Source organism: Zalophus californianus, chromosome 2 (assembly GCF_009762305.2).
Source record: "Zalophus californianus isolate mZalCal1 chromosome 2, mZalCal1.pri.v2, whole genome shotgun sequence".
Lineage (NCBI taxonomy): Eukaryota > Metazoa > Chordata > Mammalia > Carnivora > Otariidae > Zalophus > Zalophus californianus.
Window position 1 is genome coordinate 6512908 of NC_045596.1, and position 71256 is coordinate 6584163.

The 71256-nt window shown below is 49.2% G+C and overlaps 2 protein-coding genes across 2 annotated transcripts; both read left to right on the forward strand.

Moving 5' to 3' along the window:
* The first annotated feature begins 7206 nt into the window (after positions 1-7206).
* Positions 7207-41916, forward strand: OTOP1 (otopetrin 1). The gene is made up of 7 exons (XM_035726092.1): positions 7207-7234; positions 8005-8256; positions 20052-20188; positions 23383-23441; positions 29305-29435; positions 32967-33895; positions 41522-41916. Exons 1-7 carry the CDS (start codon positions 7207-7209, stop codon positions 41690-41692), a joined length of 1707 nt encoding a protein of 568 aa, XP_035581985.1. The 3' UTR covers positions 41693-41916.
* A 13785-nt stretch (positions 41917-55701) lies between these two features.
* On the forward strand, positions 55702-58501 carry DRD5 (dopamine receptor D5). The gene has a single exon (XM_027599538.2). It carries the CDS (start codon positions 56028-56030, stop codon positions 57450-57452), a length of 1425 nt encoding a protein of 474 aa, XP_027455339.1. The 5' UTR covers positions 55702-56027; the 3' UTR covers positions 57453-58501.
* The last annotated feature ends 12755 nt before the right edge of the window (positions 58502-71256 follow it).

A 71256-nucleotide genomic window follows, 5' to 3' on the forward strand; every position in this document is an offset into this window, starting at 1 on the left:
GCTCAGACCTTTGAAAAGTTTACATCAGCGGAAGGCAGAAAGATGGGTAAATCTCAATCTTGAATATTGTCTTGAGTAGAGAGTAAAGGGCACAGACTTCAATGTCTCTCTTCTGGGTCCAGAAACTTATATTTCCTTGCTTCTTTTTAAAAAAAAATTTTTTTTAAAGATCTTTATTTTATTTATGTGACAGAGAGAGAGACAGAGCACCAGTAGGCAGAGCTGCCGGCAAAGGGAGAGGAAGAAGCAGGCTCCCCGCGGAGCAGGGAGCCCGATATGGGACCTGATCCCAGGGCCCTGCCATCATGACCTGAGCCGAAGACAGACCCTTAAAGGACTGAGCCACCCAGGCGCCCCATTTCATTGCTTATTAAAAGGAATCGAGGTAGCCCAGAAAAGGAAGCCCCACTTGATTTTCAGTTGGGGAGTGCATGTTATTTTTCTCTGTGTTCTAAAGGAGGAAAGGTAGTGCTAGCTATGTTAACAGGTGAACTGTGTAAGTATAGTGGCTTAGCACAAAAGAAGCTGACTTCTCACAGGGAGGCTCCGCTTCAGCATCGAGAATCCACTTTGCCCCTCACTGGGGGGCTCAGGCTGATGGACGCTGCCATCTTTAGCACCAGGCTCCCGAGGGGGCGCTGGGTGGTGGTGTCATCACGTCTGCCTGCATTCCACTGACCAGAACCTAGTCCCCTGGTTCCACCTAGATGCCAGGGGCCCTGGGAATTGGAGTCCCTGGCTCGACAGCCACTTCCCCAGTGACAATTCCACACCATGGAAGGGGAGCACTGGTATGATGGCCAGCTGGCTACCTCTCCCACACAGCCTCGGCTAGTGTCCCACACAGGGCAGGTGCTCAGTAAATAACAAAGTGTCTGAGGTACATTGTATTTGGCAGGCACATTCCAAAGTACCTCATAGGCATCAAACTATTTTGTCCTCATAGAAACCTGGAGCATGGTTACTGTGAAGAACTCCATTTTACAGGTGAGGAAACTGAGGCACAGTGAGGTTTAGTAACTGGTCCAGGGTCACAAGCAGGAAAGGATGGAGCCAGAGATCAAACCTCGAAGCCTGGCTTTAGAACTCACCCACCTACCCACTGCTTGAGACAGCCTTTCCTTACAAATCCACACTGACTTGAACCGATTTATAAAAAAGAGAGAATGAATTGATGTGCATTGTAGAATTGAAAGCAAAGCAAAGGGGGGTTTTATGGGAGCCTGGGGCATTCATGGAGTTCCTGCCATCTGCCAGGCACTAAGCTCTCCCTCCCTCTCTTCTCCCTCTCTTTCTTTCCCTTCCAGTGTCCCAGGGCATTTGGCACAAACAATGGGCTTCATCTTGTTGTCCCCAGGCCTGGCCTCATACCTGGCCCTTGGGAGGCACTCAGTACACACTTTCCAATGTATGATAAAAATGTAGACTAGGCAACATTAGAATAATTGGGATCCCAGAAGAAGAAGAAAGAGAGAGAGGGGCAGAAGGTATATTGGAGCAAATAATAGCAGAGAACTACCCTAATGTGAGGAAGGAAACAGGCATCAAAATCCAGGAGGCACAGAGAACCCCTCTCAAAATCAATAAAAATAGGTCAACACCCCGACATCTAATAGTAAAACTTACGAGTCACAGAGACAAAGAGAAAATCCTGAAAGCAGCTTGGGAGAAGAGGTACGTAACCCACAACGGTAGAAATATTAGATTGGCAACAGACCTATCCAAAGAGACCTGGCAGGCCAGAAAGGACTGGCATGATATCTTCAGAGCACTAAACGAGAAAAATGTGCACCCAAGAATACTATATCCAGCTAGGCTGTCATTGAAAATAGAAGGAGAGATAAAAAGCTTCCAGGACAAACAAAAACTAAGGGAATTTGCAAACACGAAACCAGCCCTCCAAGAAATATTGAAAGGGGTCCTCTAAGCAAAGAGAGAGCCTAAAAGCAGCGTAGATCAGAAAGGAACACAGACAATATACAGTAACAGTCACCTTACAGGCAATACAATGGCACTAAATTCATACCTTTCAATAGTTACCCTGAATGTAAATGGGCTAAATGCCCCAATCAAAAGACACAGGCTATCAGATTGGATTAAAAAACAAGACCCATCAATATGCTGTCTGCAAGAGACTCATTTTAGACCCAAAGACACCCCCAGATTGAAAGTGAGGGGGTGGAAAACCATTTACCATGCTAATGGACACCAAAAGAAAGCTGGGGTGGCAATCCTTATATCAGACAAACTAGATTTTAAAACAAAGACTAATAAAAGATGAGGAAGGACACTATATCCTACTTAAAGGGTCTATCCAACAAGAAGATCTAACAATTGTAAATATCTATGCCCCTAACATGGGAGCAGCCAATGATATAAGCCAATTAATAACAAAAGCAAAGAAACACATTGACAACAATACAATAATAGTGGGGGACTTTAACACTCCCCTGACTGAAATGGACAGATCATCTAAGCAAAAGATCTACAAGGAAATAAAGACTTTAAATGACACACTGGACCAAATGGACTTCACAGACATATTCAGAACATTCCATCCCAAAGCAACGGAATACACATTCTTCTCTAGTGCCCATGGAACATTCTCCAGAATTGATCACATCCTAGGTCACAAATCAGGTCTCAACCAGTACCAAAAGATTGGGATTCTTCCCTGCATATTTTCAGACCACAGTGCTTTGAAGCTAGAACTCAATCACAAGAGGAAAGTCAGAAAAAACTCAAATACATGGAGGCTAAAGAGCATCCTACTAAAGAATGAATGGGTCAGCCAGGAAATTAAAGAAGAATTTTAAAAATTCATGGAAACCAATGAAAATGAAAACACAACTGTTCAAAATCTTTGGGATACAGCAAAGGCAGTCCTGAGAGGAAAGTATATAGCAATACAAGCCTTTCTCAAGAAACCAGAAACGTCTCAAATACACAACCTAACCCTACACCTAAAGGAGCTGGAAGCAAATAAAGCCTAAACCCAGCAGGAGAAGAGAAATTAATAAAGATCAGAGCAGAAATCAATGAAATAGTAACCAAAAGAACAGTAGAACAGATCAACGAAACTAGGAGCTGGTTCTTTGAAAGAATGAACAAGATTGATAAACCCCTGGCCAGACTTATCAAAAAGAAAAGAGAAATGACCCAAATCAACAAAATCATGAATGAAAGAGGAGAGATCACAACCAACACCAAAGAAATACAAACAATTATAAGAACATATTATGAGCAACTCTAGGCCAGCAAATTAGATAACCTGGAAGAAATGGGTGCATTCCTAGAGATGTATCAACTACCAAAATTGAACCAGGAAGAAATAGAAAACCTGAACAGACCTATAACCCCTAAGGAAATTGAAGCAGTCATCAAAAATCTCCCAACAAACAAAAGCCCAGGGCCAGATGGCTTCCCAGGGGAATTCTATCAGACATTTAAAAAGAATTAATACCTATTCTCCTAAAACTGTTCCAAAAAATAGAAATGGAAGGAAAACTTCCAAACTCATTTTATGAGGCCACCATTACCTTGATCCCCAAACCAGACAAAGACCCCATCAAAAAGGAGAATTACAGACCAATATCCTTGATGAACATGGAGGCAAAAATTCTCACCAAAATACTAGCCAATAGGATCCAACAGTACATTAAAAGGATTATTCACCATGACCAAGTGGGATTTATCCCTGGGCTGCAAGGCTGGTTCAGCATCCGCAAATCAATCAACGTGATACAATACAGTAACAAAAGAAAGAACAAGAATCATATGATCCTCTCAATAGATGCAGAAAAAGCATTTGACAAAGTACAGCATCCTTTCTTGAGCAAAACTCTTCAGAGTATAGGGATAGAGGGTACATACCTCAATATCATAAAAGCCATCTATGAAAAACCTACAGTGAATATCATTCTCAATGGGGAAAAGCTGAGAGCTTTTCCCCTAAAGTAAGGAATGCGGCAGGGATGTCCACTCTCACCACTGCTATTTAACATAATATTAGAAGTCCTAGCCACAGCAATCAGACAACAAAAAGAAATCAAAGGCATCCAAATCGGCAAAGAGGAAGTCAAACTCTCACTCTTTGCAGATGATATGATACTGTATGTGGAAAACCCAAAAGACTCCACCCCAAAACTGCTAGAACTCATACAGAAATTCAGTAAAGTAGCAGGATATAAAATCAATGCACAGAAATCAGTGGCATTCCTATACACCAACAACAAGACAGAAGAGAGACAAATCAAGGAGTCAATCCCATTTACAATTGCACCCAAAACCATAAGATACCTAGGAATAAATTTAACCAAAGAGGCAAAGGATCTGTACTCAGAAAACTATAAAATACTCATGAAAGAAATTGAAGAAGACACAAAGAAATGGAAAAACGTTCCATGCTCGTGGATTGGAAGAACCAACATTGTGAAGACGTCAATGCTACCTAGAGCAATCTACACATTCAATGCAATCCCCATCAAAATACCATCCACTTTTTTCAAAGAAATGGAACAAATAATCCTAAAATTTGTATGGAACCAGAAGAGACCCCGAATAGCCAGAGGAATGTTGAAAAAGAAAAGCAAAGCTGGCAGCATCACAATTCCGGACTTCCAGCTCTATTACAAAGCTCTCATCATCAAGACAGTATGGCACTGGCACAAAAACAGACACATAGATCAATGGAACAGAATAAAGAGCCCAGAAATGGACCCTCAACTCTATGGTCAACTCATCTTTGACAAAGCAGGAAAGAATGTCCAATGGAAAAAAGACAGTCTCTTCAACAAATAGTGTTGGGAAAGTTGGACAGCCATGTGCAGAAGAATGAAACTGGACCATTTCCTTACACCACACACAAAAATAGACTCCAAATGGTTGAAAGACCTAAACATGAGACAGGAGTCCATCAAAATCCTAAAGGAGAACACAGGCAGCAACCTCTTCGACCTCAGCCGCAGCAACTTCTTCCTAGAAACATCGCCAAAGGCAAGGGAAGCAAGGGCAAAAATGAACTATTGGGATTTCATCAAGATAAAAAGCTTTTTCACAGCCAAAGAAACAGTCCACAAAACCAAAAGACAACCGACAGAATGGGAGAAAATATTTGCAAATGACCTATCAGATAAAGGGCTAGTATCCAAAATCTATAAAGAACTTATCAAACTCAACACCCAAAGAACAAATAATCCAATCAAGAAATGGGCAGAAGACACGAACAGACATTTTTCCAAAGAAGACATCCAAATGGCCAACAGACACATGAAAAAGTGCTCAACATCGCTCGGCATCAGGGAAATCCAAATCAAAACCTCAATGAGATACCACCTCACACCAGTCAGAATGGCTAAAATTAACAAGTCAGGAAACGACAGATGTTGGCCGGGATGCAGAGAAAGGGGAACCCTCCTACACTGTTGGTGGGAATGCAAGCTGGTGCAACCACTCTGGAAAACAGTATGGAGGGTCCTCAAACAGTTGAAAATAGAGCTACCATATGATCCAGCAATTGCACTACTGGGTATTTACCACAAAGATACAAAGGTAGGGATCCGAAGGGGTACGTGCACCCCGATGTTTATAGCAGCAATGTCCACAATAGCCAAACTGTGGAAAGAGCCAAGATGTCCATCGACAGATGAATGGATAAAGAAGAAGTGGTATATATACACAATGGAATATTATGCAGCCATCAAAAGGAATGAGATCTTGCCATTTGCAACGACGTGAATGGAACTGGAGGGTGTTATGCTGAGTGAAATAAGTCAATCAGAGAAAGACATGTATCATATGACCTCACTGATATGAGGAATTCTTAATCTCAGGAAACAAACTGAGGGTTGCTGGAGTGGTGGGGGGTGGGAGGGATGGGGTGGCTGGGTGATAGACACTGGGGAGGGTATGTGCTATGGTGAGCGCTGTGAATTGTGCAAGACTGTTGAATCACAGATCTGTACCTCTGAAACAAATAATGCAACATATGTTAAGAAAAAAGAAAAAGAAGATAGCAGGAGGGGAAGAATGAAGGGGAGTAAGTCGGAGGGGGAGATGAACCATGAGAGATGATGGACTCTGAACAACAAACTGAGGGTTCTAGAGGGGAGGGGGGTGGGGGGATGGGTTAGCCCGGTGATGGGTATTAAAGAGGGCACGTTCTGCGTGGAGCACTGGGTGTTATGCACAAACAATGAATCATGGAACACTACATCAAAAACTAATGATGTAATAATATATGGTGATTAACATAACAATAAAAAATTAAAAAAAATTCTCAAGACTAGAAGTTCAAGATCAAGACCTCTGTTCCAGGCCTGTCTCCTAGTATCTGGTGGTCTCTAGTGTTCCTTGGCTTGTAGATAGCTCTCGCTCTGTCTTCACATCGTCTCCTCTCTTAGAGGTGTCTGTCTGCAACTTCCCCTTTTTATAAGGACACAGTCATATTGGATTAGAGCCCAGCCTGATGACCTCAACTCGATCATTTCCAAGTAAGGTCACATTCACAGGTATTGGGGGCTAGGACTTCAATATCTTTTGGGGGGGACACATTCAACACATATTTATTGAGCACCTATGACGTGCTGGTCAGCACTGTTGTATGTGCTGGAGATAAAGCTGTGGACAAGATAGGCAATGTCCTTCTCGTAGAGCTTTCCTTATGGGAAGGAGACAGGCCACAGATGTATACACATCCCAGGTAATGAGCTAGGGAGGGAAATGAAGCAAGGCAAGGGGATAGAGCACAGTGGGGCAGGTGCAGCCCTGAGTCCCATAACCTGCTGGTCCGCTGAGACCCACACCTGCTTGCTCCTTCATGCAACATCCATCCATGTGTGTGTTCATTAACTCCTTGGTTTATTTACTGAGCATCCACCTGGCTTGAGTCTGGGGAAACCCAGCTGAAAGGCAGAGTCTTAAGGTGCCCTGCCGTTCACATTCATTTCTTTTTTTATTTTTTTTAAAGATTTTATTTATTTATTTGACAGAGAAAGACACAGTGAGAGAGGGAACACAAGCAGGGGGAGTGGGAGAAGGAGAAGCAGGCTTCCCGCTGAGCAGGGACCCTGATGCGGGGCTCGATCCCAGGACCCTGGGATCATGACCTGAGCCGAAGGTAGACGCTTAAGGACTGAGCCACCCAGGCGCCCCCACATTCATTTCTGTGCGCAAGCTCCACCCTCTCTGGAATGTCTGCCCTGCCCCATGTCGCCTGGGGAGTTGCTACTCCTAGGTATAAAGACCTGATGCTGGGCCGGTGCTGCCATCTCTGGGAACTTCTCACCCTTCCTGGCAGAATCCAGGCTCATCCACCCCTCCCCTCTAGACACCCCTGCTCCCAGGAGCTGCTTGCTCAGTCACGGCTGCTGGGCCGTGTTTCCTAGAAGGCAGAGCCAAGTCTCACCTTTGATGCTCTCAGGCTTCCCAGTGCTTTTGCAAGAACTACTTGTCTATTCAGCACATCTCTGCTAGAATGTTGGGTCCTTGAGGACAGTCTTTCATAGCTGAAGCCCCAGCACTCAGAACAGGTATTGGCAAAGGACTCAGCATTGGATAAATAAGTGTTGACCCCATAAATGAACGAATGAATTTCAAAAAATGAATGGAGGCAAGACAGGGCTCCCAGGTTGACTCTCTCCTGGCCCAGGGCTCCCTGCTCCATCCCTCACCCCCATCACAGTCAGGAACCTCTGGCAGTCAGAACCAGCATGTAACTTGCTGGATCCACTGCAAAATGAAAATGTGGGTCCCCTTGTTCAAAAATGAATGTCAAGGCCGCAAGAGAAGAGGGTTAAACCAAGGGGGAGAGGTGTCTCCTGGGTGAGGAACCCTCTGTTACTTCACAGAGGGCTCATCCAGGAGGCCTGCTGGCCTTCAGACTGCAGTCACACAAGTAGCTCCCTCCCAACTCCCTGCTCCCTCCTTGCTCTCTGCTCTTAGGAGGCTCTTTTGCAGAAACCTGGGCGGGGGGGGGGGGGGCAGCTGGAATCTCCTCTTCAGCAGCATCTGAGCGGGACACCCTGGCAGACACGTTCAGCTTCGGCTTGGACTTCAGATCGGCTGGGGGGGAGGGTGCTGCTGAGGGAGACGCTCTGGTGTCCACAATTGGGGGGGTACCTGGCAGCCCCCACTCCCAGCGGCGCTCGGTGCAGAAGCAGCTTCCCGTTCTCTCCGAAGAGGGACAGAGAGGATCTCTTTTCTTGGGAAGTAGCCCCTGTCTTGTCCCCGTCTGGGCATCTCCTGGCAGACACACAGGTACACCAGACGGACAAATACAGACACAAACAAAAAGACACCCCGTCCCTCTATTAATAGATCTAGGGACGAGCGCTGTGACACCTTTCCCTCCCCGCCCCAAGCAGACACACCCCAAAGATAGATGGCCAGACCCAGAGAGACCCGCACAGAGAAAACATACCGCAGAAATAGGCAGGGTGGAGGCCAGCCAGCCAGACAGGACTCAGGCACAGGGACACTTTCAGGCTCACCTAGACCTCTGCGGTCCGCGACTCAGCGGCTCTGGGACAGCCTGAGCAGTGCCGGCACCTGCTGACCGCCCAGCGCCCCGCTGGACCGCAGCCACGCCCCCCGCGCCGACTCCCGCCGGCGGGCTCAGAGTGACCCCTCGCCCCTCACCGCCACCCCGGGAGCCGGCAGGAGGCACCTGTCGCCAACCAGCTTCCGCGCAGCCGGGGGCGGGCGCGGGCAGCGGACAGGAGGGCTCGCGGACGTCGCGGGACGGTTGGCCCGGGTCCCAGGCGTCAGGGGCGGGGAGCGGTCAGCGTGGGTCGCGGAGCAGGCGGGAGGGCTGCCCCGGGCTTTGCGGAGTCCGGGGAAGTGGGCAGTGCGCACGCCGGAGCGCAAGGAAGAAGCCGGGGTCGGCGCGGGCCAGCGGGGTGGGGGTCGGTGGTAAGCGGACCTGTGGGCACCTTGGCCTGGGGCACAGGGTCAGAAGCGGGAAGGGCAGGCGTCGGACGGGATCGGGACGGGGGGGCTGCTTGGCAGAGAGCGTCAGGCCAAGGGGTGGAGGGCAGGGGTCCGGGCCCGCAGCCGCTCCCGGAACCAGACCCGGTGCGGGCCCCTCCACGATGCCCGAGGGCCAGGGGGCGGCTCGGAGCGCCCCGGGCAGGGTGTCGGCCGGGCCCGCGGCCTGCCCATCGCCCCGCCTCCCGTCCGCGGGGTCCGCGGGGTCCGCGGGGTCCGCGGGGTCCGCGGGGTCCGCGGGGTCCGCGGGGTCCGCGGGGTCCGCGGGGTCCGCGGGGTCCGCGGCGTCCGCGGCGTCCCCGGCCCCTCGGCGGGGCGCCGTCTGCGCCAGCGTCCCGCAGAAGCTGGCGGAGGCGCTGAGCAGCCAGTACGGGCTGGTTGTGTTCGTGGCGGGGCTTCTGCTCCTGCTGGCCTGGGCCGTGCACGCCTCGGCGGTGGGCAAGAGCGACCTGCTCTGCTTCCTCACGGCGCTCATGCTGCTGCAGCTGCTCTGGATGCTGTGGTACATGGGCCGCAGCTCCGCGCACCGCCGCCTCATCCGTCCCAAGGACACGCACGCCGGCGCGCGCTGGCTCCGCGGTGAGTCTCCCGGCCGCCGCCGCCGCACCAGCCTCCGTCTCCCCGACAGCGTTTCTGGCTCTCACCTCCTCCCTTCCTTCTCTCGGTTCCTTTGTTGAGCTTGGTCTGTTGCAGTAGCCTCGTCTCTCTGCCCTCGGGCTCTTCGCACACATTCCATCCTGAGGGCTATAGCTGCACAAACCTGTTCGCATCTCCCCTTGGCTGCAAGTCCTGCAGCGGTTCCACCGACCCCCACGAGGGAGGCCACACTCCCTTTCCTTGGCGTTCCTGGCCTTCTAAGATCAGTCCCCAGAGGGCCTCTAGTTTTGTCTCCCACTTGGCGCCCGTTCTGTGCTCCAGTCTGAAAGGCTCTTAGTTCCCATCGCAAGGTTTCCTATCTCCATGCCTTCGCATAGTCTGTTCCATCCGGCGGTGTCTTCCCGTTGCCCTCCTTTCCAAGACAGGGCTCAGGCCTCATTCCTTCCGCCCCCCCCCCCCCCCCCCGCCCCGCCATCCCCAACCCATGATGCTTTTCTGATTTCCCTTGCTCTCTGTGGTGCTGACCACACTCCACCCCACCGTGCCCCCCTGGGTAGACAGCGTTCTTGTTGATACTTTTGTCCGCTCCCCCCACCACCCTGAGGGGAGCTCTGTGATGCTCCTCTCTTAGTCCTAGAGGCACCTCGGGGTCTGGCCGTAGAGTAGATGCTTAGAGGACACAAGAGCATGCAGTTGGGACCAATGGAGTCATGCAGAAGTGGATCAACACTGGGGCGGTGGAAGGTGGGGACTGCTTCCTACTCCCACAGACTGAAATGTTGTCAAGATGGAAGGTTCTCCTCCTGCATGAGCTTCCGCTCTTGAAAGGGAGACAGACATGGTGGAGTCAAGGAGAGGAGGGAGTCGGGAGTGCGCGGTGGAGAAAGCAGCTGTCTCAGAGAGGTACATCTCCCTCCCTGCGGACCAGGCACATGGCACCTCTCTACCTGAATTCACTTGAGGTCTGAATTTAACTCTCCCTTAGAGGGTAGCTTTCCTTGTCCTTGCATGACCTTGGGCACGTGACTCAATCTGCCCACCCTCTGAGTTTCAGCCGAGGGAGCCTGACTGCTGGCTGGGTGCAGGCTGGGTGCGGGCTGGGTGCCCACCCACATCCCTTCAAAGGTCTGGCACGGGGCCATCTTCCCTACCCCGCCTGGCAGGACCTACTCCTCACCCCCACTGGCTACCATGTCTCTCTCTGTGGAGAGTGTTTCTCTCCTTGTCAACTCCCACCTTGTATCATGACTAGTTGGATAGGAGCCTGGTCATCCGGATGAGATTTTAGGCTTCTTAGGCTCAGGGACTGTGTCTAGTTCATCTTGCCTTTGGAAAAACTGGACACAACTCCAGCCTGGCCCAAATTCCTGTTCTGAAAGTCGTTGTTTTAGGGAGGGTCATGAATGGCGGGGAATCCGGCCCCGTATCAAACACCCATACAAACAAATAGGCATGAAGTGTTTTGAGGATATTGATTTACACAGGCTAAAAAATATTACACACACAGGCTTTTGACCTATGCTTTCCTATAGTGGAAGGAACCCTTCTTTGTCCCTCCCCCACCTCCTTTCTCCTCCTTCCTTCTTCCTCCCTCCTCCTCCATTCATTCCTTTCTCCCTCACTCCTCCCCATTCCCTTCTCCTTCAATCCTTGCCCCCTTCCCTTCCCCACCCCTCCCTCCCCTGCTCTTCCTCTCTCTCTCCCTCCTCTCTCTCCCTCTTTCCAGGAGGAGTCCAAGCATTGGGATCTGAGTCAGTGGGTGAATGCTGGTGCCATTTCCCAAGATTAGGAAGACAGAGGGAGGAGCAGGGGTGGGGATGCAGAATCAAGTTTCCTCTCGTGGGCATGTTACTTGTGAGGTGTCTATTGGACACCAAGTAGTGATAGAATGAATGTGGCGATAGAGAGAGAGAGCACATAGTAGATGTTCAGTAAATGGTGGTGGCTTAAACAATCATGATAACATAACCATTCAAATGAGGTATGTGGATAATGGAAATAGTGCTGGCCCTGGAAGGTTTGGCTCCATGTTCCAGCTTGAGGACCTTCACCTTCAGAGTCCCTGCTCCCTCATCAGTAAAATGAGAACCCCGGTCACTTTTTAGGGAAGAGGTGGGAGAGCCGCATCAAGTGAACACAGTTTGCAAAGCACTATGATCCCTGTAAATGAGCTGCAGTTCATTGAAGAGGCCAGAGGCTAAGGAAAGAACGTTGGGGTGCCAAAGGCAGTGCCCCAGCCCCAGCCCCAGCCAGGGCTGAGGTTTTCCCTGGAAGCATAGCCGGGAAGACAGGTTTGACTTAGCTCTGCCCTGGCTTCTGTGACAGCCTTAGAAGTCTGGGGCTCTGAGACCCAGCCTGTGGAATTCGGGGCACTAACATTTTCCAGAGAAATTTTTGGGTCTTGGTATGGGCTGTGAGGCATTGCTTTGAGCAGAGAACATTCTGTTCCACCTACTGGGTATGAGAAAGTGAAAACTTCCTTTGGAACAAAAAATATTGCCCTATTAAAATTTTTAGTGGAAATGATGGATTATTAATTCAGCTCCTCTATTTGCTAAGTAAAGAGATTGATTTTTTTTTTTTTTGGAAGGAGCAACAGCATCCTGGATATCTCGTGCCAGCCCAGTGGGTGCAGTGACATGCAAGCCCATTGCATAGCTGGTTCATCTGGTGAATTACCAGGGTCCTGTTTCTGGTCTGTTTCTAGTCCCTTAAAAGACTGCAGTGGCTTACCTACCAGTGGTAGGATTTTGTTGTTATTACTGTTCTGTCTGAAGCCCAGGGAAGTGTTTTTAACACAAACTTATGGGAACAATGCCAATAAGAAAAATAGCTGTTTATCGAGTGACTTCGGGATGCACGTACGTTAGAAGTGTTGTCAAAATTATTTGTCACAGTGATTCTTTTTTTAATGCTTGTGAATAATCACCCCCAATTTACTCCTTCTATAAGATCAGATTTTTACAGAATACTTTTTTCATAGAATGAGATATACCCATGTATATGATACATTACATCTCTGTCTAGCAGCATCCCACCCATGGAAATGGGCTGCTCACAGCACTACGCTTATTGTCCCTTAAGGGACTGGAAGTAAAGGGGCAGAGGTGAGCTGCTTACATAAGACCAGGCTAGGGGTGATGGTTGTACTGGCTCTAGATATAAAGGTCCGGAACATGACGATGGGTTTGCTAAAGACGCTGTCCCCACCTGTGAGTAAGTGAAGGTCGATAAAAGAGATGGGTCCGTGTGTGTGTGTGTGTGTGTGTGTGTGTGTGTGTGTGTGTGTGTGTGAAGAGGGCAGAGAGCAACAGAGGGGGATGAGGGAAGGGGCAGAGGCTGCAGGACATAAAGATGCAACAGTTTGGGCACTCAGGGGGCCCACAGTCTGGAAGTGCAGCCAGAACTCCTGAGAAACCACCAGGGATGTCTTGGGAACTAGCAGAGAGCAACAGAGAAGAGAGCCAGGTGCACAGCATGGAAACTTTTGTGGTGATTGGGCAGAACTGTTGATCCGGTTTTGTTTGACAGCCTGGACAAAGCTCCCAGGACTGGCTGGGCTCTGGGGATGGCAGGACGATCAGGCGTGGCCCTGCACAGAGGGATGCGGGGGTGGGTGAGGACGATGTGGACAGTGAGGGGCAGCAGAGCATGGTGGCCAAGAGCAAGCCCCCACGCCGGGCATGTAGCTCTACTTCTGCCTCTGTTTTCTGGTCTGTAAAATGCGGACGATGATACCACCGATCACGTAGGGTTGTTAGGAGACTCAGTGAGTTAATACATATAAAATGCTTAGAAGCCTCTGGCACATAGTAAGAGACATGTCTTATTATGAAATAAATGATTCAGCATTATGATGGGCAAGTGATGGGTGGGGGGGTTCCCAGAAGAAGATCTTTTGTTTTCTTTGGAGTTCGGGGAAAAAAAACTTAAAAATCGTTAAAAAATGCAAAAAGAATACACAGAATACATGAATTGCGCGTGACAGTGACAGCCAGTGAAGTTCTGGAAGAGATCAACATTCAGGAGTTTTGTTTTTTTTTTAAGCAATTCCCTCAGGAAGGAGAGCAGTGATCCCCAAGACCCAGCCTGGGGTCACTGTGAGGGACTCTTGCTTAACTGCATGCTTTTTCTTACATATTTTTGGGGGTTGAGATTTTTTTTTTTTTGTCTAATAGAAAATATAAACACAATGCCAGGATTTCAGCATCAGTAAAATGATGGGGCTGCCCAAAATGCTGATGCTGGTTTGGCATTCATTAGAAAGGAAGTCATACTGCATGTGGGGGTACCTTGCTCCCCTTTGAGCATCACACGGGCACCTGTAGAAGGAGGGCCCCAGGAGGAACACAAGGGTGTTGAGTCCAGAGGAGAGAGGATGTACCAGGGTAGAAAATGAGGCAGCTTCACTCCTGTGAGCTCCAGGCCATCCTTTGTTTTCCAGAAAACAGAGTCACTTCTTTAGGGAAACCTTTCCTGATCCTTTCAGACGGGTGTGGCTCCCAGGTTGTATGTTCTCAGAGCATCCTACATTTTCTTCTTAACCCTAATCAGGCAGGATACTGTGGTGTTCACTTCCTCGGTAACCAGACTGTGGGCTCTCGGAGGCAGAGCCCCTGTCTGAATGTGCCCCCCAATATATCCTTAGCCCCCGGCACAGTGCCTGACATGTAAAAAGTGGCAGCTGATATTTACTGAATTATCAAACGAATGGATGGACGGATGGATGGATGGATGGATGGATGGATGGATGGATGGATGGATGGACAGATGGATGGATGGGTGGACGGATGGATGGATGGGTGGACGGATGGATGGATGAGTGAATGATGACAGAATCTCCAGGGAAGAGAATGGCAGTTCCAGGAGGCTGACTGCAGTTCAGTGTAAGGAAGAACATTCTAATATAACCTCCAGTTGGTGATGGAAGGGTGTGCTTTGAAAGATAGTAAGCCTCCTAGCCCTGGGCATGTCCAGATGGAGACCCATTGGCCGCTAATCATGATGCACTGGGAAGCATTCTTGCATGAGATGGGGGATTGCAGACTGACTTTGTGGGACTTCTACCTCTAAGAGCCTGCAGTTCAAGATTTCAAACTGCTAGGGGGGATTTGGGTGCCTAACACAGAGGAGGGGTCTCGCTCTGCCAACACCAGACCTTATAGGATGAGTTTTAAGTGATGTGGCTGGGGAACTTTCTAACTGGTTCTAATTCATTAAATTTTTCTTTGTGGTTAATGTGATAATAATGATGATAACATCTGTTTATAGGATTTCCTATGTGCGAGGCACGGTTCTAGGTGCTTTTCATATAGTGACTCATTTAATCTCCTCTACAGCTGTATGAGGGAGGCAATCAGCTTACTTGATTTTTGTCGATATTCCATCGACATCCAAAATTATATATTCTTTTTTGAGATGTACATAGGGATATTATAAAACCAAGTTTATTGGTTGTATGATTTAATTCTTCTGTGCCCTTACTTATGTTTTGTCCTGCCAGATCTGTCTAGTTCTGGAATCTTCCATTTTATCTCTTTAAAGTAGTAGATAAGGGGCACCTGGGTGGCTCAGTCACTTAAGTGTGGAACTCTTGATTTCGGCTTAGGTCGTGATCTCAGGGTTGTGGGATCCAGCCCCACATCAGGTTTCGCGCTCAGTGGGGGGTCTGTTGACATTCTTTCTCTCCCTCTGCCTCTGCCCCTCCCCCACTCACACTTGCTCACGCGCACTCTCTCTCTAAAATAAATAAATCTTAAAAAAATAAACTAGCAGGTAAATATACAGGGAAAAACTATTTTATCTGGCGCACGAGGGACTATTATATCTTCCTCATACATTATGTCTTCTTTTTCAAGTGTGATGATAAAGGTGAAGGGATTCTTTACCCTATTTATTCCGTTTCACGTAAGTTCCATAGGGTCTGACTTCGACAATGCTGTTCCTGCCCTCCCTTCAGTTGCATTGCCTCTCTGTCCACACCTTGATTTTCTGCCATTGCCACTAAGTGGAATGTGTGATTCATAAAAGAGATAGAGTTAGGTTTTGTTTTTAATTCAACATTCCCATCCTTGTTGTCTAATTAATGGGAGATTTAGATCATTCTCGTTTACTTTATATACTTGACATTGTTCCCATTTTTCTTTATGATGATTATGATGATTTCTTTTACATATCATTCCCTTCATTTTCCTTTTGCACACATTTGCTTTTTGGAGCACTTGAACATCTTATTGTGTCTTTCTATTAAATTAACGACTGTCTTTCCTTTCTTCATTCTCACCGTCAGATGCATATTACTGCATTCCTATCTGCCCCCCAAAAGAAATACCAAACATTTCCCCCAGCAAGGCACATTGCTGCCTGCTCCAAGATCCCCCACTTCCTCCCTGCTTCACTGATGAGATCTGTGAAATACGTTTGCTTCTCTCTTTTTAATTTTTCATTAAAGATTTTTATTTATTATTTATTTGAGAGAGAGTGAGAGAGCACAAGCAGGGGGAGCTGCAGAGGGAGAAGGAGAAGCAGACTCCCTGCAGAACAGGGAGCGCAACGGGGGGCTCGATCCCAGGACCCCGAGATCATGACCTGAGCCGAAGGCAGATGTTTAACCGATGAGCCACCCAGGCGCCCCTCCAGTGGGTTTATCTTCATCCATTTGAATTTAATTTCTCTTATCCTGTTTTTCTTTCCTTTTAATTTATTGATGTATCTACTGGACTATTCACCCACCCACCCATCCACCATCCATCCTGCCATTTTACATCCTCTCTCTCTCCCTCCTTCCATTATACATCCATCATCCTCTCCAACCCTTTGATAAGTTTATTGCTTAACATTGTTCCCTCTCCTTTTCATCTTCCCAAATTGTGAGGACTCTCCTCCAGTTCATTGGCTGTTTGGCTAAAGCCCTTTGTCAGAGGAGTCATGTGGATGACATTCCTCCCCTCCTCTACTCTCTGTCTTCTCCGGTAGAATGTTAAACTCACCAAGGGCAGACACTTTATTTTATTGCCCTTTTTATGTCTCCAGTGCCTGGGACAGTGGCTGGACCATAGTTGGTGCTCAACAAATAGTTGTTGAATGAATTACAATTTGCCTACCTTCGAGTGTCTCTTTCCATCTTTTGCCCTGACAAGCGGGCGGCATCTTGGCTGGCAATTGGGTTCTTGAGCTGCAGTCCTTCCCTTGAAGTGGACTCTAGCTGCTCTTCCACTAGCTTCTGGTTTCCCATGCCGCAGATGAGAAGTCTGGTGCCAGCTTGCACCTCTATATTTTTGCACACACCCCAATTTTATACAACATTACACATGTGTATTTTGTTTCTCCAGCAATCTTGTTTGTTTACCTGTGAGCCCCCGGAAAAATGCCACATGCATTGTAGGACTCCCTGAAATATTTGTTGTAAAAATAAATGGATGGATAAAGGAAGGAAGGACTTCAAGACTATGAGAAAGTATATAATGTATTTATCATACCTCTTGAAATGTCAGTGACTGGGATGTTCCAGACCAGTGGTTCTCAAGGCGGGGTCCCAGATCAACAGTGTCAGCCCACCTGGGAACTTGTTAGAGATACAAATTCAGGGGCTCCACCCAAACCTATGGAATCAGATACTCTGGGGGTGGAGCCCCGCCATCTGTGTTTTAACAAGCCCTCCAGGTGATTCTGATGCGTGTTCAAGTTTGAGAACCAGTGCTGGGGACCAGTCTCATCTTCTAGATGGGGAAACTGAGGCTAGGAGCAGGGAAGTGACTCGCCTGAACTCACACATGCCATTGGTGGCACAGCCTGGACCAGTGCCCAGGTCCCCAGAGCTACAGCCTGTGTTCTTGCCACACCAGCCAGGCTGCCTCACCTCTTCTTGCTATTTCCTTTGTAACCAAAACGAACTGTGCATTTGTCAAACCATTTCAAAGCCCTGGGATTGAATCTCCACTCTTACTAAGTTTTTGATTTCACTGCGGGCTTTCCAGGATGTAAAAAAAAAATGTGACTTAGAGTTGTTTCTATAAGGCTTTGAGCAATGGAAAGGAGCCAGGCGATTGAATTACTTTTCACGGAGGGCTTCTTGGGCTGGAGCTGTAATGTTATATTGCTCAGCGTTATGAGTCTGTTCTCTCTCTCTCACTGCAATGCATGTCACACACGATCCAGTTTCCTCCCATTCGTGGGAGAGAACGTGTGAATGGCTGTCAACGTTGGCCCAGGAGAAGGATTAGGAACTTTGATGTTGATCAAGTCTCTAGGATCACTAGAGACATTTTGGTTGCTTGTGCTTTTGGTGTTTCTCTTGCTAATATTTTTATTTGTTACAAGTTTCTTTTTTTTTAAAAGATTTTATGTATTTATTCATGAGAGACAGAGAGAGAGAGAGAGAGAGAGGCAGAGGGAGAAGCAGGCTCCCAAGGAGCAGGGAGCCCGATGCAGGACTCGATCCCAGGACTCTGGGATCATGACCTGAGCCAAAGGCAGACGCTCAACCATCTGAGCCACCCAGGCGCCCACAAGTTTCTTTTTAATGTATTTTGCATATTCCTTTCCAGTCTTTTTTTCATATGCTTATTTTTTGTTTGTTTTTATTCTTTGGTCGAAACCATGCCGGATACACCATCAAAGGATGCTTCCTTTTTTCACTTTTCCTAGAGTGGGCCCTTTCCATGCCATTATTATGGACCTCCCCTTCCTATCAGTTTTAAAAAGATACTTTATATTTTGGAAATTTTTAGATATACTGAAGAGTTGCAAGGGTAGTACAGAGAGTTCCTGAATACCCGTATGCCCCTCCTCTTCATTCTCTGGAGAGCAGGGTTTTCAGATTAGAGAACTGAGATTTTTGAGCAGAGCAGTGACACTCTTAGATTGATCTTTTTTTGGGAGAAGCTTCTAGAGGCTTTCTGTTTATTTGGCCAATCTTTGTTGGATGTATATCATTTGTCAGACCTGGGATATGCATTGGGTGGGAACAATGATAAACAGGACACAATACTGTCTTATTAATTAATTGTGTATATCTAATTAATTGTGTATATATACACATATATACATAACATAAAGTTTACTGACTTAATTGTTTGTAAGTGTACTGTTCAGTAGCGTTAAGTACGTTGACATTAGGACAATTTATATCCGGAGGTCTTTGATCCTGCAAAACTAAAACTCTGTACCCGTTACACAACTGACCATTCTCCCCTCCCCCAGCCCCTGGCACCCAGCACTCTTCTTTCTGTCTCTATGAATTTAACTATTCTGAGGAACCTTAGATAAGTGGAATCATATGGTATTTGTCTTTTTGCGACTGGCTTATTTCACTAGGTATAATGTCCTCATGGTCCACCTGTGTTGTAGCCTGGGTCAGAATGGCCTCCCTTCCTGAGGCTGGATAATATTCCATTGTCTGGATGGACTGCATTTTGTTGATCCCTTCCTCTGTCAATGGACACTTGGGTTGCTTCCATCTCTTGGCTGTTGTGAATAATGCTGCCATGAATATGGATGTACAAATAGCCTTTTGTGTCCCTGCTTTTGATCTTTTGGGGGATATACCCCAAAGTTGTATTTCTGGATCAAGTGGAAATACTGCTTTTAATTTTTTTGAGAAACAGCCATTCTGTTTTCCAGAGTGGCTGCACCATTTTACATTCCCATCAGCAGTGCACACGGGTTCCCATTTCTCCAACGCTAACATTTGTGACTTATTTTTTCTTCTTTCCTTTCTTTCTCTCTCCTATTTTTCTTTCTTTCTTTCTTTTTTTTTTTTTTTTTGATAGCGGCCATCCACTAGCTGTGAGGTGCTATCTCATTGTGGTTTTGATTTGCATTTCCCTGAGGATGAGTGATGCTGAGCATCTTTTCATGTGTTAATTAACAATTTATATGTCTTTCTTGGAGAAATATCTATTCAAATCCTTTGCTCATTTTTAATTTTTTTTTATTGGTTGTTGAATTATAGCTGTTTATAGATTCTGGTTACTAACACCTTATCAGATACAGGTTTGCAAATATTTTCTTCCCTTCTGTGGGCTGCTAGTGTCCTCTGATACCCAAAAGCTTTTTCATTTTGATGTAGTCCAATGTATCCATCTTAATTTTGGTTGCTTGTGCTTTTGGTGTCATATCCAATAAATCACTGCCCAGTCCAACATTGTAAAAATTTTCCTCTACGTTTTCTTCTAAGAGTTTTATAATGTTAGGTTTTACATTCAAGTCTTTGATTTATTTGGAGTTCATTTTTGTATGTAATGTAAGGTAAGGTAAACTTCATCCTTCTGTGATTGGATAGCTACTCTCCCAAGCATCATTTGTTGAAATGATTGCCCTTTCCTCCCTGAATGGTCTTGGCAGCTTCGTCAAAGTCATTTGACTGTTTATGTGAGGGTTTAATGTGGTTCATTTGGAAATGACATCTGTGCCTACCAACACTTATATGTGTGTGTTTCTATGCTCTCCCCGCCACACCCCCAATTTAGGGAGTATCACGTTGTTTGCGGCCATTACCATCATCCTGGGATGCCTTAAAATTGGGTACTTCGTTGGATTCTCTGAATGTTTATCAGCCACTGAAGGAGTCTTTCCTGTCACACATGCAGTACATACTCTGTTGCAGGTAAACCCTATGACGTTTATTTATGTTGCCTTGGCTCCTGTTAAGTGCATCCCAGGGTGTGTGTGAAATGGGATGCATTGGGGGGACAGCATGAGGTGGGCTTCGATCCTTCTCTGAGGCTCAGTCTTTCAGCTGCCTCCACTGTAAAATGGGTCTCTGTGTCCCCTTGGCTGTCTTTGTGGGAATCCTGTGAGGCAGAACTTGTAATGGAGAGTCAGGAAATTTTGCCAACCTTGAGTCTACCAGCAAAGGCTTGGGGGGAGTTTGAATATATTTCATTGAGTTTTATTGAGCTGTAATTCACATACCATACAATTTACCCCTTTAAAGTGTACAAGTCAGTGGTTTGGTATATTCATGGGGTTGTGCGACCATCACCACAATCAATCTTAGAACATTTTCGTCACCCCCAGAAGAAACCCTGTGCCATTACGGTCACTCCTCTGGGTCACTGAAGTCTTGTATTTGGAGATAGGGTCCTTATGGAGGTAATTAAGGTGAAATGAGGTCATATGGGTGGCCCTGATCAAATAGAGTTGGTGTCTTTATAAGAAGAGGGGTTAGGACACAGACTCACAGAGAAAGAAGAACGCGTGAGGACACTGGACGAAGACAGCCATCCACAAGCTGGCGGGGGAGGCCTCGGGAGCAACCAGCCCTGCCCACACCTTGATCTTGGGCTTCTGGCCTCTCGGGGTGTGAGCAAATACATTTTTGTTGTTTGAAGCAACCCAATCTATGGTATTTTGTCCTGGAAACACCAACAATTCATTTATTGACTATTTATTTCAGGGGAGTCAAATCCCCTGGTGACAGAGTCTTATAGTGATACCAGTGACAATGTGGAGAGCCTCAGTGAGACCAGAAAGAACTAACTTCCTTCCCTCCCTCCAGTCTCTCCCTTCCTTCTTCCTTCCTTCCTTCCTTCCTTCCTTCCTTCCTTCCTTCCTTCCTTCCTTCCTTCCTTCCTTCCTTCCTTCCTTCCTGTCTTCCTGCCTTCACTCTGAACCCAGCAAATACTGTTCCCAGTCTGAGGATTCAAGGTGTTGCTGTTTATAAAGCACTTACAGTGAGCACTTGGCCAAGGCTGACAGCCACTCAGGAGCTTGAACTTTATCCGGAGGGCAATGGGGAGCCATTGAAGGCTTTAGGCAGAGGAATACCTGGACCAATGTGTTTTCAAAATATCACTCTGCTACTTGGTGGGTTGCAGATCTCTAGCTTCCTAATTTAAGGCATTTTATCAGCCAATTAATCAAGCATTCTGTACCTAGTGGTCACTTACTACATGCCTTTGCTATACTAGATGACTGGGGAATGAAAGACACTATTTTAAAGCAATATGGTATTTATTTTAAAATTGTGCTTATATATATATATACATATATATATAAAATAAAAAATTTGCTGTCTTAGCTACAGTTCAGTAGTGTTAAGTATGTTCACACTGCTGTGCAACTTGTCTCTAAAACTCTTTCATCTTGCAAAATTAAAACTCCATCCCTGTTAAACACTAACTAGTGATTCCTTCTTCCCCCAGCCCCTGGTACCTACTATTCTATTTCCTTTCTCTGTGAATTCGACTACTCTAGGTACCCCACATAAGGGGTACCTAGTGACTGGCTTTGCTTCACTGACTGTATTGTCTTCAGGGTTTATCCATGATGTAGCAGGTGCCAGGATTTCCTTCCTGTTTGAGGCTGAGCAATATTCCATTGTATGGATGGACCACATTCTGTTTATTCCTCCATCGATGGACACCTGGGTCGCTTCTACCTTTTAGCTATTGTGATTAATGCTGCTATAAACATGGGTGTGCAAATACCTTTTTTGAGACCCTGCTTTCAATTCCTTTGGATATATACCCAGAAGTGGGATTGCTGGATTCCATGGTCATTAAAAGATGTTTATTTTAAAAACATAATCTAACAGAAAAAAATGGAAAATAGAATAACAATGTGTCTGTAAGCCCATTAACTGAAACATATGTTGCTGTTTTTGTGTTCTCTTCCTTCCTTGTACTCCAGTGTATACATTCTTGACGTTTTTACAGAGAAGGGGCAGCATTTTCTATTCTCAAGTTTCACTTAAAAAATTATAAACTCTTTTTGTGTTGCTATGTAGTCTTTATGAAAGTATCAGTGAAGTAGCTGTCTAACTTGGAAATCATTGATAGATCCTCTAACGAGCTGCTTCCCTATTGTTGGGCTGAAAGTCCTCACCAGGAGTCACTGCTATTGGAATTTTAAGTTGCCAGATGTTTCAGGACCCATCCCCTGAAAGTGTTTTCAGAGCAAGCCAGTAAGTCTTAGGCAGAACAATGTGGAAAAGAGAGGATGTGTCAGTGAATTTTCTTTTGTGCTGATTTTCTTTTGATAGCACTTAATTGCACAATGAAGGTTGAATGAGACAAATTTATAAAGTGCCCAGCAGTGTTTGGTATGTGGTGGGTGCTCAATGTGTATCTGTGTGTGAAATAAACCCCAAAATGTTTTAGGAGCTCAAATAATAGCAGGCACGCGGGAGGTGTTCAGCTCATGGGGAGTAAGTTGCCAGTGAAGAGCGTTTACTGAAAATGTGCTGTTCTAAGTACTTGACATGGATAATCTTATTTAACTGATCATAATACCGTCCAAGGTAGGTTCCGTTATCATCCCTGTTTCGTGGAAGGGAAAACACCTGGAGAAAGGTGCCCCGACTTGCCCGAGGATTTGCACGCAGGTCCCACACCAGCCTCCCTGCACGGGCGCCAGCCCTGTGCTGTATCTTTTGGCTGTGTGGCCAGGGGCCTGGGTGGCGCATGGCACACAGGGAAATGAAGCACCGGCCTGAATCAATCTGCTCTTCATTGAAAGCACTCAAAATTTGGTGTCAGGCCACTGGCGTAGGAACTGTTCGGTGGATAGTTCTTGGAGGAAGCCTAACACAGGTGATAGAATCGGGACAGCTTCAACCTGTCCTAGAAGAACTCTTCCTCCCAAACCTGGAAGCCTCACTCGGTTCTCACCCCGGGCTCCCGGAGCACGGTCCCCACTGGGGGATGGCACTGACGCCTGAGATGAATCTGGGATGGGAGGTCACTGAGGTCCCCAACATTTTCCCATTCTGTTTCTGCAAGTTTCATAGCTTCTCAGCGTGCAAGTGTAATGATGGTTTTCACCGATGCATCTTTCTTTTCTTCCTTTATTTCCTAGGTGTATTTTCTTTGGGGGCATGCAAAGGATGTCATCCAGTCTTTCAAAACCCTGGAAAGGTAAAAAACATGGGAATTGCTTTACTGTTGCATTTGGTGTATGTGTAGAACAAACAAACTCATCCCGGCCATCAATCTTGGGTTGTAAATATGAGACCAACTCTCTCCTCCATCCCGACAAGCAAAGCCCTCACTTGTGGCCTGGGAAGGAGACCCTGCACCATCCTCCTCTTCCTGGGGACGGTCCTGGAAGTAGGACGATGTGGGGTTTCAATTCCCACGCTGCCATCTGAGACACTTTCCTTTATGATCCTCGGTTTTCCTCATCTGTAAATGGAAATAATAGTAGAGCCAACCTCTGAGGACTGAAAGAAGTATGGATCTAAAATGTGTGCCTGGTGCATAACAAGTGCTCAGAAGGGTGGGATCTGTTCTTATATCAGTCCCCTTTCTCTCAGCAATTGTGAGGATCAAGGGAAAGAACCTGTAGGATACAAGGGTGAATTAACAAGATGGGAAGTATTGTTATCATGCAAGAAAGCCCTGGGTGCACACGTACCAGCGAATCAAAGGATCAGCATTTGCTTCCTAGAAAGATCTCTTATATCCATGAGGAAGAGACAACTCCCCCAGTACCATTTGAAACGACAACAGATATTTAAAAGTTTGATTTATGGATGACCACTGGATAGAACTATTTTGATAGACTATTGATATGGAAATAACTTTCACCAATCTCCTTAGGCAGAAAGTTGAGCCTCAACAAGCAGTTAAGCATCTAGGGAGCTGCTATTGTGCACAGAGCCAGCTGCCAGGCAGGGATGATGGGCCCAGGTATCCCAGGCACGTGGTGGGAGGTCCCGGGAGCTGTGCACTGGCAGCCTGTGCTATCCCCCCCACCCCCCCATAGCCCCCAGGGGTGGCCTTGGCCGTGATCTTTAACCACCGCCTTAACGGGAGAAGCCACGCCTCCTTGCTGCGGGCTGGGAGCGGGGGAGGCGGGGAGGAGCAGCAGGGAGGGGCCCGAAGCGGCACAGATGCTTCGCCTCCAGGGGAGGGGCATGGACAAATGCCCTCAAATGGGACAAATCAGGGACAGACGCGGTCCAGGCCCTGAGAACCCAGCAAAGAGAACTTTAATTGTCCCTTGGGGCAGAGCAAAGACATCCACACACAGCCTCACATTGAATCTGCACGCGGGCTCTGTAAGCGTAACTTGGTAACTACGCTTCCCTGCATTGAAGGGGTGCGGTGGGCCACAGGTTCCAGCAGGTTAGGGGACGTGCCCCAGGTCTCCAGAATGCAAGTGGCAGGCCTGGGATTCCTCTCCCGGGTTGTCCCATTTTGTATGCTGGGGAGCGAGGAGTATGTGTCCGGTTTGCTCTTCTTCCCCCTGGTGAGGCTGGGCTACACTCCCAGCTCCAGGTCAGCACTGGTGGTTTTGTTCTGGGGAGTGAGTTTCACTTCACCTACTGCACAGATTGTACTTTGTAACTGATGAGACTTGGAAGGATCTCGTAGGATCTAAAGCTCACCTTAATGCCACTGTTATGGACTGAATGTTTGTGTTTCCCCAAAATTCATCTGTTGAAGCCTTTACCTTCAATGTGATGGTTTGGGGAGGCAGGACCTTTGGAGGGTAATTAGGTTTAGATGAGGTCCTGAGGATGGGGCCCCCATCATGGGGTTAGCGCCCTTATAGGAAGAGATGCCAGAGAGCTCTACATGTCTCTCTGCACACCCCCCCAGAGGAGAGGCCAGGGGGGCACAGGGACAGAGCTGTCACCAAAACCAACCTGCTGGCACCTTGACCCCTGGCTTCAGTTTGCAGAACGGTGACCAATAACTGAGTGTTTGGTTATAGCAGCCCGAGCTAAGATGCTCGCCACCCAGCGGTGACTACCGTTAAGATTATGATCTGCTTCTTGCCAGGCTTTTTTCCACGAATAGATATTGTTTTTATTCCTTTTTTCTTTTTCTTCTTGCTCTGCTTCTTCTTTTCATTTTTTTTTGTTGTTGTTCTCCTGCCCTCCAGTTGGTGGTGTTGGTCTACCCCATGGTCTCTCCCGCCTGCCCAGTGTGCCACTACTGGGGTTGGTCTCACCAGCCCCCTGCTGTGTTGGTCTGCTGGGGCTGGTCAGAGACCGCCACGCACTGGGAGGCGTGAGCCACCTGAACGTTCGACCCTCACGGTCCTGGAGGCTGGAAGTCCAAGATCAAGCAGGGCTGGTGTCAGTGGCCCGCAGACCCTGCCTCCTTGCTGTGGCCTCACGGGGCCTTGCCTCCGTGCTCAGGGAGAGAGATTGAACTCTGCTGTCTCTTCCTCCCTTTCAAAGGACACCAGGCCTACTGGATTAGGGTCTCACCATTATGACCTCACTTACCCTTGATTACCTACTTAGAGGCTCTCTCTCCAAATATGGTTACACTGGGGGTCAGAGCTTCGACAGAGGACTTTCGAGAGGACACAGGCCAGTCCATAACAACTGTTGCTGAATGTTTAATCTTTCTGAAAGTTTTGTTGCTGTTATAAATCATACTGTGATGAACATCTCTGGTCAAACATATTTTTGAACATCTCTGATGATTTGCTTGGCTTAAAGTCCTAGAATAGAATTGTTGGGGTCAAGGGCGAGATGTTTTCAACAGATGTGCATTGAGCATCTCACCTGTACCCAGAAACTCCTGGCTGAGTGGAGTGGACTTGCCCACATAGAAAGCACTTTCTTTTATGTGTTTACTCGTGAGGAGGTCTCTCATGCTAACCTCGCCACTTAGAGGCACTATGAGCACGATTCCCATTTGGCAGGTGAGAAAACCAAGACTCTGGATGTTGACTTTATAGCTTTTTTTAAAAGATTTTTTTTTTTTTTTAGGATTGTTGACTTTAAACCCACTGTGATTTTCATGTGTTGCTGTGACCGCAGAGGCCCTCTGGCTTTGCTGGTGGGGTCTCTCTCTTTGCTTTTGTCACTTATGTAATAATGGCCTCAGGACATTGGGCCCATTTCCCTCCAGGCACAAAAGGGTCTTTGGCTTTGCTTTCCACGTGCTCGCTGCCCAGGATAGCAGCTACCAGCCACCTGTGGCCACCGAGCCCTTGAGCTGGGGCTACTTCCAACCCAGATGTGCAGGAAGTATACAATACACACCAGATTTCAGAGACTAGGATGAGAAACAGAATGTAAGATATCTCATTAATAATTTTTGTTGGTATTGCTTATATGTTGATATCATAGCATATTCAATAGATTGGGTTTCAGAGAAAATTATTCCAACCATTTTCACCTGTCCCTTGTCTTGCCACGTTTTAAAAATGTGGCGGCAAGAAAATCTAAAATCACACGTATGGCTCACCTCTGTGTCTCGCACCATCGGTGTGTAGACGGCACTTCTCTAGGCCTTGCACGCAGATGTTTACTCAGATCTGTCATCTGAAGGATCTCCAAGGGATGGGACGCAGCGCTGTGCTTGTTGAGTGATTGGACACAAGTCTCTCCCTGTCTTGGGAACCCTTTGCTAACCCGGATGGAGAGAGACTTGAACAAGATAGGCAATAGAGCTTAATTTAATCTGTTTTGTTTGTAGGGCAAAGTGTTAAAACATTTTTGAGTTACTCGCCACCTTCAGGTTTTAGATTTAGACTTTTCTAGAAAAATTAGAAGATTTGGCAATCCCATAAGTGCATACAACAAAGGGCTAGAGCTGAATGGGGGCTGTTCCCTCCATTTGCTACAGACCCTACCACTCCCTAATGTGGCCCAGACCTGCTTTCTTCATTCACATTTCCTGCCAGGCCCTGAAGCCTTCAGAACTTACCACTCCGGGACTTGCTTCCCCCCCGCCTTGTCTTTTGAGCCAATATTCCACTGTCCCATGCTTTTAGTATGTCCTGGGACTTTTCTCCTGATCTAAGAATTCTCTTTAACTTGCTTCAGTCCTTTTCTCTTCCCCAGAGTGAGGTTTAGAGGAACAGGAGTTCTGAAAGCAGAGCTGAGGGCATACACTGAGATTAGAAGTGGCTCATGGAAGCCTTGTCTTTGTTGTGGTCTGGGGCTATCAGCCCCAAGTATGAGAAGGGTGACCTGGCATGAGGAAGTGATGTCTGCCTTTAGTTTGTAGGAGAGTTTCCAGGTCAGACCAGCAGGAGGCTGCGGGGAGCTTGCACAGCACGCCAGGCTCCGGCAGCAGGTGGCACGGATTAATTATCTCATCGGGTTCATGGGCCTGGGATTGGACAGGGCCGTTTGGCCCGGGAAAGAGGAGAAGAAAAGGGAGCTGTGTGCATTATAAGTAAAAGAAAAGGAAGCCTGAGGCAAACAGCATTGTCTGCATTTGTCCAAGGATCTATCCAGTGCTTCCCAGATGCCCCAGGGCAGGCTGGCCACAATCCATAGAGCTGGGCAAGCTCAGGGGCGAGCAGATGGGCAAACACCTGTCTCCTTCTCTACGTGTGCCCGGTCATTCTGCAGCTGTCCAAAGAAGCCAAGGTTCAAACGAGGGAAGTTTGGCTTGCGGTCGCTTGTGGGAGCCCCAGAGGGGTGGGCTGGGGTTAACACTCAGAGGAGAGGAAAGGTCAGGGTTGAGGACCCAGTTGTACCAGTTTTCCTGCGGGCAGATCGTGGACAAGTGTACTCTCGGTTAGACGGGTTGGGGCATGCTTCCTCTGGGGCCTGTGCTCTCCACCTGAGGAGCCATCAGTTCTGCATGCTTCAAGGATGCATCTCCCAAATCACCAGGATTTGCTGCTTCTGCTACATGCAAGGCCCATTGTTAAGTGCCTGGAGACTACCAGTGTGCATACGTCTTAAACCTCAAGCATGGGGAGACTGGGGGTTTTGAGACAGGCTCTGATCCCATTGGAACCATATTCCTCACAGACCTCTCTTCTGTGCCAGAGTCCAGTGACCACCTTCCTCTTCATCTTCTTCTTCCCGGGAGTGGCTTGGCATTGAGGCAACGGCAGGCCCTGGAGGTCAGACTAGGACAGCTCTGTTGCTTAATAGTTCTTCAAATCCCAAGGCAGCTACTGCCTTTTATTTGTGACCTCAGCCTAATTCCTGAATCTATCTGAGACTCCAGCAGCTCAGCATGTTGCCACAGAACAGACTCTTTCTGTGCTCTCCCTCTGCCATTCTCAGTGGATTAGCGTTTCATCCCATGCTGGTTGCTTCATGGTCACAAGATAGCTGCCAGAACGCCAGCCTTCGTGTCTGTATTCAAGGCTGGAAATAAAGGGGAGAGGGACAGTGAGTAGGCTTTTCTTATTCTTATCTCTTTCATCACAAAAGCAGAAGCTTTCAGTAGTGCCCAGTAATCTTGACCTCACATCCCACTGGGCAGAGTGGCCATGCCTAGCTTCAGGGGAGACAAGAGAGCAAGTCTCTGACCTGTTTCAGTTTCCTTAGAGGTAAGTGGTAAGACAGAAAGGGTGTATGATGATCATTGGGTTGGCCAGCCAACAGTAAGGGCTTGCTCAACTCTCCAGATTTCCAGTGTAGCCCTTCATCTTCCCCTCATGTTTCTCTCCTCTTCCCTTCTGGAAGAAAGGGTTTAGGGTATGGTGGGGATGGTGCATGCTTTCAGTAAGTTTCCATCACTGGACCCCTGCTTCCAAGACCTAGTTTCTTTTTGTCCCATTGACAATGAGTTGAGTACTGGCAGGTTCAAGATTATGAGAGAATGCCAAGACTGTGGTTTTGGAAGTTCCCATGGAACTGCCTCTCCCCAGACAGGGACCCACCCAGAGTCTGAGCTGCCTGGTGAAACCAGAATCATGGCTAAGAAGGAAGCATGCACATGTGTGTGTGTGTGTGTGTGTGTGTGTGTGTGTGTGTAAGCATGCGTGCAGTGTCTCCATCTCACCCCGTGGGGCTTGGAGCTTCCCAGGGCTGCTCAATAACAGAGTCCTTGTGTTTTTCAGGTTTGGGGTGATACACTCGGTGTTCACCAATCTGCTTCTGTGGACCAATGGCGTCCTGAATGAATCAAAGCACCAACTTAATGAGCACAAGGAACGGCTCATCACTCTGGGCTTTGGGAACATCACAATAGGTGAGTGATAAGAGTTGCCCTGCCCCCATGCTGGAACCTCTTGGAAACCTGCAGAGACCAGAATGTTCAGGGATGGAGCGGCAGGGTCCACCCAACTCATCATTGGCCAGACAATCATCTGTTGTTGAAAATCTTTCAAAACCTCCTAAGTCCCTCATCCTGGTTCCATAAGTAGGATGTGCTGAGCATAATTAATGGTTTCTTCGGTGACTCAGGGACTTGTTAGACCCAAGGGTTATCATTTAGGGTACCATTTCTCACGGTAGAGTTTGGTATGGAAGTCAATGTCTTTGTTTACAACTCTGGAAGATTGGCAGTCATTGTGCTTTTAATTAAGCCTCTATTACCAGTTCATTTGACTAAAAGTATAGCTTTAAAATACCCAGAGAAGTCTAAGGGTTGCCGTTAATTGGTTTTAGTTTGTTTGAAGTTTTTATTGAACTCTTCTGGGCTTGCACTTTTGGCCCATCTTCATTCCCTCTTGCTCCTATTTGAGAGCGCATGATGCCAATCAACCTACTGCCAAAGTTCTTTAGCATTTATGACCTGTTGCTTCTCTATTAGGGCAATGGGATGGGGCTCATGGGAATGTGGAGAGGGGAAATGTACCGGGAACTGGATATCCCAGATTTGGGTCTTGTTCTCATCACGTCCTGGCTGTGTGACTTTTGGAAGCCATTCAACCTCTCTGGGCCTCCCTTTCCTCATTCATAGAGTGAGGAGACCTGTACCAGGCACTTTCAGGGGGTCCTTCCAGCTTTGATGTATTACACTCTACACTCACTGTACGACCCCAGGCCCATCACCGAGGGCAACTTCATTTTTTTTTTTAAAGATTTATATATGTATTTGAGAGAGAGAGAGAGAGAGAGAGAGAGAGAGAGCAAGGGGGGGAGGGGCAGAGGGAGAGCTAGGATCTCAAGCAGACTTGAGATTTACCACCCAGCACGGAGCCAGACTCTGGGCTTGATGCCTAACTGACTGAGCCACCCAGGTGCCCTGGGCGCAACCTTAAAACTGTTTCCTCACCAGTTGGGTGGGGATGGTGAAATCAGGGATACATGCTACTTCTTTACCTCTTAACCCCTGCTCTACCCTGGCAGCCCGCTCTTGGGGAAGTCCTTCTCTTTTCCTTGTTGGTGCCCATAACAGTAATAGCAGTGAAAACAACAACAACAAACTTTTATTAAGTGTCTACTGAGTGTCTGGCAGGCTACTCTAGTCCCTCCACGTGGCACATTTAATTCTGGACCCAAAACACCATGGGGTAGTCAGTGTTGACTTTATCATACGGATGAAGCCATCAAGCCACAGAGAAGTTAAGTAACTGGTCCAGGTTCACACAGCAAGTAAATGATCGAACCAGGATTTTATTTGGCTCCAGGAACTTCTGTGGAAAGATGGAATTGGATAAATTTACAAAGAAAGGACTCCATCAGCTCTAACATTCTGTTCATCTGAGACTTTCTCCTCGATTTCTTCCCCTAACTTTTGCGTAGTAGCATACTGGGTTACAAGGGATGGGAAACTCCTCATGAATTCAAAATTGCAGTATTCTGCAAAGGTAAGGTGATTTGTGCTGCCACAAAGCTTTCCATTTGGTTTTATACCTGGCATATGCAAATCATAAGCTAAAACAATGACAAAGTGCAGAGAAAAAAAAATCTACAATATCACCTACCCAGAAATGCAGTTCCATGCTGTTAATATTGGCTTATTTCTTTGCAGTGTTCTATTTATTTATTTATAGTTAAGATCATACTATATATATATTCAATCTTTTTTTTGACTGCAGCCTATAATAAGAAATAGACCTTAAGCTGCAACCTGAATGCACACAGACCTGTGTGTGTACACACATATGTCATGAAATAATAACCTTACCATATTAGAGACACATTTCTATTGTTACTGATGTCATTCCACTGCATTCTGTTCTATTCCATGACAAGTCTACTCTGTTGAAAAAATATATTGGCAGCTACCTGCTAAATTGATTTCACAACTGAGTACTGAGCTGTGATAAGCATTTAGAAGATACTGTATATACAATTTTTTCTTACTTATTTCCATTGTTATGTAACATGATTATTTTCCTGTATCATTAAAACACAACTTAATTATAAGTGGTAATGGCTGCCTACTATTCCATCGTATGGATGTACCAAAATTCACTTAACAGTTTCTAAATTGTTGGGCACTAGAGTTTCTCTCTCTCTCTCTCATGTGCATGCACACACACAAACACACATGCACACACACAGTTTTACCTAATTCTTTGATCACATTTTTGACTTGTCCCTTAAAATAGATTGGAATTATAGGTGAGAGACTATAGCTGTATCCTCTTTAAGGCCTTTGTTACATATTTTATTATTTATTTACAGCATTTTCGCTCCTTCTTATGAAATAGTTTTTTTTAATTTAAATTCAGTTAGCCAACCTATAGTAGTACATCATTAGTTTCAGGTGCAATGTTCAGTGATTCAGCAGTTACGTATAACACCCAGTGCTCATCATATCACGTGCCCTCCTTAATGCCCATCACCCAGTTTGAAATAGTTCTTCATACCATTGCCAAGTGCCTTCCAGAAGGTGGTGCCCACTCGCGTGCCGTATCGAATATTCTTAGGAGCAAAGTCTTTGCTAATGAGAAGGGGCATTTTCCCTCACAAAGTTATTTTTTGAAACAATAATTTAGGGGCACCTGGGTGGCTCGGTTGGTTAAGCGTCTGACTCTTGGTTTTGGTCTAGATCATGATCGCAGCGTCATGAGATCCAGCCCTGTGTTGGGCTCCATGCTCAGCAGGGAGTCTTCTTCTCTCCCTTCCTCTCTACCCCTCTCCCCACTTGCACTCTCTCTCTCTCTCTCAAATAAATAAACAAATCTTTAAAAGAATCCAATAATTTAAAAAATCACACACGTAAATAATATTCACAAAGAAAGTTTAGAGAATACAGGGAAGCAAAACCTACAGGTAAGTAACAATGGACACCTTACACTTACACAATGTTACATGTCAATTATATCTCCATAAAGATGGGGGAAGAGACAAGATAGAACTTCCTTCTACTGAAAAGAAAAAAAAGAAAAGAAAAATTCCCTGCCATTTTCTCACCCAGAGCTAACCATTGTTAACCTTTTAGCTTATATCGTTCCAGATTTTTTCTGTGTCTGTCTGTCATCTATCATCCATATACTTATAGTTTATAAAAATGGAATTATATTCTATCCTCTTTAGCAAGCTTCTTTTGTTCAGCAGAATCTCGTGAACACCTTTATATGTTAAGTAAATTTCCACAATACCATTCACAAGGGCTGATGTATTTCCAAAACTCTGATTCATGCAGTTAGTACTCATGGCTGTCAATATAGCCATGATATCAAACATGACAATAAGCCACCAAACAAAGCTTTAATTCAATGGGAAAACCCACGTGTGAATCCTCAGTGAAAATATTTCCTTGTGCTTTTCCACTTGCCCACTGACCATGCTAACCACCCTCCAATGCATGTCCTCTGGCCCCCAGTCTTGGATGACCACACGCCTCCGTGTAACTGCTCGCCCCCGACGTTCTGCTCTGCCATCTCCCAGGGGATCTACTACCTCTACCCCTTCAACATAGAGTATCAGATCCTGGCTTCCACGATGCTCTACGTCCTGTGGAAGAACATCGGACGCAAAGTGGACAGTCAACAGCATCGGAACATACAGTTCAAATTTCCCGGGGTCATGGCGGGCTCGGTCCTGGGCCTGACTGTACTAGCCGCCACGATTGGGATTGTGGTGGTATATCTGATTCAGATCGGGCGCTCCAAAACCAAGAGCGAGTCAGCACTCATCATGTTCTACCTGTATGCCATCGCCTTGCTGATGCTCATGGGGGCCGCGGCACTGTTCGGAATCTGGATTTACAGGATAGACGAGAAATCTCTAGATGAGTCTAGAAACCCAGCCCGCAAACTGGACGCGGACCTCTTGGTGGGCACTGCCTCCGGCTCCTGGCTCATCTCCTGGGGCTCCATCTTGGCCCTCCTCTGTGCTGAAGCCCGCCCCCCCTACACCTGGTTCAACCTGCCCTACTCCATCCTGGTGATTGCTGAGAAATACATCCAGAACCTCTTCATCATTGAGTCCGTTCACCGGGAGCCGGAGAAGCTCTCTGAGGACATCAGAACCCTGCGGGTCGTCACAGTCTGCAACGGTGATGCCACGCCCCTCGCCTCGTCCTGCCTCAAGAGCGGAGCTGAGACCGTGGACGTGGTTTCCCTGGGCAGTGAGATACCACATGTGGCCAATGGAAATATGCGTCTGAGAGAAGGCTGTGGCAGAGAGGCGGGGGAGGGGAGCCGGGAAGGGGCCCCGAGCCCAGCCTGCCACCCCCGTTGCCTGCAGGGCCATGCCAAGAGAAGAGTGTTGAGGAATATTGCAGCCTTTCTGTTCCTCTGCAATATCTCGGTAATGTGCATTAAGTTATTTATCTTAAAAACGACCAACCTATTTTCCTTGCTTTTTTCAAATAAGGAATGGAGGCAGGTTATTAGCAACATGATTTAAGTGTAAGGTTAAAGAATGAGGCTGGAATGAAAGCCTCTGTTCTACAAATCCACTTACTGAGTACTGTTGTGTGCTGGCGGCTGGGGTCGGGGCTAACAATCGCAGCTGAGAAGACTCAAGGTCTGTAGGCACCACTCTCCCGAGTGTGATCTGAAACAGGCCCCCCTACACGGAAGTCAGGGAGAGACAGCAGAGAGAGGCAGGTCACTCCAGCTTTGTAGGTGATGGTTTTCATAAGTCAAGGGAACTTATATACAAGGCCTGTCTTGGGCAATAGTAAGGTGAGTGAATTTCTGCACCTGTCTGCCAATTGTAAAATATATATATATATATTTACACAAAGAGAGAGAGATGAGAAAGAGAGAGAGAGGGAGAGGCCTTAGCTGGGCTCGGTCATGTATACTATACTCTCAACACCACATCCTTATTTCAATACCACTATGTTCTTAACACCACACCCTTATTTCAGGGCTGTGTCCTTGGAGCAGCCTCTGGGAGGGAGAAAGGCCAACAGAACCCACATTCCAAGGACAAGGCAGGGGGTGAAGAGCCTCTGAGTGCCCCGGTCCAGCTCAGGGGTCAACAGGCAGTCATGTCCTTTTTGATGACCTTCTCCAACAATCTCTTTCTCAGAGAGGTCACAGTCTAGGGAGGAGGGACACAAGGGAAAAATATACAGTGAGTAGGGCAAGCGTTGGGACAGGTATGTGCAAGGTGTAATGGGAACATGGATCCAGGGAGGGACTTCAATGAGTCAGGGATGCTTGAAGTGAGGTCCAGGCTCAGTTAGGAGTGCTTTTGGCTGCAAGGAATAGAAAGCTTGGCCAGCAGGATCTTCAGTCTTAAAGATAAGAATTCTGAAGGTTGGCTACTTGGGGCTGGCCTGGCAACTGAGCCCTATCATCAAGGATCCAGGTACTGTTCATCTTTCCACTTCACCATGCTTAGTGTGATGCTTGTTGCCACATGGTCACAAGGTGGCTGCAACAGCACCAACCATCACATCTGGGCTTAAGACATGAAGAAGGAGAGAAATATTAGTGCCAGGCAGAGGCTTTCACATGGCCACCTCTTGTTGCAAGAGAGGCTGGGGACGTGGAAGGTTTGCTTTCCAGCCTTTGGTGGAAAACAGCAATGTAGAAGATGTCCAGTAACTCAGTTTTGGCTGCCTCCATGTCCAGGAATGCTGGAAGTTTACCAGGTGGCTAAGGCAAGCATAGGCGTTTGGAGCAGAGGGCACATGATGTTCAAAGGCACAGAGGCAGAAGACACTCTGGTCCATTTGGGGAGCAGCACGTAGTTTAGCACGAATTCCATAATGTCAAGGAGGGCAGTGGTGGGGGAAAGAGGAAGGCAGGTCCAGTTAGTGGGTCTGACTTGAGCGAACTTCATAAGCCTGGCTGAGTCTGGTCTTTATGCTGGAGGCAATAGGGGCCCCTCTCAGTTTGTGCTGTGGAATGATCAATCCCCTTAGCAGCAGGTGTGAGAAACTGGAGAGAGGTAAGCCCAAGGGCCGGGACACCTGAACAGAAGCCCTGCATCTGCCCAGATGGGAAATGATGGGCACTTGATCCAGAGCAATGGGCCTGAGGATGGAGAGAAAAAAAGGAGCAAAAAGCATTGTGTGTTGTTGGGATTTGTTCTGGAGATTCACAGAAGGATGCCAGGGCTCGGTAGAGAGGAGGGTGGAGTGGCCCCTGGTACCACACAGGCCTCTTGATGACTGGCTGGTGGCATGGTGGGGATGCCCCGACCACGGGGCCTGCCTGCTGTCATGGTCATCAGCAACCTGCTGCCAGCTTCCAGGTCATCCGGGCTACTTTGTTTCCCATCAGCCACTGGCTCTTGAGCTACCTCCTCATTTCAGTTGGTGCATGCCCAGGGACTGCACATTCTGATCTGACTCTAAGGCTACAAATTGAGAGGGTCCGTCTGAAGCCATAAAGGCCACGTGTCTGCCCATCAAATCTGATTCTTGCTTTGGGTCCCCCGGACCTCGGTCCCCCTCCAGGTTGGCAGACAATTACGAGGAGCTCTGAAGGAAGAAGGGGATCCCAGAAGAGTGTGGCTCCAGGTGGGCCCTCCTCTTTCATTGAATAGGCATTTATGGAGCACCTGCTGTATGCTGGGCACTATGCGGGCGCAGCAGTGGACGAAGGAGTTAAACGGGAAGACAAGAGAGATCGATATTAGTGACCACAGCGGGGCTGCCTTTTATGTGAGGCTTGTATTCCCGAGAACGGTGTATCAGCTCATCTTATAGGGTCAGAGTTGGTTGCAGAACTCCCCTAAGGTGTATCATTTTTGTTCCAAACCCAGAGGGGTGAGTAGATCTCTTTTCAGCAAGTTCAGGAAAGCTACTTTCCCCCTGGGTTTCTTTGCTTGACCGCTGCTGAGGAACTTGGCTTGCAAATGTGGACGAGCTTGAAGACGAAGAGCAAACGCAACAGTAGAATCAAGTGGCAACTGATGGTCTGTTGGGACCCAGAGGCCAGCCTCGGGGCTCTGTCCCAGGAGGGGAACACCTGCTGTGTCTCCATGTCTGAGCTCTGCCCTCGATGTCCCCAGGCCCTGCCTCTGTCACTGGAGAGTGAGCCAGAGGACAGAAATCATTGCTGGGTGATTGCGAGGGTGCCCCCAGCCGACTCCATGGGCAGCACTCGCAAGCCTGCGGTGGGTCCCACAGGAGGGCATCTGACAGAGGGCGGGAATTGCTCTGCTTCAGGACCAGGTGCTGGTGTCCAGGTGGGGACAGCAGCTGGTCGTGGAGTGGACAAAGAAGGGTGGTGGGGGGGACGATGGCGTTTAGGGTGTGGTGGAACACGGGGTTCTGGAGAGAGGGTGGCAGGTGAGGGTGGGGGAAGCCCAGGCAGAAGGACAGGCACGGGAGGAGATGCACAGCCAGGCAAGACTTGCTGGAAGTGCTTCAGGAGCAGAAAGGGAAATCCCAGGTGGTGAGTGAGGGCGGGTAAGGGGAAGGATGCGTGAGAGGCGCCAAGGCAGACCACGCAGGGCCTCCTGAGCCACGGCCACAGCCAGGACAGAATCCTCAGTGCAGCAGAAAACCACCAAAGGGTTTCAAGGTAGGGACGGGATCTGATTCATGCTTCTTTTCTTTTTTAATCCAGCTCAATTTTTAATTGTAGTGAATAGCACATAACATAAAATTTACCATTTTAACGGTTTTATTTATTTATTTTTAACGATTTTATTTATTTATTTGACAGAGAGAGCATGAGCTGGGGGAGTGGCAGGCAGAGGGAGCAGCAGGCAGAGGTAGCAGGGAGCAGAGCTGGGAGCCCAACGCGGGACTCGATCCCATGACCCCGGGATCATGACTTGAGTCGAAGGCAGACTCTTAACCTACTGAGCCACCCAGGTGCCCCCCCATTTTAACCATTTTAAAGCCTACAGTTCAGTAGTGGGAAGTCCATTCACGCTATTGTGCACCCCCTGCCACCACCCGTGTCTGACACCTTTCCACCTTGCAAACTGCAGTTCTGTAGGCACGAAACAGCCCCCGTGCCCCCCACCCCAGCTCCTGCCAACGCCACCCCACCTCCTATCTCTGTGAGTTCGACCACCCCATGTAGCTCATGTAAGTGGGATCACACGGTATTTGTCTCTTTGCCACCAGCTTATCTCATTCAGCATAACTCCCCAGGGTCATCCACGTGGTAGCGTGTGAAGTGGGGGAGATGTCAAGAATGATGCCCCGGTTCTGACTTGAGCTCCTGGGGAGATGGTGATGCTATTTATGGAGGCAGGAGACTTTGAAGGGGAGGCAGGCTCAGGGAGGGCTCGGCCTGGAAGGAAGCCCCTGAGTTTAGTACTGGACACGTGCATTTTTGCGGTGCTTTGAGACACCCAGGTGAACGTAGCCAACAGGCTGATGTTTGGTTTCCTGCTGCTGCGTAACAAATGACCCCAAATGGAGGACAGAAACGACAGCTGTTTGGGGCGCCTGGGTGGCTCAGTCGGTTAAGCATCTGACTCTTGATTTTGGCTCAGGTTATGATCTCAGGGTCATGGGATCAAGTCCCCCATTGGGATTCTCTCTCTCCCTCTCTAAAAAAAATAAAACAACAGTAACAACAAAAAACAGCAGTGTGATTAGGTCTTATGACCTTGTGGGTTAGAACTTCTGGCAGGGCTTCGCTGGGACATTCTCCTGTCCCTCACGGCATCAGCTGAGGCTGGTGGGCGGGCTGGGCTACAGGGTCCAAGATCTGGTGGCTGGGGTGGGGGTGGCTGGGAGGGCTTAGCGGGACCCTCGGCAGTATCTATACATGGGCTCTCTAGTATGGAGAGTGGGGGCCTCAGGGTTCTTATGTGGCAGCTCAGGGCCCCAGAGCCGACCTGCTGGGAGACCAGAAGTGCCAGTCTATTAGGGCCTGCCTGTGGATGTTGTGTGGCATCAGTTCTGCCATATTTTATGGGTCAAGCGGTGACAGCATCCCCCAGATTCAAGGGAAGGGGACATAGACCCACCTGCTGATGGGATGAGGAGCAAGAACTCCAGCCAACTTAATAGCAGATATAAAGATCTGGATTTCAGGAAAGGGGGGGTCTGTCCTTCCTTTCTCTGTCCTCTGTCTTCCCTCCCTCCTTTCCTCCATTCCTCTCTCTCCTGAAGATCTATCCACTGGGTGTCTCCCGAGGGCCAGCATGGCTGTGCATGATGGGGGGCAATATGACTGAGGTCTCGCCTTCCTCCTGGTCTTGGGGGGCTTGCAAACCAGATGGCAGAGATGGCAATAAGCGTTAAGCAAGACACACCTTATAGTGACGTGTGCTCCGCAGAGAACAGGTAGAGAGGGTGTGAGGTTGCGCCTGGCGGCTGTTTCAGATCAGAAGGCCCGGGTTGCTGAGAGGGGCTTTCTCTCCCACCACATGATGCGCCATGTGCCTGGGGCCCCAGGGGTGCGGGACATCGGGCAGCAGGGTTAGCAGGTTGGCGAGGGATCAGCCAGCGGAGAGAGGGCTTTATAATCCCAGGCAGGGGTAGATTTCATTTTAAGTACGCTATGAAGACTCGTGGGGCCTTAATCAGGGAAGGGACATGATCTTATTGGCATAAGAAACGGGTCTGGCATCTGAGTGGTGAATGCACCTGTCCGAGGGCACGGCGTAAGCCAGAGAGCAGGCAGGAGGCTACTGCAATGGTCCCGATGAGAGTGGAGAGTGGGGGCCTGGGCAGGTGCACGGGGGCAGAAATGGCTGCACGGCTGCCTGGGTGTCGTGGAGGGACGGTCCTCCAGGCTCGCTGATGGGTTGGGTGGCAGGCGGAGGGTTCTGAGGGTGAGCAGGTAAACAAGGATGACACCTGGAAGTTTGATAGCAACGGGGAAGAAGATGTTGCTAATGGTAGGGGGGAAGTTTGAGATGCAGGTTAGACACCAAGCAGCCCATGGGGTCCTCGAGGGCGGAGTAAGTGGGCGATTCAGGCTCGGGAGTCATCAGCCCATAGTGGGTACTTAACAGCCAAGGCTGGGGGAGCTCATCCAGGGGTCACGTGTGTAGAGGAGAGGACCCAGGGATGAGCCCCCCAGCCAACTGTGAGAGACTGAGCAAAGGAGGAGCCAGGGAGGAGTAGCCGGAGTGGTGGGAGGAGCCTGAGAAGCAGAGCCTGAGAAGAGGGGGGCAGAGATCCGAGGTAACGCCTGTACAGAGAGCCGGTATCAGTCAGCTCCTGCTGTGTAAGGAATCACCCCACACTCAGCAACTCCAACCACACCTCTTTGTCATGGTGTCTGTGGGGCAGGAATCCAAGCACAGCTTCGCCGGTGCCTCTGCCAGGGTCTCTCACTGGGAGCAAATGGCCCAACTGGGCGCTGCAGCCGCTTCAAAGCGGACTTCTGGGGGTCTTTCCCAACCTGCTCCTGGTAGGTTGTTGGGCTGAGGGCATGCGTTCCTTTTTTTTTTTTTTTTTTAGATTTTATTTATTTATTTGAGAGAGAGAGAGAATGAGAGATAGAAAGCACAAGAGGGAAGAGGGTCAGAGGGAGAAGCAGACCCCCTGCTGAGCAGGGAGCCTGATGCGGGACTCGATCCTGGGACTCCAGGATCATGACCTGAGCCGAAGGCAGTCGCTTAACCAACTGAGCCACCCAGGCGCCCTGAGGGCATGCGTTCCTTGAGGGCTGCTGGGCTGGGACCTCCCACGGTGCCTGGCCACAGGGCAGCACACAACAGGGGGCAGCTCCCACTCTTGCAGGAGGGCGTGAACAAGATGGACTCTGCAGTCCTTTTGGCATCTAATCTCAGAAGTGACACCTCATGACTTCTGTCATATTCTGATGGTAGAGGCAGGTCACTAGGCTCAGCCCGACTCAAGGGGAGGGGGTTCCACAAGAACATGACTCCCAGGTGGTGGGATGGGGGGGATGTCATCCGAGAGGCTGCCTGCCGCCGTGCAGGGGTGGAGGAGGAGGAGGACCCGGGGCAGGGAGACCAAGTGGGGGGACCAGTGTGTGGTTTCCATGAGCAGTAGTGACAATAGGTTACGGCTTTCGGTTTTACAAGCATGGTTGGGATTTTATTCTCATCTGAGCTGTGGGAGACCAGTGTCAGTGTTCGCATCTTACAGACGAGGAGACTGAGGGCTTGGAGGGGTCAGATGAGAGTCTGTAAGTGCCACAAACCCAGGTGTGGCTCCAAAGCATGTTCTCTTCTCCCCTGATTGGGGGCGGGGGGTGGTGGTGGGCAGGGCCTGGGTCAAGCCAGAGAGGAGACCACAGAATTCAGCGGCCCAGGCCCATGTGGCTGGGATTTCCCAGCACCAATGTTGGTGTGTGAAGGCGGGTGTGATAAACAGGTGACCTCTGCTATAGGCAAACCCTGGGGGCTGTGGGAACACATACGGGGTTCCTGCCCAGACTGAGTAGATCAAGGAGGGCTTCCTGGAAGGAGTAGTATCTCAGGGCTTGGAAGAAGGTAGGATTCAGTCAAAAAGGCAGACAGGGAGCCTGTGACAGAGGAAGAGGCAGGAGCAAAGCCCTGAAGACTTGGGGGAGAAAGGCACATCTGGCTTTCGGAAGCTGGAGTGAAGGGTGTGATGAGGGACATGGAAACGTGGACAGGTGCCCAGTCACTGGGCAATTTGGAGTCTCTCCTGAAGGCTGTCAGGAGTCACTGGAGAGTGACAAGCAGAGGAATGACAAGGTCAGATGTGTGCTTTACGAAGATCACTCCCACAGTGGGGTCAGGGGTGGATGGAAGGCGTCCGCTGGAGTTGGGGGGCCAGTTGGAGGTATTGGGGCATGCAGTTGGGGGATACTGAGCACCCGACTGAGGTGAGGGCTTTGGGGACGGAGAGAATCAGGTGGGTGTGAACAGCATTCACTCAGGATGGGGCTGAGGACGAGAGAAGGGTCAGGCAGGTGGGCTGCGCGGATTTGACCAGCTCCGTGGAGACATGAAATGCGGTGCGGAGACAGGTGTGACTCCGTGTCCCCGAGGCCAGCGCCTGGGGGTCACGTGGGGCTTCCGAGGCGGCTGCTAGAAGGGGCTCCTCTTCTCTTGCAGCTTTGGATCCCTCCTGCTTTTGGCTGCCGCCCCGAGTACGACAACGGATTGGAGGAGATTGTCTTTGGCTTTGAACCCTGGATAATTGTGGTCAACCTGGCCATGCCTTTTTCTATTTTCTACCGAATGCACGCAGCTGCCTCTCTCTTTGAGGTCTATTGTAAGATATAGTCTGCATCCACATCAAAGCCCAAGGAGTGACCTAACAAGAGAATTCACTGGAGCCACCTGGGAATGGCCAGGTTGGGCAAACATTGCCTGACAAAAGCAAGAAGGCTGCCTTTGTCTGCACCAGTTGTGTTTCCTGCGAGCTGGAATTGTCTTATCACCCCAGATGAATGTAACCAAGTTAGCTCAGCATCGATGAGGCAGCTGAAATCTCGCCTTGACTAGTTCATTCTGATTGAACCCAATTTATTTTACCTCCTTTTAAATGAGACCCTTTGTTTTAAAAGAATGGGATTCCAGGTTGGGGAAAGAAAAATGATCAGTTTGTTTTTCATAAAAATTGTTTTCTGTTATCATGTGACTACCTACAATTTTTTCTGAGTACTATAATCATCCTTACATCTTATCCTTCCCAGGGCTGATCAATGTAGATACAATCACGTTTAGTTCATATGGTATTTTCTGAATATGGTTAAGTTTTGGAACAAAGTTATTTTTATCATCTGGATGGGAATTAGTGTATAGATCAGTATGGAGATGTATTTCTTACCTGTAATTTTGGCACATTTTTGTTTGTGATCATTTGACGTTTTTTAAAAAATAAGTTTTACTGTTTTCTCTCTCACTGTAAATACATATATGTCTATTACAGAAAATGTGGACATTTTAGAAGAATAGAGAGAAAAAGACCACGTCGGATGTCACTGTTCGGTGGACATTTTTGCACACCTTGATGTATTTCCCTTAGCTGTGTCCCTGCACAGGATCCTTTTTCTTGTTGTCATTGTTATACTTGCCAGTGATGATGTGGCAGGTTCCATTTTGTATCTACTTTTTCACCACTTAACAATAGAGCACAAACCTTTCCTTCACATTGTTCCAAACTCTTTGTAAATATCATTTTAATCCTGTATTACAGTCATCAAGTGGATGTGCCATACTTAGTTTCCTATTGTTGGTTTTAGAGTGTTTATACTTTTTTGGTTTTTATAAGGGACTTTGCAAAAAATCTATCTTTGTAAAGCATTTCCTATATAATTGCTTCTATAAGACATATACTTAAAATCAGGATGCGTATTCCAAAGGTTATAAATATTTTAAAGTCTCTTAAGGAATAGTAATATTGGGAAGACCTTTGCATGTACTTTGCCATAATTATTTCAAGTTCATAATAAAATTAGTTTACTTAACCATCAATACTAATGTAAACATTTTTTCATCTGAGCATATTTTTTTGGGACAGCACAGGCAAGGGCATACTAAGAAACACCAGATTTTTTACATGACTCAAATACCTGATGTTCATTCTAGAGACAACTAAAGACAATGGGCAGATGTACTAAAAACAAAGTGAAAGATTGTCTATCATACCTTCTATTTAGGATGGTGGTTTTCAACCTGGTACCATCTTATCCCCTAGGGGACATTTGGCAAAGTCTGGAGACATTTTTTATTGTGCTTGCTTGGGGGGCTATAGGCATCTAGTGGGCAGATAGCACGGATGCTGCTCAACATCCCACAATGCACAGGGTGGTACCCACAGCAGAGAATTAGCTGGTCCCAAAGGTTAATGGTGTCGAGGTTGAGAAACAGTGATCTAGAGGTAATTGCTGTTCATTTTTGGCACCTCAGTACCTATCAGTACACACACACACGAATTATTTTTATATGTACTGAATTTGCATATAACTAGCTTCTTTTTTTCTTAATATACCAGCGTGTTTCTGAACTATTTTAGTATCCCCATGGCATGGATTCTCACACTATAGCATGTGTAAGAATCATCTGGAGGATCCTATTAGGTTTCCTGCCTTCCCCGCCAGAAGTTCAGGTTCTGTTGGGCTGGAGCGGGGCTCAGGATGCTTCAATAAGCATCTCAGGTGATGGCAACTCCCTTCTAGAAACATCTCCTCTGGAGTCCACGGATCCCAAGTCAAGACTCCTGAATGACATTCCTTGACATTGTGTCCTCTTCTGCAATATGACCTTGGCCAACTTCAAAGTACATTCCGTGGAGGGATGTAGCATTCCTTATTTAGTCAGACCCCGATGTTCGACATTTAGAGACATTTGATGGTTTCTTTTTTCTTCTTCTTTTCTTTTCTTTTTGTAATTATAAATGACGCTGTAGCAAGCATGTTCATGGCTAAGTCTTTTCATGTGTTGATAAACTATCCTGCACGAGATGACTGCATGTGAATGCCCATTTATCCAGAGGACCCCATTTTGGCTGGTGTTAATTTCCCCCTGTTCTGAGCACATTATTACAGCCCTAGGGCCTCCGCTTGTGTGGTTAGGGCTCTGCCAAGGAGATAAAGGGAATCACAGCAACGCTGGGAACGACTGACTCAGGTGTGGGGGTTTCAGGGTGGCCACGTGGCGCCAGCAGAGCTGGGAAAAGTCAACACAGTCTTGCTGGGCTCAGAATTTCTGAGGAGGGACCTTAAAGATGGATCATCTCTTGGCCCTAAACGAGTAGAGCCCGCAGCCTCAGGGATGGCTCTTACAGCCAGGCAGCTTCGACCCACAGGTAGTCAAGCATCCTGACTCAGCCAGCTTAGGCAGCAAGGGGAATTTATTACCTTAATACCAATGCAACTCACAGATGAGGAACCAGAGTGTGCAGTCAACAAGGTTCACGACCTCAGGGCTAGACTAAGAAAAACGCAAATTAACACAGTAATGAGATGCCATTTCCCATTCATCCGAGAGGCAAGGGTTGGCCCAATGTGAGGGAAAGGGAAGGCACACACACTGCTGGTAGGAGGGTAAATTGGTAACAGCCAAATGGGAGAACGGCTGGTGATAATCGAATAGGGCTGGAGGCACACATTCCTTGAGACCTGGCAATTCCCCTCCTCGGAGTGAGTGCCAGAGACACCCTCACTTGCATATGCAAGGAGACGTGTTCAGAAACGTCCCTTGCAGGAGTGCTTGTCATTGGGAAGAATTCAAAACAGCTGAAATGTCCATCAGTTAGGAGAATGAATGGATAAACTATGGCCAATCCCTAAAATGGAATATTACACAGCAGTGAAAAATGAGTGGGTTGGAACTATACGCAACAACATGAGTCATCCCTCAAGACAACGCTGTATCGACAATTAAGTATCATGATGGTATAATTGGCATGATACCATTAATATAACATTTAAAAAACAGGCAACACAATCTGATATTTCTGAGATACATTTATAGTAAAGTTACAAACATATGTGAAGAAAGAATCCCCCCATGTTCAGTGTAGTGGCCATCTGTGGGCTGGGGAGGAGGCAGGAGGCAGGACCGGGGTTGGGGACAGACAGCTGAGTGCATGCTGTGTCTGCAGTGCTTGATTTCTCCGGTAAAGTGACCTCTATAGAGGCATTTGTTTATATGCCTGAGATATTAATAACAACATGTGAAAGAAGGAGAAAAGAAAGTCAGCATAAGGAAGATCAACTTAGAATCATCAGAGAAGGTGAGTTTCCAACATTCATCCACTGTCGTTGGGAGGAGGGTGTCAAAGCCACCTTGTCTGGTCCCCTCCCCTTGTCTAGATCCCCCAGGTGGGGTAGCTCAATGCCGTGAGCTGTCAAGATCCCCTAGTCCTCACCCCTTGGATAGACCCCCCCAACCCTCACCCCTTGGATGATTCTGTGCTCATCAGGAAACTCAACATTGATTTGCCTTCCCGTATAGTTCTTCACTGTGGGGAGTGATGACCTAGGGTATCAGGAGAATCTGGCACTCAGGGTATCAGGAGAATCTCTTACTCTCCTGTTGTAACCTTGTATGGGTGCATGTTAGCTCGAGCTCATTCATCCCTGGCCTGCACCAAGCCAGGATTTCAACTCACGTTCTGTGGGGACCCTGGCTCTTGGTGAGGCCGAGTGGAAAGGCAAGAACTTTGGGGCTGGACACCCAGGGTCACCCCCAGCCCCCGTGGTGCTAGGCGTGCATTAGAAAATGCACCCCTTCCACAAGACATTTTGCAAACTCTGGAACTAAACGCCACCAGCACTTGCTGGTCACCTGTGCCCGGAGGTCAGATCAGATTCCTTTGTCCACAAGAACACCTGTCAGGAGCCTCTGTGCCACGTAACCCTGGCAGCCCACAGTGCACCTCTGGGATCTCTCTATGAGGCCGCCGCCTGGTTAGGTGAGCGTTACTATTACTCCATTTGAGTGGAGGGAACCTTCGGGCATGCTAGGGAGCATACAGGGCTAGCAAGTTGTAGCGGTGGACTATTATGCCCTTTAAAAACCCATCACCTTTTCCTATTAGCCATATAGTCTTAAAAATAATGTCAATTTGGTAAAAAAAAAATCCGTCAAACAATTGCTTGAGGATATGTGCGCAGAACAATCCATCAGCTGACAGAATATTTCCTTTTTTACCCAGTTACAAATTGCTACACTTGGCTTAAAATGGTGAAGGACGGAAGCTCTTGGGAAACAGCGGGTTTTTGGGCTCCGATGTGAGCTCAGCTGTGGAAGAACACGACCAGCAGGGGGCGCCAGTGCCTCTCCTCTGAGTCCTCACTTGTGCTTTCAGGGCAACGTAGAGGGAGATCTGGCGGCAGATCTCAGCAGCAGCCTCAAGGGGACCCAATAGGGGATGCGTGCAAAGTGCCCCGTCGGTGCCCCGTCCACAGCTTTGGACTCCCGTAGTGTGTGTCGGGGGTGGCTGTCCTCACTCCCAGGTGAGGGCTGGGAGCATTCTGGGTTCTCCTGCGGATGCTGAGAACTAGAGTTTCAACAAATGTGTTCCTTCCCCCTGCCCCCACCACCTCTCGCTCCCCATGGGCCATCCTTGTCCCCATCAAGAGGCTTTGCTGAACATGGTTGTGGGGTGTTCCCGTGCAAGGAGAGTCCCCCAGGTAGGGCAGGTGGACCATGGTCAGGGAGCAGGCTGGGGCAGCGGGTGGGGAGGACACTTTCACGGGGTCTGGTGGGGAACGGACAGTAACATTAGCTCCTCCTCGGAGCAGAGCCAGGGGACCACGGGGCAGGGGACGGGGGGAAGGGTGAGGGCCGTGTTTTGATGCTCAAAAGGAGAACTGTGGTATGCTGTTTCAGCCACATTAAAAACCATACATCGGGGAGCGTGTGTGCTATGGTGAGCGCTGTGAATTGTGCAAGACTGTTGAATCACAGACCTGTACCTCTGAAACAAATAATGCAATATATGTTAAAAAAAAAGAGATAGCAGGAAGAGAAAAATGAAGGGGGGACATCGGAGGGGGAGACGAACCATGAGAGACGATGGACTCCGAAAAACAAACTGAGGGTTCTAGAGGGGAGGGGGGTGGGGGGATGGGTTAGCCTGCTGATGGGTATTAAGGAGGGCACGTTCTGCGCGGAGCACTGGGTGTTATGCACAAACAATGAATCATGGAACACTACATCAAAAACTAAGGATGTAATGTATGGTGACTAACATAACATAATAAAAAAATTAAAAAAAAAAAACCCACCATCATAGTTTACATCAGAAATGTAAATTAAATCAAGTCACCTGCTTACTCCTCATTGGCTTCCCGTTGCTTTTAGAAGAAAGGACAAACTCCTGACTATGGTCTGTGGGGATCTTCACTATCTGGCCTCCGCTACTCCATCTTCTTCTTACACCAATCCCCTCCTCTGTCCCCCTCCCCCAGGCATCCCCACCCGCGGCCATGGCTGGAGCCACATACAGCTCCCTTCACTGCCTTGGATCCCGCAAACTTGGCTCCTCAGGACCTTTGCACATGCTAATCTCTCTCTCAGCTGAGTGGTTCTCTGGCTCCTTGAACTGGATCAGCCTCTTTTCATCCCTCAGGCTGTGTGTAGAGGTCCCTCCGTTGTGAGGGACCTGGTCATCCATCTAAATGGATCCCGCATGACGCTTCACCTTGGCCCCTTTACCATTAGTCCTTTACTTATTCGTTTGTGCTTATCCGTGCTGGACTCCACTGTCTGTCTTGTGAGGGTAGAGGCTTGGCCTCCTTCTCCCTCAGGCCTCACCACCGGGGTGGCTGCCCTCACAACCCAGACTATTGCAGGGCGTGGGGGAAGTGCCTGGAACACGGCGGGCGCTCAAGACTCGCGTGTTTCCATGGATAGTTTTTATTTTTATTATTTATTTATTTTAAATATTTTATTTATTTATTTGACAGAGAGACACAGCGAGAGAGGGAACACAAGCAGGGGGAGTGGGAGAGGGAGAAGCAGGCTTCCCGCGGAGCAGGGAGCCCGATGCGGGGCTCGATCCCAGGACCCTGGGACCATGACCTGAGCCGAAGGCAGACGCTTGACGACTGAGCCACCCAGGCGTCCGTCCATGAATAGTTTTTGAGGGCTTGGCAGAGATTCCCCACTGGCTTCTAGTACACACCTCTGGGTCCCTCTTTGCCTTTAAGGCACAAGGTGGCGCTCTAGGCCTGGTCCAGAAGAGCCCTGAGTTAGGAGGCGCTCCCCGCTCCCTGCTGCCCTCGGCTTGTTCTGGTCCCTGGAGGGAGCCGAGGGACCACCTCCGGGGAAGCTTACAGGTGCCTTCTGCCCTCCTCCTTGGAAGGGAGGAACCACTGGGGTGGGAAGTCTCCCTGACAACGGCAAGTGCTGCCTAGGTATCTCTGGCAGATGTTTCTGGAACAGCAGTTTTGGATGATTGGTCTAAGCCAGACATAATAAGCCCGCTCTCCCCTCAGCTGGAGGCTGGTATGGAGTGGGGCATGTGAATGGTTCTAGGCCAGGAGTTGGCAAACTACCCTCTGTGAGCTAAGAATGGCTTTTGCATTTTGCAAGGTGGTTAAAAAAAAACCACCTGCACAAAAAGATTATGCGGCAGAGACGTGGCTCTTAAATATCAACTCCCTGGCCCTTTGCAGAAAAAGTTTGCGGAGCCCCTGTCTTGACAACGGGAGGGAAGGGGGTCTCTGCTGGATGGTTCTGGAAGGACTGTGATCCCTGTTTAGAGAGCGATGAGGAAGAGGTCTGCCCTTCCCCCTACCTGAAGTGGTTGCGCTGGAGGGGTGAGCCTGAGGGGGCGGGGTCTGCAGCATATACCCCCGCCCCCTGATCCATCCAGGGAATGCCAGGGAATCACAGGTGTCCCTGCTTCCACGGAGGTCAGTCCTTCGCCCGCCCCACCTGGCAGACGAGCGCATCGCCCACGCACTGAGCAGGACTGAGGCCCACAGAGCAACAGGGTGAAGGAGGGAGGGCAGCTGTGCCTGGCGGGTCCCAGAGCAGGAGTGTGACTCTGGGACGAATGGGGGAGGGCATGCCTTCCCCGACTGGGCACAGTCCCCAGAATGCAGCCTCTCCAACAGTGTAAGGTGATGTGTCATGATGATTGTTAAGGCCACAGGCCGTCCATGAGTGACAGAAACACATGAAGGCTCCATTGCCGGTGTTCGAATCAGGGGCTCTTTGGCTGCTACGCTGGACCCCGAAAGAAGTCAAGATTCCAGCAAAAGAAGGTGGGATTTTCTGGGGAAGCGTCCTGCAGGTGCACGCAGAGCTGGGGCTGCCCCAGCAACAGGTCCCTGAGGAATGGTGCTTCCGAGGGGTGGGGCAGGGCTCAGGACAAGGCTTGAGGGCAGGTTGGGTCTCTGCTGTGAGCTACCTTCGTCCTGGGCACCTGATTTTCTCCTCTGTCAGACATCGGCAATAGAAGTGCACACCTTGAAGAGTCACTGGGTGATGAGCTTGGATGATGTGTGGCAAGCCCACGAGTCTGGTGTGCAGCGAGCTCTGTGAAGGCCACGTGGGTAAGCTCAGGTCTCTGCCTCCAGGATTGTTGCTGAGTGCAGACCAGATGTCTGTCTTCCCACAGGGGTGGTGCTGCTCCAAAAAACCCTCAGATCGCTGGTGCCCTACATGGCCCGGGGAGCCTGAATCAACTCAGTGAGGTTGCCTTTTGCAGCATCCCGTCCTAGCTGAGCTCTGAAGGGGCTTCCATGCTCTGGACGGAGACCTACGAGCGGGGAGTTACGGGATTGCCCAGGAACACACACTATGAGCTCCTGGGGATGGGGACGGAATCCTCCTCTGTACAGTGTTGACCTGAGCAGGAGCTTCACAAATATTAATTATGGCACATGCTGTTAACTGCCCCCTCAGCATCAATCCTTCGCTTGCTAAGAAAACCCTGATTTTGGTCGGGGAAGCCAAGTGCCCAGTCTTTGGTGATGAAGCCGAGCATGGGCATTCTGTTTCCCGTGACCTGATATTTGAAACTGTTTGCAGTCTGCCTTGGAGTTAGGGGCGGTTTACTTTTGGCTAACATGACCTAAGGTCCTCCTAAGATCTTTTTTGTTGGTGATACGTAAGAGACACATTAAGAAAACTCCCCCTGATATAGCTTCCCCCCCCCCGCCCCATTTTGCTCCTGGAGTTTGAACTTGGTCATGGTGCGCACAGCTGTAATAGCCATCCTGTGACCATGAGGGTCCAAGGGCCCAAAGCCACGACACCAAGAAAGGTGGAACATCAGATGAAAAGAATCTGGGTCCTCAGCTACGTCACTGGGCTTCTGCACCAGCCCCTTGCCTGTTCCCTCTGAATTTCCCGTTACGTGAGAGGACCAAATGTCTTTATTGCATAAAGCCATGAGTAGGCAGACTTCCTGTTACTCACAGCTGAAAGCATTTCTAATCAATGTCTTTGTTTAAATTTTCTTTTATTTTGAAATAATTTCAAACTTGTGGGAGAGTTGTCAGATGACGAAATTTCATACACCCTCCACCAGCTTCACTGAGTGTTCTTGACCACATGGCTCTCTCTCTCTTGCCCGCACATTATGGGATATGATATGACACACTCATCTCTTCCTGAAGCCCTGAAATGTGGTTGTGGGCACCCTGCTCCTCCCCTCCTAACGTTTCAGCTTGCATTCTCCAAGAAGAAGGAGAGTCTAGTGACTGAACTCAGGAAACTTAGGATCGATGCCATACAGTTGTCTAATGGCCCATAACTGTCAACTGTCAATGGTTTAATTGTCAATAACTGTCTAACATACAGTCCACACGATCATTCTGCCAACTGTCCCTGTAACATTCTTCAAAGGATCTCTCCCGATCCAGTCGGCATGCCTCTGTGTCTCCTTCACTGGGGACAGCTCCTCTTCCTTTCTTTGCCTGTTGGGACATCAGTACTTTGAAGAGTTCAGGTCAATTGTTGACAGCGCCTCTGTCTGGGCTTGTCTGCTGTTTCCCCAGGGGGCAAGGACACTAGGTAAGGATGCTGTGTGCCCTCAGCGTGTCCCGCCACGGGGTACTCGTCGTCTCTCTGCCCTATCCTGGTCGTGTTAACTCTGTTCACTAGTTAAGGCAACCCCTTCACGTCGGGGAGGTTGTATAATTCGACATACCTTCATTTCCATGCCTCCTGTGTCTCTGAGCTGGGAGAGGGTGGAGACCTAGGGGCTGACCCTTGGGCTTGAAGAGGAGGCCTCCAGGTCACCATCAGTGGTCATGTCCTCGGGGCCACTTTTCCAGCCGCAGGATGGATGCGGATGGCTCATTGCTACCCTTCTGCCCAGGCTCTGCTGAGCCAAGCTGAGCGCACTGGCAAGACTGGCACCTGCGGAGCTCAGGTGTGTCCTGTAACCAAGGAACCAAGACTTGCTGGGCGTAAAACAGAGTTGAATCTTTTGACACCAGCTGTGGCAGCAACACCAAAGTCCTGACTGTCGCTCCTATAGATTTTGCCCTTTGTCTCAGAGAAGCAAATCCAATAGAAAATGATACCTTCCAGAAAAAGGAGAATGGGTGAGTTCAAACAAGAATATTTGCCGACTAGATTAGGGAAACCCCCTTTGTGCTAAAATGTCCTAAGTGAATCCTCGTGGTACAATTTTGCAGGAGTCAAATGTAGGGGGAGGACCCCTTCCTTGCTGCCATCCTCTGGGGCAGGGCTCTGGCAGGGATGACAAGAGAGGGAGCTGATGGGCTGCCTACTGGCTTAGAGTCCATGCTGACGAGGCGGGCTTCCCAGGCCGATGAGAGACTTCTGGAAAATGTGGGAAAGAGCCGGGGTGAGCGAGGGCAGCCACTCACTGCTCACACAAAACCATCGTCCCAGCAGACAAATGGCTCCAGGAACCCTCCCCGTGAAGACAGGAGAGACATGGTCCTATAGCAACCTGGCTGCCTGGTGTTACTCTGCACATATAGTGTCTTATTGATAGAAAACTCTTGTTTCCAAAAATGATGAGAAACACGTTTCTTTTTTTGTGTAACAGAGGAAAAAGCCTTAGAGTTCTGAAAAAGCTACCCTTTCACACATGAAGCTCTGTGCCTCTGAGCCCCTGTGCATGCTGTTCCTTCTGTTAGGAATGCGCCTCCACCTGGAATGCTGGTGGATTCCGTGCATCCTCCAGCTTAGGTGTCTTCTCTTCTGCGTGGCCCTTCCCCGTCCTGCCTGCTCCACCGGGCAGACCATCTGCTTGGTCTCAGCCACCGCTGAACCATGTTTGTTCCCTGCGCTAGGCAGGGCCTTTCCAGTTGCAGTTGACCATGGAAGCTCAACTCAGGCACGTGGTAGCCAGAGGGTGATTTATTGGCTTTTGTAGCTGCAAAGACCGGGGTACGAATGGATCTAGAGGCGCAGAGGTGTAGTTTTCGCCTCTTCGCCCTGTCTCTTTTCCCTCTTCTTCTCCTCCTTCCTTCTCTTCTTCCTCCTCCCCTCTTCCCCCCCTTCTCCCCTCCCCCTTCCCCCTCCCTTCCCTTCCAATGTCATGACTGCTGCATTATAAGCCTTCCCAGGGGTCTGCTGGAGTGCAGACACTTGCTCAGTCCACATGGCTATGGTTTGTATACAAGTCCTCAGCAAAGCCTTGTTGAATGAATGAATGGGTAGATGGAACTCGGGACTCAGACCTACCTGAACACAGATGCAAAACTGTGTGCGTGGTGCGCGTGTGTGCACCTCTGGGGCTGAGCTCTCTGTCCGTTACCGTCACGGTGTTGGGCATGGAGCCCTCTTTCCCCCACTCTCCCATCAGTAAAGATTTGCCAGGTACCCACTCACTGGCTTGGGGAGATCCTATCTGAATAAGACCCAGTTCCTTGATTTCAGAAGTTCAAAGTCTAGAGAGCCAGTAGCCACACAAATGGCTAATAATTCAGCATCATAACTGCTGCAGTGGGAGCTGACAGAGGGTCTGTGGGAGCACGGGGCCCCTCTCAGCCCAGAAGCCAGGAGGGCTTCCTGGAGAGGGGCTGCTTAGGTGAGCTGAGAGAGGAGGGAAAGGTACCAATGTGCCTGAGCGCTCCACGCAACTTGGAAAGCCATGACTCATGTGGTCCAGGCTCTCGGCTGTGCTGTGTGCCGGAAGAGAATCCCCAAATTCAAATAGTTTTCTTGCATTTCTCAACTTCTGTGAAGGCAACAGGCAATCCTTCTCTGAAATTCCCCCTTGTCTTTCCTTTCCTCTCTCCTTCATGCCCCAGTGCCTCACCTCCTTCACAGTGACTCTTGCAAAACCCTGCCCTGAGCTTTTAATCCTCTCCGCCACAACCCTCCCCCCGCCCCCGTTGCCCCACCTTTTCTTTGTGGGCTCTTTGTTTTGAAGACCAACATAGTCTCTTCCTTCTGGGATGATTCCCTCCTCCTCCAGCCTCTCAGGTCCAATAATGCGTCCACTTTCTGGCTCCATTACAAAAGGCAGGACAGGAGGCTCCTCACAGGGCAGCCCAGGGCAATGAGCTGCACAATTCCAGCCAGAGCGAGAAGGGGGATTCCGAGCTACTCACAGGACATGCTTCGGTCTCATCTCCCTTACCTTCTAAACTACTATTATTAACCTGTTTCGAAGAGGAGGAAACCGAGGCTCAGAGAGATCAAGTAACTGGCCCAAGATCCCACAGCTAGCAAATGTCTGCTTTTCTTGCCTGTTCTTTCTTCCTGTCTTCCCTTTGGTCCACAGAACTGCGATTTCAACCCAACGAGGGACTTCCCTAAATATCTTGTCTAGATCACTCCCCACTGTTACACTTTTCCTTCATAGTGCCCGTCACAGTTGTAATTGTACATTTATTTGAATAATTCTTGTACTAAAGTCTATCCCTAATAACCTCATAGAGGGAAGGGACACTATAATTTTTAAACTCCCTTGTATTCCCAGCGAATAAAACAGCATCTAAGATGGAACAGGTGCTCAGTGAGTATTTGCCAAATAAAAGTACAAGGAATTGAAATTCAAACTTGTCTCCCAAACCCAAGTCCCTTTCCGACATCCTAAGTTGGTGTTTTCCAGGAAGACAAGACAGGGCGGAGGTCATTCCAGGGTGAGGGACTGCCATAAGACCCATTAGGGAAATTACAATTACCGTTTTTTGTTTGCTTGCTTGTGTTTTGTGGTGGTCGTGGCTTGAATCCAGGCTGTAGGTGGAGGAGCAGGGGCAGGAGAAGATTTGGAGCAAGGGAAAGTTGATTAAAAGACTTCAAAGAGCTTACCTGAGTCCAAGGATCAGGGATTGCAAGGAGATACTGAGGGTTTTCCACCTGGGGAATGACATGATCACAGTTACATCTGAGAAAGATTGCTCTGCCTGCCATCGAGTAGAGGGCTGGCAGAGGATCAGGGCAGAACCTGGAAACTAGCAGAGTGTCGCCATAAAACAGGGTGGAGAAGACACATTCTTGGATGGGGTGTCAGTGGAGAGAGGAGCAGACTAGCTCCTAGGAGATGGGGAGAGAGAGGAGGTAAGGATGACTCCCTAGTTTTAGGTGCAGGTCCCTGGACAGATGGTTTTTCCACTTCCATCAGCAGAAAGCACTGAAGGGAGAGAAGATTGGAGGGAGAAAACGCTGGAGAAGGCCAAGTGCGCTGAGTCTCCAAAGTTGTCTCCAACAGCTTGCAGGTGTTGGTCCAGGGTGCAGATGGGGACCAGGGTGAATGGGGCAGGTGGGTCTGAGTGGAGAGAGAGATTAAAGAGGGGATGAGAGAGGCCAGTCCCTGTTTCTAGACCTCGGTGCAGGGCGCTGTACACCTCAGCCCGTTCTCTCCCCAGCTGTCTTCAGCTGAGCTTCACCCAGGCAGAAACTTGACCCTTCAGAAGCGGAACTTGTCTGCTGGAGGGAGGAACCATGTTAAGAGCCTGGAGCACGGCTCTCCTCTCCAGGGTTTCTTGCCATTCTTTTCCAAACTTCGGGCTTTGGGCCATCAGTTCAAGCCTCAATTTCCACTTTCTGTCAAGCACTGAGATATTAATCCATCATCTTTCTCAAAGTTATAAAAAGAGAAAGACTGAAAATGTCCAGCAGGGAGGAGGCACCCAGCTGGCGGGAGGCTCCCTTCCTCCTTCTTGTCTTCTGGGCTCATCCAAAATTGTTCCCCAAAGGAAAAATCGCTTAAAGATTGGGGGTGATGGTAGGCAGAAAGACTGTCCCAAGAGGTCAGGTTAAGCCTGAATTTTAGAATGGAAGATGGGGGCAGAGCGGGTAGTTTAGGAGAAGTGGTTTCTAGGGGACACGCCTCCTGACGCTTTTCCTAGATGACTGATTTCATTGAACCTTACACCCCCGGGGAAGAGCAGGAATCATTAGCCCATTTTGTGGTTGAGAAAACCAAGACCCAGGGAAGCTTAAGGCGCTCCAGATCACACAGCCGGGAATGAAGTCCCATTTGGGTCTGGGAGAAATCCAAGGCTGCCTTCTACCTTACAAAAGCTCTTTCCCCCTCTAGAAGCCAGTGATTTCCCCCATCCCTACCCTACCTCCCCGTTCCCCAAACGAGTTCGGGGCCAGGACACCGGGGCTGGGTCAGAGACCTCTTAGTCTTCCCGGTGCGTGCTTTTCCTGACACGGGGCAAGGGTCTGGCACGGGAGCGCCTCTCGGACCTGCGGATTCGCCCCCGGACTGCGGCGGCGGAGCGCGGAGAGTGAGCGCGCCCCGGTACAGGTGGGGCGGCTGCGCGGGAGATTGGGGAACGCGGAGGCGCGGGGGCGCGGGCCCCGGGCGCGGACAGGGACGGCGGCAGCGCGGCACCGCTCGCCCGCCGCCGGCAGCTCCCGGCCCCCGCCCCCTCGGTGCCGGCTGGCTCTTGGCTTCTCCGGCTGAGAACCAGACACAGCCACGGCCACAGCCGCCCGGGCGCGCACCGGCCGGCTTCCTGCCCCCAGCGCCGGCCACTGGAGGGGCGCGACGCGGCCACCGACCCGGAGGCGCTCGAGGAAGCGAGAGGGGTCCCCGCGCACTCGGGGCCCCGGCGCAGCGCACGGTGAGCGCCCCCCCCCCCGGGGGCTCGGAGTTTCCCTTAACCGCGGGTCCCGGTGCGCCAGCCCCCGGGCGCCGGATGGGGTCACCCGGGGGGCGCAAGGCCGAAGTTGGGACCGCGCGCAGCCCGCCCCTGCCGCCAAGCCGGACATGCTGCCGCCGGGCCGCAATGGCACCGCGGAGCGGGCGCGGTTGGAGCAGCAGCAGCTGGCGCAGCGGGGCGCCGCGGGGGGCGCGGAGGGGGCGGCGCCGCTGGGGCCCGCGCAGGTGGTCACCGCCGGCCTCCTGACCCTGCTCATCGTCTGGACCCTGCTGGGCAACGTGCTGGTGTGCGCGGCCATCGTGCGCAGCCGCCCCCTGCGCGCCAAGATGACCAACGTCTTCATCGTGTCTCTGGCTGTGTCCGACCTCTTCGTGGCGCTGCTCGTCATGCCCTGGAAGGCGGTCGCTGAGGTGGCCGGTTACTGGCCCTTTGGGGCCTTCTGCGACATCTGGGTGGCCTTTGATATCATGTGCTCCACCGCCTCCATCCTGAACCTGTGCGTCATCAGCGTGGACCGCTACTGGGCCATCTCCAGGCCCTTCTGCTATGAGCGCAAGATGAGCCAGCGCGTGGCGCTGATCATGGTCGGCCTGGCCTGGACCTTGTCCATTCTTATCTCCTTCATCCCAGTGCAGCTCCATTGGCACAGGGCCAAGGCAGGCTCCTGGGGCGGGGTGGAACCGCCACCCAGCCTGGCCAACGGGACGCCCTGGGAGGAAGCGGGGGAGCCAGAGGCGAGGGCCGAAAACTGTGACTCCAGCCTGAACCGAACTTACGCAATCTCCTCTTCGCTCATCAGCTTCTACATCCCCGTGGCCATCATGATCGTGACCTACACGCGCATCTACCGCATCGCCCAGGTGCAGATCCGCAGGATTTCCTCCCTGGAGAGGGCCGCGGAGCACGCGCAGAGCTGCCGCAGCCGCGCAGCCTGTGCCCCTGACACCAGCCTGGGGACATCCATCAGGAAGGAGACCAAGGTCCTCAAGACCCTGTCGGTGATCATGGGGGTCTTCGTGTGCTGCTGGCTGCCCTTCTTCATCCTTAACTGCATGGTCCCCTTCTGCAGCGGGCGCCCCGAGGGTCCTCAGGCTGGCTTCCCCTGCGTCAGCGAGACCGTCTTTGACGTCTTCGTCTGGTTCGGCTGGGCCAACTCCTCCCTCAACCCCGTCATCTACGCCTTCAACGCTGACTTCCGGAAGGTGTTTGCGCAGCTGCTGGGGTGCAGCAACCTCTGCTCCCGCACCCCGGTGGAGACAGTGAACATCAGCAATGAGCTCATCTCCTACAACCAGGACACCGTCTTCCACAAGGAGATTGCAGCTGCCTACATCCAGATGATCCCCAATGCCGTGACCCCGGGGGACAGGGAGGTGGACAAGGAGGAGGAGAGCCCTTTCCATCATATGTCCCAGATCTCTCAGACGTCCCCAGATGGTGACCCTGCCGCCGAGTCTGTCTGGGAGCTGGACTGCGAAGGGGAGATTTCATTAGGCAAAATAACACCTTTCTCCCCAAATGGATTCCATTAAACTGCATAAGAAGCGCCCCTCCTGGATCTACATAGCTGCACAGACATTAACAAGCATGCAGAATACACACTCACCAATACATTTCCAGTGCTGCTCAGTGGATCACATTTTCTGTGTCTGTGTAGTAGCCCATGGGCTTAGAAACCTCACCAGATTGATTTGCTGTTGAAAGAATCGGCAGAAGCGTTCGGCATAAACTCAGTCAAATATACCCCCCAGCCTAGCAGAAATGGACCAATGGTCCAGTTAGAGAAGAGAAGGTGGTGTTTGGTTCTAAAAAAAAAAAAAAAAAAAAAGTAGTAGCTGGTCTTTAAAAAATATACTCTCCGCTCCCTTTTAAACAAATGAATTGATCACTGACTTATTTTTGTTTGGTTGATTTTTAGACAACGAGTTCTATGTGTGTGTGTAGTGCTGCAGGGGCTGTGTGTGGCTTTCGTGTATCTTATTTCCTGTGGTCCTGTGTTTATGCAGTTTCTGCTCTCTGTGTGTGTCTTTACGACAGCTGAGGAACTCTTTCTGATTTGTTCTGGTGTCTAATAAACACAAATTATGTGCATGATGGGGTGATTGTCTTTGCTTTGCCAGACTGGCTTTCAGAATAGTTCCTAGAGAAACCATGAGAGCATCCCTAAAATCAGGGAAGATTTTGGCTTGGTCTGGAAGCTTCTTTATTTTATTTTTGCAGACAGGTTGGCCTTATAGGTACATACAGGAGCAAGGGCCGTGAAGAGATTCCAATTCCTCAGGTTTTTTGTTTTAATTTGTTTTGTTTTGTTTTGTTTTGTTTTAGATACACACATCTCAAGTCTGTGCTGAAAGCCAGCTTCAGTGCCACGGCATCAAATAGGGACTTCTATGCCCGGGAATTCTAATATTTTTTTCTCATTTGGAATCTCCTTTTTAAAAAATAACATACAATAATTCTCCCAGGTTCTAGACAGATGCTCTCAGTTCATTGAAAAGATCATACAGTGCAATAGCTGAATCTTTCTCAATCTCAAATCTGTAGTGTTTTAGACTTACGTGGCTTTTGATCCACATTTCTGAAAGGCTCTGAAATGTGTGAGCTGATAAGCTTTAAAAAAACAAATCTCATTTTTAAATAGACATTTTCATCTGTAGGCACCAGGAAATGAGAGAACGCATTTTAACGAAAATGGAGGAGCCAGAGATGATATTTGAATGAACTTGAAATGGGAAAATCTATTGGTTGAGGTGTTCAACAAAAAAAGAGCGCAAGGAATTTCAATCTTTTTGTTCCTCTCTGCAGCCTGCACAGGGAAGAGGAGCGTTTTATTCTGGAGCCATTCCAATTGAGAGCATGTTATTACCACTAGATCTAAATGTGAGCATTGTTAAGGGAAGCAAATGAAATCTGAGTATGTAATTTCTTATAAGTCCCTACTTTGAAGCAAGCTTATCAAGGACAGTTCAATCAATTTTGGTCTATTTAGGGATAATTTTATTGTCAGTCTACTGAGCAACCACGTCTTGTTCACTGCAAAATGTGCACTGCCTGACACATAATGCTTAATAAATATTTGTTGAATGAATATTTCTGGAACGGTGAGGTTGAAACCAAGTCCTATTTGGTACCTTAATTTTCATACCTGATTTAGTCAAACTGATAGTGGAATCTGAGGTCTGTGTTCAGTTTTTGGCCTCTTCGTGACCCGATCACTTCTGTGGACCATTTGGGAAACATGGGGGGCTATGAGAAGTGCCCTGCTCTAGGATTCAGAAGATGGCTGTGTGATCTTGAATGTCCCGTAACCTTTCTGGGCTGCACTTTCTGTCTGCATCTGTAAGTTGAAACACTTACACTAGAGCAGTGTTTTCCAAATTGTTCTTCACCGTGCAGATGTTATGGGTGGGGTCTCGGGCTACCTAAGCTCAGCAAACCCAGCTAAAATAACTGTTTTCTCTACAGGGCTTCTTAGAGCTTTTCTGTGCAGCGTGAATCCCCGAGCAGGAGAGAATTCTGCATTGCTTCCCAATATCTTTGACCTTGTGAATCCTCTTTTGGCTCAATTCCTTACTCCCTTCTCTCTGGAGACCACAGTTGCAGGGAACACAGTTTGAGAAAGCCGAACCGATCTGGAAGTCTCCTAAGTGTAGCTAATCCTAAGTCTCCTAAGTGTAGCTAAAGGACCCACTGTTATAAGCAAGTTTCTTTTTTTTCCCCTTGTGGCAAACGTGTTCTAGGCCCCACACCCACTCCATGCTGGGCGCTATTCTAGGAATGTAGTCACCAAGTAGTCTGGTGTCTTGAGCTTCTGCTTTAGCAGGAGGGAGACAAGTGAAGGAACACGACCATACTGCCCTGCAGTGTGAGCACAGCCCGGACTCCGATACATCAGTTCAGGCAGTGACAACTGATGGGACACAGACCGCACAGTAAGCAGGGTGGGGGAGCTGCTGTCTGAATTGGGCTGGTGCCTCTCAGAAGAGGCGATGCGGAGGAGGGTCGGATATTAAGGTCTAGGAGGAGGAGTGCTCCAGGCAGAGGGAATGGCAGTGCCAACGCCTGGAAATGCTTGGCACGCCGGGAGAAGGGAAAGGTGGTCAGTGTGGCTGGAGGTCTCTGAGAGGCTCACGCCCGGATCGGGAGAGCAGCAACGACACGCACTGCGGGGCGGCATTCAGAGCCAGGCACCAAGCATGTGCTCATTACCGCGGCCCACGTGCAGCGCTGGGCACCACGCATGTTGTCATTACCACGGGGCCGCATTCAGCACCGGGTACCAAACATGTGCTCGTTACCACGGCCCACGTGCTGTGCCGGGCACCACACATGTGCTCGTTACCACGGGGCCGCGTGCAGCGCTGGCACCAGGCATGTGCTCGTTACCACGGGGCCGTGTGCAGCGCCGGGCACCACGCATGTGCTCGTTACCACGGCCCACGTGCTGTGCCGGGCACCACGCATGTGCTCGTTACCACGGGGCCGTGTGCAGCACCGGGCACCACGCATGTGCTCGTTACCACGGCCCACGTGCTGTGCCGGGCACCACGCATGTGCTCGTTACCAAGGAGCCACGTGCAGCGCCAGGCACCACGCATGTGCTCGTTACCACGGGGCCGTGTGCAGCGCCGGGCACCACGCATGTGCTCATTACCCCTGGCCGCATTCAGCTCGGGGCACCACGCATGTGCTCATTCATTCAAGGCTCACAACCCTGCCAGGCAGGCACCTTTATTACCCCCATTTTACAGAGGAGGAAATGAAGACATTAGGAAGCTAAATAACAAGCCCAGGGTCACATAGCTCATGAGTGGCTGAGCTGAACTTGAACTTGGGCAGCGTGGCCGTGGAGTCTTTAATCTTCACTGCCCTGTGGTGGTGAGAAGGGCCGCCAGGGCATCCCCAAGTCAGCAGGTGCACTGATGCGGGGATCAGAACATCCCTTGTCCGTTTGTTAATTAGCTGGTTACATGACACTTTCCTATGACACTTTCCACATGGAGGCCAACCTCCACTGTTCACCTGCTCTGAACACTCCTTGGTGTTTGGAGGGGAGGCAGCAGAGGGCCGTGGAAGAAAGAGCCACGTCCTGAGCCCTTATGTGGACGGCCAAGTGCTTTCCTGATTCTACTTGACCCTCACATTAACCTCACCTACTGTCATTTGTCCATTTTATAGATGAAGATACTGAGGCACAGAGGGGTTAAGTTGCTTATCCAAGGTCATATGACAGTAAGTGATGGAACAAGTGTTTACACCTGGTTCAGTGGTTCTCCATTGGGGTGATTTTGTTCCCCATTGGGGTGATTTTGTTCCCCAGGGGACATTTGGCCAAGTCTGCAGACACTTTTGGTTGTCACAACCAGGTGTGGAGTGCTCCTGCCATCTAGTGGGTAGAGGCCAGGGCTAACCAACTTACAGAGCACAGGACAGCCTCCACCACAAAGAATTATCCAGCCCAGAGAGGCCCTGAGCCAGGCTGGTGGGCTTGCCCACAGAGCTACACTGCTGGGACTCTGAAGCTCCACAGCCTCAAGTTCAAATTTTAGACCCCACATTTATTGGACTAAATTTGGGCACCTTTTCTAGTGTTAGGTTTCGTTTATTTTTTTAAGGTTTTTATTATTTTGCAAGAGAGAAAGAGCGATCAGGGGGAAGGGCAGAGGGAGAGGGAGAGGGAGAATCCCAAGCTGACCCTGCACTGAGTGCTCAGAGCCAGATGCGGGGTTCCATCTCAGAACTCCAAGATCATGACCTGAGCCAAAACCAAGAGTCAGACACTTAACCGACTGAGCCACCCAGGCGCCCCTAGTTTCAGTTTATCAGAGAAGTGGGTACATTAACCCCAAAGGTTTGGATGAGAATTAAATGAATGTGCATAACACCGAGGTTATTTTTGTGTTGTTCTTTTTCTTTCTCCTCCTTAAAAGAACTCCATGGCTTGATGCATTTTAAGTCGACTTTGAGGTTCCTAGCTTGGGTAGAAGTACATCATCCTAGAAGTTGAGGCGACGAGAGCTGAGATTCATTCTGTCCGTCCCTCACTGTCTTCTGGGCCTAAAATAGTGTCTGGTATGGAGGAGGTGCTCAATAAATGCGTGTCTCCACCTCGGACACACACACACACACCCCAGTCTTAGGTGCTACCACTGAGTGAGTAACTAGGTGTTGACGCAGCAAGTCCTGGGGTGGTGTCTTCACTGCAGTGTGGTGGTCCTCACATTTTGGGCTGATCAAAGGCCTGCAGGTCTGAAAGCCCCACAGAGAGTGTTTTCATTGTACAACACACCTGGACGCTCTTTTATAACTAAAAAAGAGCCTCCCTATTTCCCCCAGAGTCCCATGAACACTTGGCGAGGTCCTTCCAACCTGCCCATGGAAGAGATGAGACAAGCTGACAGGGGACGGGGCAGAGGTGTCCAGAAACTCATCCAAGGTCACCTACGCTAAATCTGAAGGTGGCCATACTTCCTGTGCCCTCTCTACCGCATGGCACGGAACGAACGTGTGACAACAGGTGAACAGCCAGAATGTCCTTAAAATTCGATTTTAGGGTATGTGCTGCCGAAGCGAGCACGGGAACGTCCTTAAAATTCATGCTGCACTACCCACCCCCTCCCAGCTCCGTGTGATGACAGGAATGACGTGTCCCCATCAAGTGGTGGCATATCCTTAAATCTGGGTTTGTCTGGTGCTCCCTCCTTTGCAGATTCGGACATGAACTTCAGGCAGGAGCCCCACAGAAGCATCGTACTGGGGGCATGTGCTGTTACTTCCCATCACTGGCAATGTCCCCTTTGATCACGGGTGATGGCGGTGGCCACTATAAAGTTACTTGATACTCGATACAAAGATACTTGATAAATATCTTTTGGAGAGATACTTTGAGACTACGAAAACACCCCATTATTCCTCAAACTTTTACCCATTGGTTTTGGCATCTATTAAGGATCCTTCTCTGAATCAATTATTGTTGTGCTTGCCAGATGGTGTGTTTAAAAAAATTCCTTCATTGTTTTACTGTTGGTTTTTTACTGCAAGGAAGGGCATTTATTTATTTTTTAATTTATAACTGTGTAGACTCCTGGATTCCTAGATTTTGTAATAGGTCATAATCCTTTCCTCTCTATATTTATTGCGATGTTTAAATGGTCTCAGATTTGACCAGGGGGGTGGGGCCCTTTGGAGTTGGCTTCTGCGTCCTTTTGAGAGGGTGTCATTATTCTTTGGGCAGTTTGTTGTTTTTTTGGCCCAAGACACTGTAGAGTCATCTTGCATATTTCCTGCCCGAGCTCTGGAATCATCCATTTCTTTAAGGAGTTTCGGTTCCTTTTAGCAGAGAAATCAAGATCTGGGCACTAGGGTGTTACTGCTACTCAGGCAATTGGTTTCCAGGCCCCCTTGAAGGACAGAGCTGGGAAATAGATATGTGTATATATATGCACACATATACTCATATGTGTATATGCACATACCCATGAGCATCTCTCTCTCTAGGTCTATTCCTAGCTGTGTACATACATTAAGTCCCGTGGGTCTCTTCTGATTCCTTGTGGACATATTTTAAAATCGTCACCCCCATTCAAATTCTGACTAACTTCTTAGTTCATGAGATCTGGAAGTCAGAGAGATTAAGTTATGTGCCAAGATTTTTTTTTTCCATATTAGAAAAGGGACTAGTAACTGGACTTACCTTGTAGTTTATTGGCCGCGTTATGTCATATGATGTAGGCAGGATGGAAAACCACGCAGACAGTGGGAATTGGAAATCTATCCGCTCTGTGATTGTATCCGGAAAACACAGGGCAGGGCCTCTCTGTGTCCATGCGGTAGTCCTGTGCTCCATTTTAGGGTGCTCCATTCTAGAAACCGAGAGCTCGGGAGCCAAGATCCAGGAGAGGGATGAAGTGGATCAACAGCAAATCAGACTTGGCCACACCTGGAACAGGAAGAAACAGGGCAAGATGTCAAGCTTGACAAGGAGAGAAATGGTGGAGACCAGGGGAGACCTAAGAAGAGAATGTTTCTGAGCTCATATGGAATCCGTTGGGGCTCCAGGCCACTTTGGGGAAGGACTCCAAGGAAGCATGAGCATGCCCACTCACAAGCAGGGGCTGAGGCATCAGACCTTGCTTCGATGCTGTTAAGGAGAGGCCATTTTGACATTCCCATTTTGGGGCTCGGTGCCTAATGTATCCCATTTGTAGGCCATTAGCTCAATGATGGGCCCAGGGAAACATGGAGAACATTGTTTTCTGAACAGAAATGGCCACTATCCTTTCTCTTCTTTAGCAATGTTTTACGTACCTTAAGCAAATTTGAAAGCTGGCTGGAGACCTCAAAACCCATTTTGTCCACCGCCTGCATTGTGCATGTGTGGAAACTAGGCCCAGAGAAGATGAGGGACTTGTCCAAGAAGCCCAGCAAGGTCGTGGGAACTAGAATCTAGAGCCCAGGTGTCCAGGCCCCCGGATCAGTGCTCCTGCAGCCACATCCACCTTTCATTGGGGCGGGGGGGGGGGCAGAGGCACTCCCTGTCCTTGGAAATCTTGGCAATCATGATGCAAAAAAGCTCATGGCCGATGGTCCTTCCCATGAAAAATAAGTTGATGAGATTTATTCTTTTCCTACAATATCCCCCATTAAGATGGAACATTGCTGAGTTGCTTGTGGATTAAATACAGATGCTCAGGGATTTTTAGGACCCTGATTAATTCCTATAGAAGGAAATGTAGAGAATGGTAACTTAACACTGATGAACTGTGGCTCTCAGGGGGCAAAAGGGCATCTGAAAGATCTGTTCTTTGTTTGTCTTGTTATTTCATGGGAGAGGGAGTGAAGTGGCAGGAAGCCATTGTCAAAGAAGAAAAGAGGACTTTAAAATGAAGTGAAAACAAGCTCAGAGGCACTGAGTCTCCTCCTGCAGGGAGAGGGGCTGCTACCGCCAAAGAAGGAATGTGAGTGACTCTCTGTCCCCTGCCCGGGCCCTTCCCTGTTTGGTAAAATAATTTGGAGGTTTCAGGCAATGAAGAATGAGCATCAGATTGGGAAGCAGGAGATTTGGGTTCAGATGTCAGTCGTGGGATTTTAAGTACATGATTCGATGTCTCTGTGTTGGGGCTCCTCATCTCAAAGAAGGAAAACCATCGCGTTTCCATCACAGGGTCGTGATTACTAGATTGATTACTAGAATTTACTCCAGACCACGTGCCATGTGAGGATTTGTAGAGTGGTCTCACTCATCCCTTGTAGCAGCCTTAGGAGTGGGTCAGCTCCTTGCCATTGCACAGCTAAAGATGCTGAGGTTCAGAGAGGTCACACTCCGTGCTCCAGGTCACACAGCTAAGAAGTGACGAGGCCCCTGACATTCAGACCTAGGTCTGTGTGGCTCGCCACTGCCCCCATGGTAAGAACGTGAGGACGATAAATTGCCAACCAAATAGACCGCAGGAGCTCCGAAGACGTATGGATTGCCCACTCTGTGCCCAGCAATAAAGGTGGCCTAGCATCATGGTCTCTGCTTCCGTGACCTGACATCATGGTCTGCGGAGGTGCACAGGGCCATCCAGGTGGCTGTGGGGGGTGAGGACCAGAGGGCTGGGTCTGGGACCTCCACCCCCAAGACAGTCGCTGGTGTTGACTGCTGAATATGTGCCAGGCACTGGGCCAAAGGGCTTCTGGGGATGAACGCCCAGTCCCCACGCTGGCTGAGGCTGCGAGGCAGGTGCTCCTGGTGTCCCTGCTGTGCAGAGCAGTCCGCGAGCTCGCTTTACCAACATCCAAAGCCAAGACTGGAACCTCAAGGAGGATGGTTCTCCTGTTTGGTGATTCAGAGACCCTCTTGGCTCCTCCAGGCCCAACGCCCCCTCTCTTTTGAGTCACTCAGTGTGTAAGAGCTCCTCTGTGACTTTGTTTTGCTTCCCTTGGTCTTGGCGACTCTGCATGGGTCTGAAATGCTCTCCCTGAGAGCTGGAAGGCATTTTGCGATGGGTGGGTTGAGGGAACCTCAGGAAAATGCCTTTGCATACACGTAGGGGGGACTAACCCTTGATTCCTGATCTGTTGGACTCCAGGGAAGGGTTCACCATCCAGAATGTGGTGAGGAATGTGTTGATCTGCTCGGAGAGCAGTCCCCAAGTTCCCAGTCATGGTTCCCCGGGGAAGTATAGGGCACGTTCACGCTCCATGTCCACAGAGGACCTCGGGGTGCCAAAGAGCACCCTGAGCGGAGGGTTGTGAGAACCGTGGTTTGTTGCCTGCTTGCTACATGCTAAACCTTTTCTCAACATTCACTCATTTATTGTTCACAGAAGAGCCGGGAGGTAGGTACAGTTAACACCACCACTTTATGAGTGACAAAATTGAGGAAGGGAGAGGTCCAGTGACTTGTCCAAAGTCACACAGCGAGTGTGGCAGATCTGAGATTCAGATCCAGGCAGGAAGACTCCAGAGCCCACTCTCCCCACTAAATACTCTGCCTCTCATGGCCACGTGGCTCATGCGCCCTTAGGCCTGAGTGCTGGGGGCTGGGGAAGGGCCCCCAGAGATCCCATCCAGAGACATCAATCAATCCCTATCTTTTCTTGAACACTATATCAACAACTGTTTGAAGATATTAAGAGCAGTTTCCTGACCTTGACCTTGTCACCTGGAGTTGTTCCAGACCATTCCCATCCCCCACAGCCATGCCTTTCTCCAGCAAGCTTGGCCTGGGGTCCTGGTTCACGTGGAGGCAGGAAGTGAAGAGGAATGACATGAACTGGGTTGACCAGGTGCCTCAGTGGGATATGTGTCACATTGGAGGCAAGAGTTCCAAACTCTGACCTGGATCCCTAGTCCCCCAAAACATCTGCCCCACCTGCTGTCATGGTTCAGGGAACTTTTGACAGAAGATCAATGATTTGATTGCACACAGAAGAGGCAGACCTCCATAGGAAAGGTGGCACATGGACATAAACTCACACTGGTGTGCAAGCGATCGCTTCCACCCCTGGTCATTCCTCTGTAATTTGTTGACTAGCTCCTGGGTGCTGGGGTTGCAAGCTGGGCCCCAGGATTGCCCAGGTGGGCAGGATACAGGCTGTGTGGAGTCCAGGGGGAAGAAGTGTGGATGAAGTCAAATAACCACGACATAGGTTGAAAGTGAGAAAAAGCACAGAAGGAATTCAAAGAGGGTGAGTTCCCGTCTAGACAGAGCATCAGGAAATATCTTGTAGCTAAGGTAGCCCCTGAACCAGCCCTTGAAAGGCTTGTAGCAGGAGAACAGGTGGGGAAAAGCAACACAGGAAGAAGGAAGAGCATTTGCAAAAGAGCAAAGGTGAACAGACATTTTGTCTCTACCGTTGGACATGATGATGATGCTGTGGCTTTGGAAACAAACATTTTAACCATAAGTCTATCAACATCAACACATTTTTCCCTAGCAAGTATTTTCTAGAGGAAAATGTACTGAACAAATTAAACGCATTGATCATTTTTGTCTTTGGTACAAGGAAGCCATTTACAGCATTACTTTCCATGTTCTTGTTTTAATCTGACTAAATTTGTTTTTATGGAATCAGTTATTTCCTTGAAAAACTTCACAGTGAAGATATAAATTTATCGATCAGTTTCTTTCCTCCATGTCAAATTTCATTGATATCTTCTGCCACTGTGTTTTCTGTTTGGAGGGAAGGGTGTGATTTTTAGCAATTTACCACCTCATTGTGTGATCGTCAGTTTTGTTATTTGTTGATGACTTCTATCAGCAATATTCATTATGAATCAGACTAAAAGCTGGTTATTTGGATTTATCATTTAGCTGACCGATGAGAAATTTGTGAGCATATCTCATTTAACCCAGGATTGGTGTATTTCCTGGAGTGTTCAATTCCACTGCCAATTCAGTGTTTTTAAGTACATCCCATCAGATTGAAGGTTGTGTGCTAATTGGGCCTCATGCCTGTCTCTAGCTTGCTGGCTACAGATCTTGGGACTCTTTAGCCTCCATAATTCACACACCAATTCCTTCTAACAAATCTCTTTTTTTCATATATGTATATATACATATAGTACTGGTTCGGTTTCCCTGGAGAACCCTGACTGATATAGTCTCTGATTGGCTAACAGTGAACCAGGTACAATGAGAACTGGGCAGGTCAGCAAGACCCTGGCACTGGGTTGGGAATTGGGGCTCAGGGGCTGGGGTGTCTAACCAGCACAATGGAGGAAGGGCAGCAGAAGTCGCAACTGCTTGGCTGGGGTTCAGGACAATGCCCCAGGCTGACCAATACACAGATTAATTTATTAATTTGTCAGCTCATTACAGGAGGCAGTATGGCAGAGGGGTTATGCCACTCAGGCTCTGGAGTTGGACTGCTTGTTTGGAACTCCTGTGCTCCCACTTATTACCTCTATGACCCTAGGGATAACTCGTGCCTAAGTTCCCCTATTTGTCGAGGGGGGATAATTATAATACCACCCCATGGAATGTGGTAAGGATTAGATAAAACCCTTAGAACAATACCTGGCACACTCTTAGTACTGAGTTAACTTTATATAATGTGTTAGGCTTTGTTGTGACAATGCTGCATAACAAACAATCCCCAAATCTCAGTGCTAACAAATAGTTACTTCTCACATTCATAGGGGAGCCTGGCTCTATGTGGCTCCACAGGGCTTGCCTTGGATTCAGATGGGCCTGAGTCCAGGCTGTGAGTTGGGTTCATGCCTGCTTCACTTGGCTCTCACTAGAAGACCCAGGAAAAGTGCAGCACCTGTCTAAGGCATGCTCATCACAGGTTGGAGGACAGGATCCTGAGGCCACATCAAACCAAGCAAAGACATTTGATGCCTCTGCGGGGATGTGGCATTCACTAAGTTTACTCACACACCAGTAGCCAAAGCAAGTCACAGAGTCAAACCCAACACAGTTGGGGTGGAGGGGCACACCATTCTCATGGGGGCAGGGGAGTTAGTGCCGAACAATAATACAGTCTACAAGAATACAGTCTCCCACAGTAACATTTCCTGGGTGCCCAACAGCTCCTGGGAAGTGTCCCAAGCTCCAAGGATTCAGAGGTGAGGCAGATAGGGACCTGCCCTCAAGGGCACTATCACTGTTCTGGCAGAGTGGGCACGGGAGGCCACGGGAGGCCCCCAGGAGAACTTAGCCCCTCCTGGGGGCCAGCAGGAACTATTTTAATTCCCAGATTTCTGTAAACCAGGTATCACCAACCCCATTTTACATATAAGGACCCTGAGACTCAGGGAGCTAAGTCACTTTGGTCCAAAGCCAGAAAATGGCAGAGCCTGGACCCCAGCCTGGTGTGACTCTCCCAAAGCTCTGCTCTTGGCATGACCGCCATGAACTCAAGTATGAAGGCAGAGACAGCCCCACGATGAAGACTGGCTGAAACTTCTGATCCTGGCAGGAGTCCGGTCCGCATGCATGTGAGCTCCAGCAGGGGCATCTGCAAGCCTAGACCTTCCCAACTGGGCTAGTGACTCCAACCATCTGAAGGGCAGATTCAAGTTATCAACTGCCCATCCAGTGAACTGTCCAGAAGCTGTTTTCCACCTCGTCTATCCCATCGTTCCCTCCTAGGAAACATCTTCGGGTCCTTGGAGTTTTGCCTGCTTTGCCTGTCCACAGTGCTGGGCACTTTCTGCCAGGTGCTGTCCCCATTGTTACTCTTTATATTCATGTATATCTTGGGTGTCACTGCTCGCAGAAAGCCTGTGTTCTTTGGTTTCACCTCCATGGCCCCCAGAGTGCCAGCCCAGGGACGGGTGCTGAACGGGGGTTGAACAGAAGTGTGTGGAAAGGGTGTATGGATGGCTGGGTCAGTAGAGGTTGCTGAGAGCCCAGGAAGGGGAGCAGATGAGGCTTGTGCTGGTCCCCATCCCCGCTCTGGCCTCGGGAGGGATTTCAGCCAGGATGGGTCTGGCGAACCCACACACCAGAGTGTCTCGGGGATGCAGGTGCGGTGGGGGGGGGGGGCACCAGAGCTCCCTTGGGTACGTCAGTGAACAGTGGCCGTGCAAGACCACTGTCTTGTGTCTTCCGAGAAGTAGCCCCGATGTGTTAGCTGTGTTTGCTGTGTTCTATCAGCTGGCTTTAGCCATTCACCCAAACACTCCGCTTACGCAGCAGCACCTGGCCCCACGGAACCAGAGCAATGGCAGCCTCCCCATCAGTCGAGAGCATCTGTGTGGTCACGATCATGCCTCCCAACACCCACCACAATTAGAGCCAGCCGAGAAGTCTCATTTTCCTTGTGGGTTATTTATAACCAAATCATAGTGGGAATCATTATGTAAAGAGGGCCATTTCCTCCCCCAGGGCTGTCAATCTCTCCTTTGGTGGAAGGCTCTGGCTGCAGTGATCAGACTTAATGAATGAGCTTGTGAATTGGAAAGTACTAACAGCAGAGGAGCTTTGTTACTCTTACCTTTAGGAGAAAAAGGACTCCCGAGATAAACGGGGCCTGAAGGATTTTCTAGTCTCACCATCCAGTATTACAGATGGGAAAACGCGAGGATCTCAGGAGGGAAGCTAGTTGTTGAAGTTGGACAGTTACCGAAAGGGCCAGAGCCTGGAGACCTGAGCCTTTGTTCTGGGCCCACGTTTTCCCTTCTGGAAGGTGGGGAGGCGGACATCAGTTCTGTGATGGTTGGAGATACTGTGTTTAAGCCTCTGGCTCTAGTAGGTGCTAGGTGATGTCATTGCCAAAGACTCAGGGCCAGAACCTCTCCTCCCATCACCCCACCCCGCTTTAACCGGAGTGACAACACAAACCACAAAACGCGAGTACGTTCCCCTCATGCACCAGGCGTTTTCAGCGGGGAGAACACCTCCCACAGAGGATTCTGTGCTGTATTAGCTGACCAGGAGTGCAGAACTCATTCTACAGGAGTAGAGTATGGGGCGTGGGCTCCGGCGCCAGGTGGTGGTCGCCGGAGGTGGGGGAGATGCTGACGTGTGTCGTGCAGCAGGGAAATAGTTGGTAAAACCGCCGTCTGATTAGTGGGGAAGGCGGAGGACCGACTGAAGGAGCTTGTGGGGCCACAGGCAGAGAGGCTGAGAAACAGAATGCCTGCCCCAAGTCCTCACTGTCACCGTAGGAAAGAGGTGAGCTCAGGATGGGCGAATCTGTAAGCAGGTCTGAGCAGGAATGGAGAGTGCTGGAAAATCTGGAGCTTTAAGGGTTGTGAGGCAAAGCTGCTTTTCATCTCCAACTGGCAGAAGACCCTAGACACAAATGCCAATTAGAAGTCATGGCTAGGACCAGATCAAGAGTGCGGCTGTCATGTTCTTCGTTAAATCGTTGACTCAATTAAGTTAGTAGGTACTAC

Coding starts and splice junctions, on each gene's coding strand:
- OTOP1 (XM_035726092.1), top strand. CDS start 7,207: ATGTCGCCTGGGGAGTTGCTACTCCTAG. Junction 8,257..20,051: donor ATCTCCTGGCAGACACACAG/GTACACCAGACG, acceptor CCCCCAATTTAG/GGAGTATCACGTTGTTTGCG. Junction 20,189..23,382: donor CAGTACATACTCTGTTGCAG/GTAAACCCTATG, acceptor TTTATTTCCTAG/GTGTATTTTCTTTGGGGGCA.
- DRD5 (XM_027599538.2), top strand. CDS start 56,028: ATGCTGCCGCCGGGCCGCAATGGCACCGCGGAGCGGGCGCGGTTGGAG.